Source organism: Nyctibius grandis, chromosome 1, assembly GCF_013368605.1.
Source record: "Nyctibius grandis isolate bNycGra1 chromosome 1, bNycGra1.pri, whole genome shotgun sequence".
In the NCBI taxonomy this organism is placed as follows: Eukaryota; Metazoa; Chordata; class Aves; order Nyctibiiformes; family Nyctibiidae; genus Nyctibius; species Nyctibius grandis.
In genome coordinates this window covers 66,266,789-66,338,877 of record NC_090658.1, presented here as the reverse complement: position 1 = coordinate 66,338,877, position 72,089 = coordinate 66,266,789, and positions in this window count along the sequence as shown.

Here is a 72,089-nt window from a genome sequence, read left to right as displayed (position 1 = left end):
GGCATAAATACAGTATAGCATGCAAACGAAGCAGCTCTGCAGACAGAGATTAAGTTATAACTAGAAGGAGGGAACATATCAGCAAGCTATGAGGCAACCAGTGGAAGAAAAAGGGACTTCATCAGTGCTCCAGCTGCGGCTGGAGTTCCCTGTTTGTGGAGCACTGACACAGGTGTTAGCTGACTCGTGTGCCCCATCCAATACATGTTTTCAGCACTGAAAACTGGCAGCTAGGAATCCTTGGGGCTTCTAAATAACCACTTATATCTCCACTTACTTTCTAGCCACTATTCATCTTCCCCTCCTGGGCATCTCTTCTCTTACTCACCCACAACCTCGTCGTTTCAGTGCTTTTTTCCCTGCTCTATCTGACTTGTTCTGGAGAGGTTTCTCGGTTAACAAGCAACAGTCTGTCATCTGCAAGTCAGTATTATATTAATTAAAATATATTATACTATACTATACTATACTATACTATACTATACTATACTATGGTGGGCAGTGACGATTTTCCTGCAGGAGATAGCATATACCTGACGTTATAGAAATATATCCAATTATAAAGCCATTGACAGAAATAAAATCAAAAGTCAACCTATATATTGAGCACATTTGCGGTTAAACGTACAGCTAGCATTATGTGAGTAAGAATAAAAGGCACCAGATGTTTTCCTTGCTAATTGCATCCTTTGCAAAGAAGCTAGCCACAGCATCTACTTATAAATATTGGAAAGGTTTGCTTCCACCGGGTCTGGTCTTCCCAGAGGGATAAAGAGGAATATGGACCCATGGCCTACAGCTACTGCTGATCCAGTCACCAGAAGTGAAGCAGAGCAAGGAGAGACTATTAGTTGAATCTGTTTTAGATGCCCAAGTTGTAAGCCAGACACTTAGGTATGGGAGGTGCAGAAACATCCAAGTTTATATCCCCTGTGCCAGGCCCAGAACCAGCAGTGCCAGGTCATTTACTATGTGGAAAACAAGCTGAAAAGCCGTGTCAGGCAAGTGCTGGCACAGAGCATCATCCAGCTAAGGAATCCGGTTAGACTGGGCTGCACAATGTGTGGAACTTACGGGCTTGGGTCTCTTCAGTACACTAAATTTCATGCTGGGATGAATACGCCCTGAGTAGACTGATGTAACAGCAACTATTGTCTCAAGGCTACATTCAAGCTTATAATGTTTGTCTAGACAACATCATTCGTTAATATCTCAAACCATTTTTAACTGGAATATAGACTGTGGTTTTGCAAAATAGCATTATTTATTCCAGTTTATCTATTTTTTTAAAATTAGCAATAAAGAAAAAAACATACAAATAAATCTGGATCTTATAATTTCAGTATGTATATGTTTTCAGTTTTTGTGAGTAAATCTGTATGTCTGCTGTTCCACGCTCATACCACTACAGCTCGGAGCAGAACTGGCTCTAATTTAGACTGGATCTCTAGGGTATGGATGTGTTGTAAACAGTTCCACTGACGTTAGAGTCAGCCTTACAATTCATTACTCCTAAAGGCTTCCTCAGAAGTCCGATTACTGAGAAATCTCAACTTTCATTTAAGCGAAAGACAAGATATTTTAGACACATCGCTGAAAAGTCCAAAATATGTGAATTCTCAATTAATTAAAAAAAAAACCCAAAACAAAACCTCAGCATGGCTATTCTTTAAAATCACATGGTTTTAAGTCACACAACTTGGTGGGTGTTGGGGCTGTGGTTTCAGTGCTTGGTTTGGCACCGATGCACTCTGTATTCTTCCGTGCTCAGCATTAAGCATGTGTTCAGACATGGTAATAAGCCACAAAAGAGTCACAGCAGAATTTACAAACACGGCATAACGACCCCTCCCCTCAATGGTGTTCTTCTATCCTAGCACACTCAAAAAGCAGATGGTATTAACAGGAAACTTATATAATGATCTATAATGGAGCAAGAAGGTGAAAGGCCAGTCCCATGATGTACGTAGAGGGTAGGCTTGTAACAAATGGCTTCCTAAAACAGGTGAATGAATGGGTGGTCTCAGGTCAGGGTTTATCTCAGAATAACTGTCGTCTCCCTTCTCAGTCTTAGACAAGACGTACCAGGCTAAATAACAGCAGTGAAAGACTCAGTTGTCTGCTGCTCTTCAAAGTGGTCATCTCTAGTGAAGTTTATGATATATTGATTCACAGCTGTAGTGAGATCTTGCCATGCACTCACACCTCTTCTGGGTTTATGCAGAAGAGCGGTTTTGAGTGTGCTCAAGCCAACAGTTCCCTTGATGACTAAATTCTCTTTTTTAAAGACAAGAGTGCACAGTGGCTTGAGAGGTCTCCCTAGGATTTTGGTTTTCTCCTTTACAGTGTCATTTTTGGCCAAGGGTTCATCTGCATATTAATGGTGTTGATTTGCATTCGTTTTTTGTGGCTACACTTTTGCCTATAATGAGCCAAAACCAAACATTTTGGGAAAAATGTGGAACTAAATCTGCAAATTCCAATTTTTAGTCCTCTCTAGCTTGGTTTTTCTAACACCTGGAGGATTTTGTTTGTTTGTTTGTTTTAAAAAGCAAAAGCCATATATAAACTTACCGTTCCCAGAAACCTCTTAAAAACTCCAAATGGCACGAGTTTATACAATAGCAAGGGTCCCACTAATGCAATTATGAGGTGGGAATCTCTCCTGCATTACTCCAGTCTTGTGCTAGTGTAAGTCTGCTTGTGCCAGTAGATTTCATGCAGTGGAAAACTGAAGCAGTATAGTACTGAATAAGGCCCAGTGGTTTGGTTCATATGCAAGTATGAAATACTTAGGAGTTATTGTGCAAGTTCCTGCTGTGTTTATGAGGGAAAATATTTTCCATGCACCATTCAACATGATACTCCTGCACCAAACAAAAGACTGTTTCTTCCAATAGACACAACCTCTGAAATACCAAGCATCTAGACAAGCAGCAAGGGCTCGATAAGACTAATGCCATTTCCTTGTTTGAAATATTTTTCTTAGTCATGCACATCTTCACACACACAAAATAAATGTCAATATTGTACTAGAGAAGTAAGATGGAGAACATTGCAATTTTATCTAGGTAATTCAAATAAGATACCTATAAATAGGAAAGCACAGGAAATTGCTGCTGTTGCAGAATGTTCCTTCTATCAGCTTTCTCAGATGTGTCCACTGAAAGGTTCCCAGCATGTTGCCCTTCCTTGCCTGCCTGCCATTTGCCAACTGTTCTCACCCTTCGCCTCGTGTGTCATTTCTCCGCTTTCTCTGCCCTTCTTTCACCTTTTGGGATCATATCTCTGTGTCTCTGATTGTGGTTTAACCTTTCCATTGCAATCTCTCCCTCTCTCCCATCAAGCCAAAAGCAAATCCCAAACCCTTGCCATCCTGCTTTCACCTGGCCTGGCCTCTCTTCACCTTGCCACCAGCCCTGGCTTCTCTTAAGCCTTACGCTCTTCACCTCTTATGTCCGGTCCCCTTAACACCTTCATCATCTCAAGCCTATTGCTCTCTTGTGTGCTTTCACAGAATGTTAGGGTTTGGAAGGGACCTCGAAAGATCATCTAGTCCAATCTCCCTGCCCGAGCAGGATTGCCTAGACCATATCACACAGGAACGTGTCCAGGCGGGTTTTGAATGTCTCCAGAGAAGGAGACTCCACAACCTCTCTGGGCAGCCTGTTCCAGTGTTCGGTCACCCTCACCGTAAAGAAGTCAGCTTCATTTCTTGAGAGCCAGCTTCATTTCTACCATGATCTGGCACCGTTGGACTCAAAGTGACCTGCTCCCTTCAGCTGCCGGCTATGCTAAACACCTAGACCTACCCGACAGTCTTTCTGCGGCTCATTTATTCTCTCACACTTCCTAGACTGTAAAATCAGCTTCTCCTATTTCATTTCTTGTCTCTCCAGTTTTCCCCACTCTCCCTCCTATCTGACTCCTTATCTTCCCATCTCAATATTTCTATCATCCACTGACTAGCCAGGTCCTTCCTCTTCGATTTGCATTTTCTTGGAAATGAGAACTTTCATTATTTACTTCATGCTACCCTTTGCATTAGGTAGTTAGCAATAGGAAGTTCTCTATAAACAATCAGAAGAAACTGTTCTGCAGATTTCCACGTAACTTTTTTTTCAGAATACTTGGCAATGGCTGATCTGCCGATATGCTTAGGCAATCATCCAAGGCATGTTGGTCAGTACTGTGTTACTGGACCTATTATTCTGGATGTATCCATCTTCTGCTTCTCAATTTTCTGTTACATTATAGCTCTTTGTAAAACACCCCCTCTCCCCCTCCTTTTTTTTCCCTGTATTATTATAAAACCTGACACTAAGGAGACTTGATCTTTTTCTTGAGTTTCCAAACTCCATGGAAATGAAAATGGTAAAGAATATGATTTTGAAACATGATAGCAAGACATACGGCAAGTAAAGAAAACGTGAAAGAAAAAAACCTCCAAACCGGAAAATCTTTACATTGCAAATATTCAGAAACATGGTTCTTCTCTGTCTGGGAAAATATATCTGAGAGGAAGAAGGTATAGTTTTCTGGGTACATGAAAAATCACTTTTGAAGGATGATACTGTATTATGTGTTGGCAACTTAACAGTGATTTAACTGTTTCTGCAGTACTTGTGCAGCGTCCCCCAAAACCAGAAACGAGATGAGTTTTAACAGGCCCTTGGTGCAGCTCTCTAGGTGGTAGCCAGCAGTCCAGGAGAGTTCCTGCAGCACAGATGGAGCCTGCTCTTTTTCCACTGTAAGAACGTCTACAGGCAGAGAGTGCAGAGCAGATTAGCCGAGTGGTTTTAAGTGAAACAGCTAGGGTACTGGGAGGTATTTAATTGTCATAGTATGCAGCTCTCCTTGGTTTAATTTAACGTGAGAATGGGCAAAATGTTGGTATAACCTCTACAGTACAGTGAGAATGAAAAAGGACTCTTCTCTGATGCAATCTAACCTCAGAATCTTTCATTTTCTGTTGCCAGAATAGCTCTAATGAACATATGAATGTGACTTCAGCTGCCCCAGATTTAGACAGAGAGTAGTTATATGAGTGTTACAGAGCCTCAGGCAGACTTCCACAACATTTGGCAACCAGCAGGAGAGGCAGAGGAACAGAAACTGGGGTTCTTCTGAGACATTTACATCTTTTCTCTGTGCTCTGGACTGGAAAAGTATCTAATGCTAACAAACGCCCTTTATACATACTTCTGGTAGCCCAAACTGCAACCACTTCCCTTGCTTTACCTCTGCTATTTCTGTTGTTAAACAAGAACAGATCCAGAGGTGGAACTGAAAGGACTTCAGTGTTCCTCACCTGTTTTGAAAGAGGCTGGAGGGATATAAGCTCCTTCACCATTTGACAGTGTAAAGTGCTGTGCTGTCTGTGCTCTGTCATTTGACTTGGGGCTGGATCCACCTCCGTTTCACAAATTTTGCAAAAAGCTAGCTTTTATCAATTTGAAAAGCAAATATATAAATCTTGCCTTGGAGATTACATTCAGTAGTAGTATTTCTAAATGAAAATTCCTGAGAGGGAGACAATGCAGCATATAAAAAGTTAACGGACCACGAAAAAAAGTGAAGCTGGACTTTGAAAGAGCACCTCTGACACTATGCTCACATCAGTGGTGCTAGAACAACCGAAGCCTACTGAAACAGCTCCAGATCAACCTACCTGGAGGGCTTTTTGCTCAGTTAGGGTTCGCCATAAGTCCTCAGAATAACATGTCAGTGCTATTAAAGCCACCTGCAGAGGGTCTGTAGAGGGAAACATTTAACAGATGGGATTGCCTTCAGCACCTGTAATGCCAGATGTCAAAAAATTAGGCAGCTAGCCTAGGGTCTCTAAGTGGGCAGTGATGTGCTTCTAGCAAGGTATTCATCCCCTTTTAGGATGTGATAAGAGTGGGTCTTTGTCCCACCTTGTGTTGCGGTAAGAGGCTACTTTCTCTTCTGTGACTATCCACTACAGACTATTCCTAGCACTGAGACTGAAGAAATAGCAATATGAACTGTTAGAATAGGAAAAAATGTCCTTGTGGTGCTCCTCTGCCCCATTTTGCAGTTGTGGTAAATTCTGTCAAATGTTTTGGAAACGCTGGTGGGGGATGCTGATAGTCAACTATTCATTTTGGCAGCTGAGCCTCAGCAAAAGAGCAGCTCTCAGCCAACAACGTTTCAAACTTTCTGAAAGACTCTTCAAGAAGGCTGAGGACTAAGGTAAACCACAGATTTTGTTCTTCCTCCTTTTGGTCTTTTTCTTGGAGATGTCTACTCCCAGTCAAACTAACTAGCAGTTTTGGAGAAGGAGATGTCCCAGCATAATGCACAAGGAAATCCATTTGTTGGTCTCTCCTGTACCTTTTCTGTGGGTAAACAAAGGACCAACCTTCTGGACCATCAGCCAACAAGTTCTGGAAACTGCATTTACTTCATATGTGAGGTAAACTGAAGCTCCACAGCTCAGCTGCCTTCAGATCCAGAACTGAATTCTGGGCATCACACAACACGATGTCTTTCAGTCCAATTGTTTGCTTGTTAATAAAGGTTCAAGTTCATTATTGAATATAGATCTGAGTGAACTCCCACGTAATTGAAATTTCGATTCACTGCTCTCTTGGGACCAGTCTCTGGTATACACACATGCACACATACATGCATGTATACAGATACTGTGCTGCCAACTCAAGTGTTCAAGATGCCAGCAAATTCCAGAATTACAGTTTTCTATCCTTTCTTATTTCAACTGTCCTGGGTGTATACCTTATGGAAAGATTTTTTGATTACAACTACAGATTACACTGGCCCTTGCCTCACTCAGGGCCTGAAATATGTTATGCTCAGTTGATGAGCAGCTACTGAATGTTACATTTTTTCCTCCTCATCTAGCGGCTCTTGTTCTGCACAACCCAAATCCCCTTCCAAGGGCAGTATTATTTATTAGCTCATGAGATAATAAATGAACTCTGCGAGTCATCACCAGGAGATCCAAGAGCCTTTACAGTCACCAGTGAATTTGTTCTCATACCAGGAGGGGAAGAGCTAGGGAAGCTGGAAGGAAGCAACCCGGACTTTCATGTTTCAGTGCCCAGTAACAGAAGTCTAGAGCATATATTCAAAGCATGTCAGTTGCTTACACACACACAGAGTTTATTACTCTTTAGAAGTCTAACTGGGGCTAAGAGTCTTTTGATTCACTATTTTATTAACATTTTTGGAAGGACAATTTTGGATAAAAATGAGGCAAGAAAACAAAGCACAAGCTTTTACAAAACACAGTAACAAGAAACAGACTTTAATTACACCTAGCGCCCTTGCTTTTCATTCCCTGCATTTATTTCCCCCATTATTACTTCCCCAGCTCTCAGTAGTTTCAGATAAAGTCTCAGGTGCTTCTGAAAAGTCCAGCTGCCCTTCTCTCGCTGCCGGTTCTGCTGATGCTGGGCAGCACAGACATGTGATGTGCTGCCCCCTCAGCTATGCGTAGTTATCACTGTTACAGTTCCAGCTTCCAGCCAGGACTGCGACCTGTGAGGATTGGGTGACTTGGGACTGAAAGTCCTTAGCTGGAGCTAAACTTTAATGACCTTAAAATGCATTGAGGAGTTTGGCAAATGCAAAGCCAGGCCACAGAATAAGTAGTTGCAGAAAGTTTCCAATGCGAAATGTTTACAAGACAATTCTTTACATTATCTAGATGGTTTTAATTACAGGACAGTTCAGACCAGTTGCTTAAGTTTTCCCAAGGCGTAATTAGTCACCCTGTGAATTTGCATATTTTCCATTGCTGTATTGAAGCAAATCAGCCATGCTTATCAGAAGATTGACCTGGCAACCTCTGCTCTTGGCAGATTATAGTTTGAGTTTCATCATGAGAGTATCTAATGTATCAGCAAATGTTCCACTCTAGTGCTACAGCAAACCTGGGGGGAGATCACAGGGCTCCTCATTTTAAATGTAAGACATTTCAAGCACAGAGAGAAGAAAGGGGCCGTTTTTTACAGCCAGTACTCATGACAACTGCGGTACATTTCAACATCTTATAAATATATTATTGTAGCCTCTATTGGTATGGCAAAAGGACTGGTTCTTCTTATTCATAGCAATAAGTACAATAATCACATGAACTTCATATGTCCACATGATATACAGACTCCCACATGTTATACAGACGGTGATTTTAGTTATGCTCAGATTTACTAAACTGAATGGAAGTAGATTCATTCCCACAACAGTTCCTCAGAAGTAAATGGGTTTCACAAAGAAATATGGCATGGTACCTTTCAGATAGCTCATTTTATAGTATTTTATCAGCTGTGTTCTTTTGCTTGGTCATAGGGGGCATGAAGATATGCACAGCTGAGTTTATCAGCCATTTTTATTTAAATATCAAAACCATCATATAAATAGAAAAATACCAAATACTATCAATACATAAGAAATTATGTATTACCTATTATTACAGATTTCACAGTAGAAAACTGTATTTTTTTTCAAAAACACACACCACCAGGCAGGGGGCTGGTGACTGCTGACACCTTGGAGCGCTAACCAGCAGCCCATTTATCATGTGCAAGGGAAAGAACTGAGGAGGGGCTCATATTGCACACACTGTGTCTGTGATAAAGATATCCTCCTTGTAGGGGACAGTAGTAGTGAACTACTGCCCTGCAAATGCTTCACGTGTTCACTCTCTCTCCTAACGTACAGTTTGCACCAGGAAATAGGATAGAGAACTGGCCTGGAGCAAGAGGCACTTCTCTGTACCAGTTCTGCAGGATCCAGCTGATCCTGCAGGAATTCCTTGCTGAGCCAGGTTTCAGATCCTTCAGACCATCTGAGCACTGCCAAGACACTGGCTCTCTGCCTGCCTGCCACATTGCCTCACAGAGTACTTATGAAGCACATAGCAGAATGTCTCACCCGTTGTCTTTTGCCCTGCCACCCATTTAAAAGTTCACAGTGATTGATGTAAAGCAGGAGAGCTTTACATAAAAGCTGAAGAACAGCAAGAAAGCTGAGGTGGGCTTACTCATTTTTCTCACTTGGGATAGAAGCATCTGGATACTCATAGCCTGCTGGACAACCATGGGAAATCAACAAAGTTCAGTAAGTTGTGAATAAGCACACATGCACACATGTAGGTTCATTTACACATGCAGTTATTCCTCGCTTTCTGAAATTCTATCCATACTTAGTTTAAATTCAAGCAATAATATACCACAAGAAGAAAGAGCTTGCAGATCTCTGGGGTTAACATGGAAATTAATGACCTTGAAAGGGTGTTTTCTGGAGGGAGGGAGGGAGGGTGGGTGGAGGCAATTCAGTAGTAGAACTTCATCTGAATCAGGAACAGCTGAGGGAGCTGGGTTTGTTTAGCCTGGAGAAGAGGAGGCTCAGAGGTGACCTTATTGCAGTCTACAACTACCTGAAGGGAGGTTGTAGCAGAGTGGGAGTTAGCCTCTTCTCCCAGGCAACTAGCGATAGGACAAGAGGACATAAGCCCCAAGCTGCCACCAGGGGAGGTTCAGGTTGGACATTAGGAAGAATTTCTTCTCAGAAAGGGTCATTAGACATTGGAACGGGCTGCCTAGGGAGGTGGTGGAGTCACCATCTCTGGATGTGTTCAAGAAAAGACTGGACATGGCACTTAGTGTCATGGTCTAGTTGACATGGTGGTGTCAGGGCAATGGTTGGACTCGATGATCCCAGAGGTTTCTTCCAACCTGATTGATTCTGTGATTCTGTAATGCAATGCTATAGAGGAAGAACCGTCATTGTAACAATAGCCTGACTCCGGTGGCTAGATATTTAAATCGATGCTCTAATTGTCAAACTATATTTCTTTAAATTTTTTGGTATGTACATGTTTCCAAAAGGGAGAACAATTGTTTACTGTGGGTGTCCTTTTATGAATCATCAAAAGTCAGTGAAGATGTACTCATGTTGCAATCCTTAAAATAATAAATTAGTAATAGGGACCTACACACTGAAGTGCTTTGCATGTCATACCTTCTGTTCTTGTTATTTAACAGAGACATTTCACAGCCTGTGGCAAAAAAAAGAATTCTCCTCTTTAAAATAAAGCAAGTTGATGCCTGCTTTATTTCAATGTGCTTAGCAAAATACAAGCTTTTACTGAAGGTATCAAGAATCACCCAGAGTGCTTAAGAGTTTTAGTCTCTGCTACAGGCAGTAAAGTGACCATGATTTTATTGCCTACTTTGCTTTTGCCAGAGAGCCAGGCTGCCTTCTGCTACAGGGTGTGGAGACTTTTGTAGGGCTCGGTAGTAGCTACCTACTCTAGCTGTAGTAGCTACCTAGAGGGGTAACTACTCTAGAGGGGCACCCACCCTAGAGGGGCACCCTACTCTAGAGGCAACAGGGTCATCCTGGCCCAGCAGCTGCCATCCCTCATCTCAGGCCAGTCACTGGTGGTAGCACTACCAGGAAGGTCAAGTCACCAGGCCTCTTCTCCTCTACCTTTCTATTTGTACACGGGTTGTAAATTCATCGCCTTTTTTATTCTGCTTGTGCAACAGCAAATATAGCGGATGTCCAGGTTTGTAAATGTGCAATAGATACAATAACAGCAACCTAAATAATGGTCATTGCATCCATTTAAAAGTTTAGATGTGCTGCAGGTATGTTAATGGAAGAAAAAAAAATAACGATGGCTCCTATTAAGCTCAGAAGTGGTTCGATTTTAATAAGAAATGTTGTGAATACTTTTTCCACGAGCCATCCAGATCTACCCATGAATAAAATTGGTTCTAGCACATGGTTGCAGCTCACTGTTCTCTGGTGAATGAATGTGATGGGGATGTCTCAATTTGCACAGAAGTCTACTGGCATTTAACTCTACCCAAAACCAGCTCTTCCACAGAGTGCTCAATACTGGTTAGGAATATGGACATAAGAATCACATTTAACAAACACAGGTGAGCTGCAAAGCTTTAGCAAAGATTCCTTTATATTGGCAAAGCTAAATCTACCTACCACTAGGGCAGGGAAGGGCTTATGGATGTAGTTATGTCTGTTAATCCATGCCAGCAAATGCTTTGAAGCATAGTAAAAGACCGAAGCTAAAGAGCACAGTATATTTGTGAACGCATTTACACCAAACATGATGTAAAGAATTATTCTTCCTGTCTAATGTTAACTGAATTGAAGGAGGGATATTTTGTCCCTTTATTTAAACCATGAATAAAAATAGAATAATAATAAAACTCTGCATAACCAAATAGCTGCAAAAGGCATGATCAGTAAAAATTCTAGTGGCTCCTCCTTGTCACCCTTCTTGAGTCCCTTTCACCTTCCCTGGAGCTACATCTGGAAAAAGAATAGAGGTACAGTGTCCTGAAAGAGTTGCTTTGCTGAAGTTGGCATGGCAGCACTGGTCAAGACTTCAAACCCAGGCATCAGCTGAGGATTACGTAAGGTTGATTCTCTTCATTGTTTCTGCTGATCTTTAAGCTGTTAGTATAGAGTCAGTGTGACTTGATTCCTTTGAATGGAAAACACCACAATGGTTTCATGATGAAAATGGTTGTGCTGATTAGGAAAGTGGTTTTCCATCACGAAACCAAATATGTGGCCACGCTTCCATGCAGGTATGGAATGCCATGTGCCTACTTTTCCCTTTTCTTTTTATACAGGCAAAACAATACCCTCAACTCTTGCTTGCTGTGGAGGTTTTTTATGTACGATGTGAACTCAAGAGCTGTTTGAAGACTGGCGTTTTGGGAGAGTCATCAAAAGCTGTCTGTTTTCCTCTAGATTTTACCTTGTGGGTTACTGACCTTTTAACAGAGTTCTATTCATTTTTGTCTTCTCATCAACCTGTACAAGCGTTTTGGGAGAGTCATCAAAAGCTGTCTGTTTTCCTCTAGATTTTGCCTTGTGGGTTACTGACCTTTTAACAGAGTTCTATTCATTTTTGTCTTCTCATCAACCTGTACAAGCAGATCATCCTTTCCTCCTAGTAGCTGAACCAGATTATCTTGAATCAACCAAAACTAGCCAAGGAAGCATCGTAAATGGGTGTGGGAGTATCAGTGCATGGGAAACAAGGATCCGTCTCAGTTTCTGTTCCTACTGGCGTGCTTTCCATCACCTATAAATCACAATAATCCATGGAGTGATATTCACATGCTGTGGTGGAGGAAGGAAAGCACATTATTTGGTATCTTGTAGCGAAAGCAGGTGAGGAGGCTGCAAAGGCTGTGGATAGTATTGACACTGTATGAGATGCTGTATTCTGGCAGGAGCCATGGCAGCTTATGATGGGTGGATGGTCTTACAGTTCACATTTCCACTGCCTTATTAAGTCTGCACTGCCATCCTAGGTTGTGTTTCAACTGAGATCGTCATGGTCCTTCTTCCTCTTTCTTGACCTATCTTCTGCTGTAATGAGCCTAAGTCTCTTTTTCGTCTCCCATTATTTACAAAATTTGCAGAAAGTTAAATATCTTTGCAGCCTATCTGCACCTCAGCCAAGACAGCTTCGAATCAGTCAGTGATCGCAAAGAACGTTGATGGGGATTAGGCAAGGTACACACAGTTATACAAAGCACTCACGTCAGCTTGCATTCCTCTGGGAAGCCAAGCTAAGACTGAAAAACCCCAAGTGGTCCAGGGTTCTCACAACAGATTTTTTTCTCATGTTTCTTTTTTTTCCTTTTTTTTTAATGAAATAGCTGACTAACCTCATTTTCTGCTAAGCTGAAACACCATGATTAATTGAAAATGAAACTTTTCATTTTTTCTTTTGGGAGACACTTTACCTGGTAAAATCAGATCTGTTTCAAAACCAGAAGCTGAAATTCTTGGCAAATGTAACCATGAACATGTTTCAATATTTTTTCGTAATACAACCCTTCAGCTTCAGCTGATTGATTCAAATGCAAACTGCTTGTTTGCTTGAAAACATTTACTGATTTAGATCCAACTTCACAAATAGTTTCCATTCTCCCTGAGTGCACTTTCTGGCAAAGCAATTCCTTGCAGCTCTGTTGGCTCTACCCTTTTCAATGTCTTCACTCTCAAAAGCAAAGTATATGAGGCTATAACATAAATGGTAACTACACACAAAGAAGGAACAAAGGTGCATAAAGTTGTGGAGGAGGTAGGGGGTCTTGAACTAGTTTTCTTTTAAATTCATTCAGGTTGGAAAAACTAGGAAGGGTGATTGTTATGTGCCCTCATGAGTGGGGCAATGAATGATTTATGTGGGAATTGAGACAGGCCTTTCCTCCCTGCTTTTGCCACAGTGGTATTCTGCCCAGAAGTGACTGGCATTGAGAAATTCCCATGTGCTTCATTTCTGACAGCAACCATAGAGATGTCAACTTCGCTCTCCCCGGTCTCCTGCTGCAGCTGAGGAAGCGCACCATTGCCAGCAGAGCATCGGCAGCTTCTCAATGGTTCCTTGGTCCCACGCAGACAGTGCAGCAGGACACGGGGAAGGCTTGGCACTGCAAGTTCTGGGGATGTTCTGGAGGAGGTGATGATGCTCCCTTCCAGCCCCCCCACTACTTCCCAGCATATCCTGTGCTGCCCCAGTACATGGTGCTGCACAGGGGGACAATGGCCACTTGAGAGCTGAAACTCTGAAACTTTCAACTTGTAAGGAGAAAAGTCCTCACAGGGGAAGCAAGAGACACTGTATGCCCCATCTTTCAAGGGCAGGAATTACAGCATAGTAAGTTTTAACTCTCTTAGTCACGCTTGCATGGACAGTTCAACAAAATCTCTGAGAACTTCTGGGACCCAAAGATCAGCTGAAGCATTCATATCTTCTCTGTGTGACAACCGTTTGGCAAACCTTCCTTTGATTCAATTATAAATTACAGTGCAGGACCAGGAAATGAAAAAACAAACCCCAGTCTATTTAGCGAGGAGCCAAGTCTGGTCTTCACATAACAACCATGACTTGATTTTGGAAAATACTTGAAAGCAAAGGTTGGACAAATCAAAGACCACAGAACAGCAGGAGTATCTTTTCTTTTGTCCTGTTCACTGTACTACATAACTTTCTGACCAAATATTGCTAGAACTGGCTCTTGTTGGCATGAACAGGTAATTAACCGACAATGAGTATACACACATGAGATATGAATTTCTAATCCTTAAAAAAAGTAACTCTATTGCCTTGCTTCCAAACAAAGGGTGAGAGAGGTTTAGAGAAAGAAAGTGCAGTGCACTCATTAACTAATAGGATTAGAAATCCAAAGGTACAGACTAGTTTGAACAACATATTTTTCACAATATTTGAGTTGATAAGCCATGTCAACTAGAAAAACATCCTAAATCATAACCAAGCACTAGAATAAGAAAAATAATGGGATTTCCAAAGAAATATAAGAGAAAAGTATTCAATAATCATTCATAAAGAATATTTGGGAACCAAGAGTAAAATATTTTGAAAATTTTCTGGTAGAAAACTATCCTGTTAGAAAGTGGTGATTCAGTAAAATCAAAACATTTCACAGGAATGTAAATAACTGTTGGAACTTTTCTCTAAAATTTCATAAACAAACATGTGAGGCGTCTGATGGACTTGTGTAGAAACAAGGAGTCAAAATGGAACATTCTGACATAGCAATTTTATAAGGTCCTTTGATATTTTGTGGGCTATTCTTAAATGTCATTTTGCCAAATTGGAGCTAAAAATAAAATTTGAAATGTTCACATTTTTCATAAAATGGATGTAAGCCTTTGCAAACCCCTCTAATCAAAAGATAGATGAGTATGCTTGTTAGCAGTCACTGCCACGCCAAGTACTCATTAGAGATTCCAGAAAAAATGTTCCCAGGGATAGAGTGGCACTGAAGAGAGGTTCAGGTCATTAGAATTAACCAGGGGCAATTGTGGACATGTATCTCCTAGCCAATTGTAAAAATAATGCTCGGAATTAAAAGGTCAAGCAACCAACTAGAAATAGTATGAAAAAAAATACCATGAATTTTACATACCACCACCACAACATATCACCAGCATGTACAGTCACTCTGTAAGGTAAGCTATATAATATTGTTACTGTGGTTCCAGAACAATTAAGTAGAGTAACAACAAAACTAGCCTATGCTCAGACTAGGGTGTGTCTACCACTAATTTCACATGTCTTCCTTTGTTTGTACTGTTCCGGGTCATAAGAATGGCTGTATCAAATGACAATGAGACAGTTGTGTCCAAATTTCTATGTAGTATACACAGATGAGAAATTTGATCTTGAAGACATGGAGAGCTGTATGTCACTGATGCATGAAAGCCTCTTGGGAAATTGCATGCAAAATTCAGATATGGGCAACTGGATATGCAGCTATGTATTTTTTTTTTTCTTTGTGGCAAGCATTCTGCCATTTAATTGCACACAGATAATGAAATCTTCCCCTATTGCTGCAACATCATGTCTGCTTTCATTTCTTAGCCTTTCCCTCAGAGGATCAGTTCTGCTCCATTTAGGACCAAAACCTGAGAGCATTCCCTGAATCGTACACGGGGTTGCGCTGACAGCAGAGACAGTGGCGTAGTCACAAGACTTTGGAATAAGCTTTGCATTGAAATTCTTTAACCTACAAAACAACTGAAAAGCAGTCATGGTAGCACCGAGTTCAGGCAGGCTGGTTTACCAGGTTCCTAAGCAGCCTAGCCATGCATCTATAGCCTATGTCTCTCTCTCCAGCAGTATAGGCATAGCTTACTATGTCAGAGGGAATTCAGAAGTACGGGAATAGCAAAATAGCATGAAAAAATACAAACATAAAGTCATGCTTGACAGGTTGCAGTTTCGTTCAAACAGTATTTATCTCAGTTACCCACACCCTTTGCAAATAAGCTATTTTTTTTAAGTAATGCTTAATCCATTTCCACTGTATCTGGGGTAGGCATTTGCTTACATAGGTAAATGTAACACCAGTGTGTGCAGGAGGGCCTTTCCAGGGCATTACAGATTGTGTCTGCATTAGCTGGTAATTCTGTGCAATAGGAGGGGATCAGTAAATTAAAGCTTCCCCTTTTGTTCCCAGTCAACAAACTAGGAACCAAAGCACAGTCAGGGAACAACCCCCTGGTTTTGAGCAGAAACACACTGCTACTCCAAGTCAAAATGTCAGCGCAGCCACACTTGCCTTTCCAGAGGGCCTCAGAAACATAGCTCTTCAGGGCTTTTGCTGTGAAGGAGATGACATAGAAAAGTCAGTCTTGCCACTGACAAACCTGAATGTAGACACAACCTCCTGCTTTTCTACACACCTCTCCCTTGCAGGTAGCTTCAATTCTCTAGCAAGGGCATCCAGCCTGTCGGATTTGGGGCTACTTGTTGGGCTTTTTTTAATCATGACATGCAAAAAGTTTTGTGGCAGGTGAGTGAGTGTATTTAGAGGCATCTTTCTAGTCACCTGACAAAATTTGGGCCTAAGATTCTGCACCGGATCATTCTCTGCTCTAGAGCTCGCTGAAAGCAACAGCATGACCAGGACGCAATGCAGGTCTTTGTGTTACAGCAGTTATAATCAAGCTATTGTTCTTCATGCTGTATGGAGTTCCTAGAAAAGGAGATTTGAAAAAGAGGGTTAAGACTAGGTTTATAAAACTTAAGTATGTACCTAATCTGTCTGGGAAAATTCTTAATTCACTTTTCACATTTTAATGTCAGAGCAGCTTGCAGAGTGTGGAAGTATGTAATTAACGACTCCACTTATGGAAAAAAACAGAAAAGTTTATATTGAAAGCTGTCTGTTTATGTGCTAAATATATATACAAAGGTGTAGTGTATATTGTGTGTGTGCGTATATGTGTATAAAAACATACCTACCCAGCACTGTATGTATATAGTAATAAAACAACATTGGTTAATAATGAAGTTGCCACTTTCCAGAACACCATGGTAAAAATTTCAAAGCCAGGCTTCAAGAGCTCTGCTTGACTTTTCTACAAAGAATATGAAGACAAATGGTCACTGGCCACTTCTACATCACCAAGAAACAGGATTCTCTCTTCAGCTGTCATTAAGCCTGTCAAAGCTCTTTTAAAGAACCAGTGGGACTACAGCAATGTTCACCAGCTGAGGTGCTGTCCTCTGATTCTCTCTTAGTTACTCCAACTTTACATTATTTGACCTAGCTGTCTGTCTGTGATATCATTCTTGGTGTCTGTCAGTGCTGGGGAAGCCTTCAAAGATAAAATATTACTGATCACCAAGACAGGCTGTATGTTTTTGAAGACAGCCACAGCTGTCTTAGGAAAGTGTTCGTTCATCTGTTTGTTAGTGTACAAGATCCACTCTGGGAAATATTTGGCAGGCTGAATCACCATCAGAGGATGTGGTGGAAGAATATACAGCTTGGGATTTAGCTGAGCAGAGATTGCAATGTAGAGGTGGGATTCCCACATAAACTGATGATAACTACCAAATCATTGCAGATGTTTTGGATATCTAAGCCTCTTGCCTCTGGCTTTCTGTTGGGCTTGATGTTACAACTGTCTTCAGCTTTTCCCAAAACCCATAGGAAGAGAACAGTTTGATGCTCCAGCATCTTCCAAGCATGCTGTGAATTGTCCCAAGGGTTCAAAAGCTATCATGAGGAGGCAGACATACAGTGCAATCTCATGAATTTATTTCCTTAGAAAACCAGACTAATGAGCCTGTCAGGGAGCTTAGGTACTTTCAGGATTTGACAGGAGGTGAGCAGGAGTTCTCAGCTTTACTTAAATATTTACCTAAGTACTTCCTTTAATAATACATACTTGAATACTACATAAGTTTCTTCTTCAATTTTATTCTTAGAATTTCTTGGCTTTTTTTTACCCATTTCAATAACAAGCAAGTTTATGACAAAAACCATCCATCTGGCCCACCGATGAACTGCAGACAAGCTTCTACACGTTGCAAAAGGACATGGCCTTTTACAAAGGTAAACTTTTTATCTCACCTAATTGCTGAGGCAGGAGGGCTGGAGCCAGAAGGGTGGTGGAGTGGGGCTGGGGAAATGGCTGCAGAAAGTACGGGGGGATACAACCCCTTTCTCTTTTGCTCCCTCGGTTGAGGAGAAAGCAAGTTGAGAGTGGGCTTTTCTTCTTCCTCACAAGTAACAGAGTAAAGAGCAATTTGGTATCTTGTATTTTTACATCTGCCAAAGCAGAATACCACACATCAGAGACATCCTCCTCCCCCATTTCCTCCCTCCCCCCAGTTTTTGATTGTTCCCAGCCTTCTCAGGCTTGACAAGTACATTAAGGAGACGTTCAGGACAGTGGTGCCACAGATTACTACAGTTCAGCAGCAGACTTAGCATAGGAAAACAATTCCTTCAAAGTGTGAAGTCAAATTTAGAGGTAGTCTAAGCTGAGAAAGAAGGCACTGATGTGCTGTCTGCCTTTTAGTTGTTTTCAGCTATTATTTCAGTCTAATTCACTGTGTAAGAGGAACAACTATGTCAAGAAGTTATGTTTCGTACAGTTCACCGTTGCAGAAATGGTCCCCATGCAATTTCCTATTCCCAGCACATCTGGGTGAGTTGCAAGTGAAATCAGTCATTTTGCAAAACTACTACAATTTTCAGTCATTTTGCAGTCATTTTTCAGTCATGCAGTTAGCGGAATGAGTAGCAGGCTTTCGGTGAACTGACTAGTCTTCTGGCTTGGTTTTTATCCAGTTGTTCTATAAAATGCCTAGATGTTTCAAGCAGCTCATGAAATGTCTGGGTTACCGTTCCCATCACACTGTGAAACCAGCCATTATTACACTTTCGTTGTGAAAAGTGACTCTCCTGGGCTGAAAGAGCCCTAGACTTGGTGTGACTCAGGTGCCAGCCCCTCTGGATGAAGCAGGGCTGAGCCTGGGCTCTACGAGAGACTCTTCTCTGGCGTTTCCCAGTGGAAAATAGCATTGTGTAAAATGTCACTATATGCTTGGCAACAGGAGAAGAAAACAGACAGATGCAAATGTTCAAAAAGGAAATCAGAGTGTAACAGATGATGTCGCAGTAGTCTTAGAGGGGGAATAAGCACTGGCTCCTCTTCAATTGCCTGTCAACATGCCTGCTCACATCTCCAACACTTGGCCTGGGGAGTGTTTTTTCCCTTTGCAGTATCTGTGCCCTGTGCATATGCCACTTCCTACGTTGCTGGGCACACTGCTCCTTCTGCCACAGCTTGGGAAAATGCTCCTTTTGCCTGCTTCCTCCTGATTTTCTCCTGCTGGCCCTTCTCTTTTTTCCTTCCCTTCTCTGCCTTCATAGTTATTTCTTTCAACTTGTTTGTGAGTTAAAAACAAAAATTGGTTCTTTCTGGCAGAAGACCCTGGAGCAGTTTTCATGCTACATGGTGCTTATGCAGGTTAAGGCCTGTCCATCCCCTTCCTCCCCGGTCCTCCACCTTCCCCCATCTTTCCTTGGTCCCCTCAAGCTGTGGAGCTGAGAATGTCAAATTATAATTTTTACTTCTTTCTTTCCATGGGATTTAAATTATTTGCACATCTTTCTCTGGCCAGTAATTTATATATTTGTAATTTATATATATAATTTATAATATATATCAGGCTGTTTTGCACTCTCCAACTTCCTCCACTTCCTCAGGTTTCGGTTTCCAGTCTCTGTGAGCTGTGGTAGCCAGGGGCTGGTGCTGGACACTCATGTTGCATGCTTTTATTTCCTCGGGAAAGTCCTGCAAACCTCGTCCTTTCACCTGCCCTCTCTGACACTTGCAGCCCTCTTGCAGTACTAGTTTCCCAGCATGACTGCTGAGGGCAGAGACAGCTCCCACAGCAGGCACAGCTCCCATAAAGGGGAGACAGGAGGGGACTGCCTTGTGCAGATCCTGTAGATCAGGGTATGCACCCTGGTTCGCATCCTGGGGGGAAGAGACAGGCTTTCCCCATTGCTGCAATTTCCCACTGGCTCTGAAGCAGCTGGAAAGAAGGCACAGTGCTGCCCGGGGTGAAGATGCATGTCGGCTCCTGGTGCTCAGCTGAGTGGTAGCAGAGAGAGTTAATGGAGAGGGTTTTAAATCTCACCTCAAATCCTCTCCTTGGGGAAATCCAAATGTGAGCCCAGCTCATATGTGCCTACACATTGAGACTTCATAGCAACATGCACCAAGTCCTGCGAGCTAATTGTATATAGTTAGGTCTGTTCATTAGCTGGGCTGCTCACCGAATTTGAAAGGCTTCCATTCAGGTAAGTGGTTGTATGTGTAACAACAGAGGCTCCTGCTCCAAGTGCCAGCAGTTTCCTGGAGGGTTTCATATAGCTCTGAAGATATGCAAAAAAGAAAGCAAGCAGAGCAGTGTGTTCTGTGTTTACCTTTCTTCCCTTTTTCACCTTGCCTATTTCCTTTTTAACCATTTATGATCAAGTAATTAGTGTTGATCCAGTTGCAGTGGATTCTTTAGCTGCAGTTTGTTTTCTTAATTCAAAGAACTCTGTTTAAACTCAAGGCCCAGACAGAGACGTGCACTAAAAAGCTCTTCAGAGATGAGGATGCATGTGGTTTTATTTATACTCTAATACAACTTCACTTTTCTTATATCGTTCAGTGCACCAGATATATTAACTAATATTTGTATTTTATACTCTAGCTGAACAGTGGAGCACTCTGGAGAAGATTTATATTTTTTTATCTGTCAACTGGTTCTGAAAGCAAGAAAAATCACATGTTGGTAAGAAGAAGGAGGAGCAGATCACATTTCTAATCAGAGTTCAGAAGCCCCACAGACACCTTGCCCTGCACCAAAGGACCGTGAGGAGAGGCTCTGCTCAGAGCAGCATCCACATAGCTGTGTACCAGCCAGGCCTTCTGGAGGGAGATTGGGGACTTGGTTCAGTAGTTGTTTGAGCTTTAGCAATTGACAGAGGAAGAAAACAGAGAGGGGTTGACTCGTGGAACGGAGACCCATGTCACTTTATGCAGGCAGAAAATACCTTGGTGTCTTCTGATCCTTGGTTTTCTGATCCCTTTTTTCACTGTTTCTTCTTCTATTGTCCATCTCTGAATACTGCCTGCCTTGAGGGCATGAAAATATTTGTTATTCCAGGCATAGAGTTTCTTCCTTCAAAATGGGGTTCATACAGTCTTTTATTTCAGTTTACTTGCTCTTAAAAACATATTTCTCAAGAAAGCAGAGAAGGTCTTACAATACTACAAAGCTGGCTTAAGAAAGATAGCAGCTATTTCCAAAGAAGCAGCAAATTATAATGGTTGTATGTGCTGGATGGAAAAATTTCTTTCATATTTCATTAAACTCCACAGAACTGAATCAGCTGAGTCAACTCAAGTGGCTCTTCCCAGGGAAGATAAGTGGCCACTCATTTCCCATTGCCACATAAAGTGTTTCCCAATGTACCTGAAAGTTATAAAGACAAAGAACAATGAAGAATTTTCTTTTTATTTTCTTCAGATGGGACAAAGTTGCAATTGTTGGTGCTGTGGAACAAACTGAAAGTGAGAGTCCTGTCTAACATAAAAATGCCTTTCAAGGAAAATTAAAGCTTTTGTGCAAATTCCTACAACATGTTTCCAGATGCCACATCCAGTCAATCTGTCAAATAGTTGATATAACATCGGCTTTCCTCTTGGTCTTCTCTTTCCCCATTAGAGACCTTCCGACTGTTTCTCATGTTTCTACTGTTTCTAGATTTCTTTTATCCCCTTTGGCAAAGGCACCTTTCCAATCACTTTCCCTCAAGGGACAGATTCCAAAATCTTTGCTCTCACTTGGCAAGACTATGATCTCTCATCCCTTCAAAAGGTGTCTCCTGTACAACTGGTCCTAGCAATGCCACTGGAAGTCATTTCTCATCACAGAGGTTTGGGGGTATGTACAGTGTGATATTTTGCCTTGGCAGTAGTCTTGCTCTGTCCTATAGGTAAGTAGTGCTCAGAATAAGTGAGAGAATCTGTCTCTTGTAGACTGACTACAGGAACATGAAGCCAGATATTATCATTTCTACTCATTCTGTGGATATGGCCACAAAGCACCCAGCATAATGATCAGGTCCTTGCTTATCTGAAGATTATTCTAAGGAAGAATAGTGTGTTATTTATTTAATGATGTCAAAATGTTGTTGTCCTTGACTCCCACCACTACAGCATTAAAAATGAAAAATAACTCCTTTGCAGACACTGGGTAGGGTCTAGAAAATCATGTCATACCTTCAGGGTTAATTTGACAAGGGACTAAAGCAGAAAGCTCAGTGAAGGAGACTAAGGCAAGCTGTTTGATAAAAGCCTCTGTAGATTAGATCACTGCTCTGCTTCCACTTGTGACGCTAATGGAAATTAATTGATCCACCTACAAGGACGTGTGCCTGTTACTAACAGGCACTTGTATGGTTCTTCACTCTTCTCTTTCAGAGGCAAAAGATGAGAGGTCAGAGGACGTCATAGTAGCTCTTTATGGTTTTTTTTTTCCCATGTTTGATTCTCCTGAGGAGGATAACAAGCAGTTTTAACAAGCCTGAAGCTTTACAATCACTTAGATTGCCGAACATCTAAATTGCTTTCTGTGGTATGTATCAGTGAGAGTGTGACAAGGCTAAAATTCAATCTGAAATCTTGTAAGTGTCGACAGATGTCGAAATCTGATTGGGATGCAGGGCGCTGCTGAACCCTTTCCGCTGGGATCTGTAAGCACCCTAAGCCAAACACCCTGAGTTTTGGAGAGTTCATAATCAGTCAAGATCTGCATCAAAAATGTGCAGCTCATATCCACTTTTGGTCGAAAATATGCCAGGCCAGGTGCCAGAGGACACATACCTAATTACCAGGCTGTGCTGATTATTCCTTCTTCTGTACTTTTCTCAGCAAATTTAGAATAAATTATATCTTCGGCAAATTACACAAAGAGATGATTTTACATTTAATTAGATGTTTACCTCTAGTTTTCTTCATGCAATAGTAACTAGTGCAGATTACAGGAACTCAGAACAATATTTCTGTATGGCCACATTTTCCCAGGGTTAGATTCAATTTAAAAAAACCCAAACCAGTAAGGCTTTTGGTTAGGGGAATATTTATAACATATTCAGTTTTTTTCTTCCTTTAATATGGAAATGAATAGCATCAGGGGATAGTGTCTTGGCTATTTACAATCCATTGGAAAATGCATATTAGAGGGGAAAATACATAATTTATTAAATGTATTGCTTAAGGTGAGAAACTTGAAATTGAGTTTTCTAAGTCTGGGGATTTTGGGTTATACTCAGCATAGGATACTCAGCCTGCTGAATTATTCAGTGCTAAGCCTGCCAGTGGGAATAACAAGAAAACAGACATAGATTTTGAAATATGTTTTCATTTGATTGGAAAAAAAAAGTTTAAAAATTAAATAGCTACACTCAAAAAAGCTTTATTCCCTTCTCATTGAAGAACAGTTGATGGATGACTGCAGTGCTGCCTGTGAAAGGAGCACCCATGTGTATTCACTTAGTGGCACTTAAACAAGAATGTTATGAGACTATACTGCCCATTACACTGCCACAAATATTAAATATAATTTGGAGTTGCTTCCTATTGCAACCATGTTTTCCCAAGTAACCAAAAAGTACATATACGTTAGAAGATAAGGACAGAAGGTGGCCAAAATGCTGATGTCTCTTACACCTGTTTGAGGAAATCAACTTAAAAGGAAAACCCATCTCTTAGGATTGCTCTTTCACTGCAAAATCAGTTCCCTATGTTAGAAAAACACTCTGATTTCCTTCAGAAACGGAAAGAATTGTGCAAATAGGAGTAATTTTTACTCTGATTTAAATGTTGTCAGAGGAAATTTTGCCTTTGCTTTAATGGAAGCTAAATCTGGCTTTTTGTTATCCAAGTATCAGATTACTTAGTGTCTGAAAGATTTCTTATGTATATAAAGAAAAACAATTTCTTGGCAACAAATATCTTCAACCACTACAAAGAAAGAATTGTTTCAGGAACTGAAGTGAAAACTCTCATTTTGTCAAATCTTATTTTTTTCATCATTAGTAGGGGGTAACTCCCCTTGATAACAGTAGGATCTCTTTCTCCTCATCACAAGGTTGGGTGAGCCCTCAGGAGACAGGAGGGATCAAGCTAAGACCACACTCCATCTTACCTATGCCGAGTCACACTGTTTAGTTGGAAACAGGAATTGCTATCAAGGGGCAAAAAAAGCATCTGAATCTGAAAGCTTTTCACTCCTGTCCATCCCGATTTTCCCACACCCTACAATATTCTACCCACAGCTCTCCGGTGCCCTACGAGCAACACTTCAAATAATCTCTGTGAGAAGGGATGAAGACAGATTATCTGACCATGGTTTCAGTCTCATACCTCTGGTTCTGCACTTGATCAGCAAAATATAATACACCAAAACTGAGGAAGTGAAGGCAGCAAAATGACCTCTTGGCAAAACACCAGGAATTCTAATTAATATTATTAAAAAAAAAGTAGCAAAATTCCCAGGTCCTTCAAGGTGTGAGCATGGTCGTCCACACTCAGAGTCCTCCATGCAAAACCAGGTGCACAATGGTGAACCACAGGAGCATGGCATTCAAGTATGGGGCAGATCAAGTCAAAGGCTCCACTGGAACAAACCAAACCCTGAAACATTGCAATGAAGCATGGTGGACCTGCATGTGGACATTGATCAGTGAGGAGTTGCTATGTGATTAGGAAATAGCACAGCACCTTACACAATGACTAAGAAAAAGGATATACCAGGCTGTTGAATTTTACATCTGCCCATTTCATCATATGACACCTTTCCTTATCTTTGGATATCACTGACATTATGGTTAAGACAGTGCCAATGTGTTCATTCACAGAGAGCTAAGAGTTACAGCAAAGCAAAAAGCTGATTTCTGGACATTCACTTGCTTAAGCTGCAGGAAATAATTGACTTTCACAATGAGACAGCTTTTCTGAGTTTCATATGTGCATGCTTTCTCTGAATCACTGTCTTTGACATTTTGTTTAATATGTCATAAATTTGTACTACAATTGACTGGTATACATCATGATAGCACTAATCTTTCAATAATACACGATTTTATCTATTATTCGTCATGTTTTGGTAAAAAGGAAAATGATCTTTGTATTTTCTCTGATTAATTTTAACAACAAGGGAAGCAGTTGTCAGGCCTAGCAACAGGGCTTTTGCAGATTAAAAAGGCTGCTGAAAATTTTTAGGTTTGCCCAAGGAGAGACATTCTAGGTGAGGAAGAAAGCAGAGGAACAATTTTGAGAGAAACACAGAATTATCAGTTTAATCAACATGTACAACTCCTATTTGAAGAAAATGTTCTGCTTTTTTAACACAAGCAAATACAAGCTACCATTTCTCATGTTCAGCGAATTCACCAAACAGTGACTAACAAGCATACTTTTGCAAAGTTTTCTTTATTTAGCAATATAAAGCAAATATTTCAGCCTGATGACAATAGATTAGAAGCATGGAATAACAAATACAAAAAGGATTTTTTTTTTCACCCTAGGACTTGAGAAATATCTCCAAGCTGACTAATAACTCTGGTCACTTCCCCTCTGTCTCACTCTTGTCCAGTCTGTGAAGGGCTCTTAAATATTTGTCACATGCAAACAAGAAATAAGAAATAAGAAAGGCATGGCTATATGCAGGAAAATGGATATTTATAAATTTTAAGGACAAAAAAAGGAAGAAGTATAAATTACACGCATTAGCCTGCTCCAGGGCTATTGAATTCAGCTGGAGCTTTTCCATCAGCCTCAATGACCTTTGGGCCAGACTGTTATGATGAAGTGCAGAGTTCTCATCTCCTGCAGAAACTGCCTTTTCAACCCAAAAGCCAGTCCCTGTGCTGGAGCGCTCCCACCCCAGCTGGGGCTGCATTCAGATCATGCTGCAGTCAGGACACCTGCACTGAAATCCCACCTATTTAGCAAGCACAGCACATTTTTTATTGAAGCAGATACCCCACTTAAAATGTAAGCATGATGTGGATGGACTCTGTCCAACTCTCCTTTGAGTCCAACTAAATGGAATAAAATTTATCTGTCTGCTCCTGCTGCTCTGTGACAGTCTGGCAACACAAAGCAGTTGTGAACTTAAGGGACCACTTCAAACATACTTGGCCCAGGTATAAATGGTTACAAAAGGGATTGGGCAAGGTAGCCCAATCAGCAGAGTCATTGACTTTTAAAGCTTTATTTTTCCGTAGGTGACTCCCTTGCTCTGTGCAGCAGTGAGAACAAGGGACTGGACAGTGGACAATGGCTTTCATTTGTCACAGCAATTTTTCCAGTGTGTTTCCTGCTCTGTAGAAGGTGAAATAATTCACTGGAATTTCCCCAGCTCCTTTGCAACACTATAAAAGGCAAAACTGATATGGAAACAGAGTGCTTATGAGCAAGATGATAAAATCAGAGTGGTGCACTTTTGTAGTCTTTTTCAAATACAATAAATTAGGGGTGTGATTTGTTGTTGGGTTGTTTGGTTTCTTTTTAAGAAAAATAGCTCTTGAAAAATTCTAGTAATTCAGAAATTACCTGAATCTTTCACCATTTGAAATCTTTTAGTAACTTAAAAGATGTAATCTTTTTAGCAGGAACCTTTTCTAAACAATTCCTAAAATATTATGAACTGCTTTTTTTTTCTTTTTTTTCCTTGTGTTTTTTTTTTTTCTTTTTATTTGTTTTGATTTTTTTTTAAGTGAACCTACTCAGTCTTGTAACAAACATAGACTGATATTCTGAACAATCTTTATGTTCTAAGGGTATGTTATAAGGGTATGTTATAAGGTTTATGTTATAAGGGTACCAGGAGACCTGCATGGTTGAACAGGGAACTGCTGGGCAAACTCAAGTGGAAGAAGAGGGTGTACAGATCGTGGAAGGAGGGGCTGGCCACTTGGGAGGAATATAAGTCTGTTGTCAGAGGATGTAGGGAGGCAACTAGGAAAGCTAAGGCCTCCTTGGAATTAAACCTGGCAAGAGAGGTCAAGGACAACAGAAAGGGCTTCTTCAAATACATTGCAGGTAAAGCCAACACTAGAGGCAATGTAGGCCCACTGATGAATGAGGTGGGGGTCCTGGAGACAGAGGATAAAAAGAAGGCGGAGTTACTGAATGCCTTCTTTGCCTCTGTCTATACTGTTGGAGGCTGTCCTGAGGAGCCCCGGACCCCTGAGGCCTCAGAAGAAGTCAGGATAGAGGAGGAATCTGCTTGGTTGATGAGGGCTGGGTCAGGGACCAATTAAGCAATCTGGACGTCCATAAATCCATGGGCCCTGATGGGATGCACCCGCGGGTGCTGAGGGAGCTGGCGGAAGTCATTGCTAGGCCACTCTCCATCATCTTTGCTAAGTCGTGGGCAACGGGAGAGGTGCCTGAGGACTGGAGGAAAGCGAATGTCACTCCAGTCTTCAAAAAGGGCAAGAAGGAGGACCCGGGGAACTATAGACCAGTCAGCCTCACCTCGATCCCCGGAAAGGTGATGGAACAACTTGTTCTTGGTGCTGTCTCTAGGCACATCAAGGATAGGGGGATCATTAGGGGCACTCAGCATGGCTTCACCAAGGGGAAGTCATGCTCAACCAACTTGATAGCTTTTTATGAGGATGTTACCTGGTGGATAGATGATGGTAAAGCTGTGGATGTGGTCTATCTCGATTTCAGTAAAGCGTTTGACACGGTCTCCCACAGCATCCTCGCAGCTAAACTGGGGAAGTGTGGTCTGGATGATCGGGTAGTGAGGTGGATTGTGAACTGGCTGAAGGAAAGAAGCCAGAGTGTGGTGGTCAATGGGACAGAGTCCAGTTGGAGGTCTGTGTCTAGCGGAGTCCCGCAAGGGTCGGTTCTGGGACCAGTTCTATTCAATATATTCATTAATGACTTGGATGAGGGATTAGAGTGCGCTGTCAGCAAGTTCACTGATGACACAAAACTGGGAGGAGTGGCTGAGATGCCGGAAGGCTGCGCAGCCATTCAGAGGGACCTGGACAGGCTGGAGAGTTGGGCGGGGAGAAATTTAATGAAATATAACAAGGGCAAGTGTAGAGTCCTGCATCTGGGCAAGAACAACCCCATGTACCAGTACAAGTTGGGGGCAGAGCTGTTGGAGAGCAGCGTAGGGGAAAGGGACCTGGGGGTCCTAGTGGACAACAGGATGACCATGAGCCAGCAGTGTGCCCTTGTGGCCAAGAAGGCCAATGGCATCCTGGGGTGTATTAGAAGGGGTGTGGTCAGCAGGTCGACAGACGTTCTCCTCCCCCTCTACTCTGTCCTGGTGAGGCCGCATCTGGAGTATTGTGTCCAGTTCTGGGCCCCTCAGTTCAAGAAGGACAGGGAACTGCTAGAGAGAGTCCAGCGCAGAGCCACGAAGATGATTAAGGGAGTGGAACATCTCCCTTATGAGGAGAGGCTGAGGGAGCTGGGTCTCTTTAGCTTGGAGAAGAGAAGACTGAGGGGTGACCTCATTAGTGTTTATAAATATGTAAAGGGCAAGTGTCAAGAGGATGGAGCCAGGCTCTTCTCAGTGACATCCCTTGACAGGACAAGGGGCAATGGGTGCAAGCTGGAGCACAGGAGGTTCCACATAAATATGAGGAAAAACTTCTTTACGGTGAGGGTGACTGAACACTGGAACAGGCTGCCCAGAGAGGTTGTGGAGTCTCCTTCTCTGGAGACATTCAAAACCCGCCTGGACGCGTTCCTGTGTGATATGGTCTAGGCAATCCTGCCCCGGCAGGGGGATTGGACTAGATGATCTTTCGAGGTCCCTTCCAATCCCTAACATTCTGTGATTCTGTGATTCTGTGATTCTTTTACTGTGTAATGAAATGCCCCCTTGGGCTTACCCAGAACTGGATGAACTTACATTTGGGTGTCTATTACAGGCCACCGGATCAGGATGAGGAGGGTGATGAGGCCTTCTACAGACAGCTGAGAGCAGTCTCGCAATTACAGGGCCTGGTTGTTGTGGGGGATTTCAACTACCCTGATATTTGCTGGGAGGCCTACTCAGCCAGCCATCCTCAGTCCAGGAGGTTCCTCCAGTGCATTGATGATAACTTTCTGATGCAAATGGTGGATGAGCCAACTAGGAGAGGAGCGCTGCTGGATCTTATCCTCACTAACAAGGAGGGTCTGGTTGAAGAGGTGAAGGTTGAGGGCAGCCTTGGTTGTAGTGACCATGAGATGGTAGAGTTCAGGATCTCATGTGGCAGGAACAGAATAGCTAGCAGAATCACAACCCTGAACTTCAGGAGGGCCAACTTTGGCCTTTTCAAGCAATTGCTAGGGGAAATCCCATGGGACAGGGTACTAGAAGGTAAGGGGGCCCAAGATAGTTGGTTAGCATTCAAGGACTGCTTCTTCCGAGCTCAAGATCAGAGCATCCCAACAGGTAGGAAGTCAAGGAAGGGGACCAAGAGACCTGCATGGTTGAACAGGGAACTGCTGGGCAAACTCAAGTGGAAGAAGAAGGTGTACAGATCGTGGAAGGAGGGGCTGGCCACTTGGGAGGAATATAAGTCTGTTGTCAGAGGATGTAGGGAGGCAACTAGGAAAGCTAAGGCCTCCTTGGAATTAAACCTGGCAAGAGAGGTCAAGGACAACAGAAAGGGCTTCTTCAAATACATTGCAGCTAAAACCCACACTAGAGGCAATGTAGGCCCACTGATGAATGAGGTGGGGGTCCTGGAGACAGAGGATAAAAAGAAGGCGGAGTTACTGAATGCCTTCTTTGCCTCTGTCTATACTGTTGGAGGCTGTCCTGAGGAGCCCTGGACCTCTGCGGCCTCAGAAGAAGTCAGGATAGAGGAGGAATCTGTCTTGGTAGATGAGGGCTGGGTCAGGGACCAATTAAGCAACCTGGATGTCCATAAATCCATGGGCCCTGATGGGATGCACCCGCGGGTGCTGAGGGAGCTGGCGGAAGTCATTGCTAGGCCACTCTCCATCATCTTTGCTAAGTCGTGGGCAACGGGAGAGGTGCCTGAGGACTGGAGGAAAGCGAATGTCACTCCAGTCTTCAAAAAGGGCAGGAAGGAGGACCCGGGTAACTATAGACCGGTCAGCCTCACCTCCATCCCCGGAAAGGTGATGGAGCAACTTGTCCTTGGTGCTGTCTCTAGGCACATCAAGGATAGGGGGATCATTAGGGGCACTCAGCATGGCTTCACCAAGGGGAAGTCTTGCTCAACCAACTTGATAGCCTTTTATGAGGATGTTACCCGGTGGATAGATGATGGTAAAGCTGTGGATGTGGTCTATCTCGATTTCAGTAAAGCGTTTGACACGGTCTCCCACAGCATCCTCGCAGCTAAACTGGGGAAGTGTGGTCTGGATGATCGGGTAGTGAGGTGGATTGTAAACTGGCTGAAGGAAAGAAGCCAGAGAGTAGTGGTCAGCGGGACAGAGTCCAGTTGGAGGTCTGTGTCTAGCGGAGTTCCACAAGGGTCGGTTCTGGGACCAGTTCTATTCAATATATTCATTAATGACTTGGATGAGGGATTAGAGTGTGCTGTCAGCAAGTTCGCTGATGACACAAAACTGGGAGGAGTGGCTGAGATGCCGGAAGGCTGCGCAGCCATTCAGAGAGACCTGGACAGGCTGGAGAGTTGGGCGGGGAGAAATTTAATGAAATATAACAAGGGCAAGTGTAGAGTCCTCCATCTGGGCAAGAACAACCCCATGTACCAGTACAAGTTGGGGGCAGAGCTGTTGGAGAGCAGCGTAGGGGAAAGGGACCTGGGGGTCCTAGTGGACAACAGGATGACCATGAGCCAGCAGTGTGCCCTTGTGGCCAAGAAGGCCAATGGCATCCTGGGGTGTATTAGAAGGGGTGTGGTCAGCAGATCGAGAGAGGTTCTCCTCCCCCTCTACTCTGCCCTGGTGAGGCCGCATCTGGAATATTGTGTCCAGTTCTGGGCCCCTCAGTTCAAGAAGGACAGGGAACTGCTAGAGAGAGTCCAGCGCAGAGCCACGAAGATGATTAAGAGAGTGGAACATCCCCCTTATGAGGAGAGGCTGAGGGAGCTGGGTCTCTTTAGCTTAGAGAAGAGGAGACTGAGGGGTGACCTCATTAATGTTTATAAATATGTAAAGGGCAAGTGTCAAGAGGATGGAGCCAGGCTCTTCTCAGTGACATCCCTCGACAGGACAAGGGGCAATGGGTGCAAGCTGGAGCACAGGAGGTTCCACTTAAATTTGAGGAAAAACTTCTTTACTGTAAGGGTGACTGAACACTGGAACAGGCTGCCCAGAGAGGTTGTGGAGTCTCCTTCTCTGGAGACATTCAAAACCCGCCTGGACGCGTTCCTGTGTGATATGGTCTAGGCAATCCTGCCCCGGCAGGGGGATTGGACTAGATGATCTTTCGAGGTCCCTTCCAATCCCTAACATTCTGTGAAAAATAATATAAGATGTTACAGTACTCTCAGCTTAACTGGAATAAAGATGAGATTTTTTTTTTTCTGAAGTATTCATCCATTTGAAAACACACAGCTCAGGAAGTAAATAAATACATGGGTCCTCATATAAAATCACCTTCCATAACTCCTGTAATTAACCAATTTCCAGTACTTTCCCTACATAAATCTCCATGCTGTTTTCATCTTCTTCCCATAGACCTGGAAACCATGACTATTCCACGTGGTAGCTGGTTCTTACTGGTGTATAAGTATCTCAGCACTTCACTTGGTCACATTTCTTCTTACTGACAGTTATACACTTTCTAGCACAAACCACAATAGCAAAGCAGACTTCTATCTATCGTCTGCTTTGCAACAACTCAACATTTGGAACAATTTGAAAACGTAGAGGCTTTCAGAACTTCATTCACCTCTCCCTTTTCATTATATCACCACACTCACTGCTTTTTCAGAAAGATAAGAGAGGTAGGGGTCTTTCCATAGTTTGGTCTCTTTGTTCCTGTATTGACTTGCATTTTTTAGCTTCACACTTCTAGTTATTTAAAATGTTAACATATTTTGTCTTGGAAGATCACTCAAAAGCCTAAACTTAGAAACTCTATTCACATCTGGTTCCTGAGCTCAAGACAGCCTAATAATTGTGGAATAGAAAATTAACTCCAGATTTCTGAGTATTAATTATATTTATTAATGCCTGTGCATTGACAGCATTAATCACTATAGTGCAACTGATGGCATCACTTGAATCAAAATGAGTTGTGCTATATGAAGCCAAATTTCTATCTTGTACTTGCATGAGAATAAAACCTCTGGCAGGTATCCCTCGCTGATGATTGCACCAGCAGCAAAATGGGCTCTGAAGGGCTAGTACATATAATATCATGCCACTCTCTATCAGTTCTAAAAGTTAGAACCATTCTGGGGCAATGCACAGATGGCAAAGGGCCATTACTGGTCAGCACAGAGTAGGAGAGCCATCAGGGTGTACCAACCTGTTTGAGTGCTGAGACTCCTACCTTAGAGTAACAGCTGACCCTGTTGTGTTTTCCCTTCAACTAAACCAGTAGAAACTGAATATATACATGCATAAATATATGTACATGCTTATATTTGTAAACATTTCCTGCCAGGAGCCAGATTTTCCTCTCCCATGTATAAATTTTCTCTCTCGCACACACACATTCCTTAGACCATAATTCGTCAATACTTGGAGGAGCCTTAAGTTTGTTGTGTTTGGACATGACCTACCATTACAGTCCATGCCTGGAGCTTCCACACATTTTTGAAATGTAAACAGCAACTACACTAAGAGTAATAAATATAGGAAATATCCTACAAACTAATGCTGGAAGGAAGAGTTGTAATTTCTTTTAGAATCAATTTCATTCAAAAAAAAGTTACACTCTCCTCAAGATACCCCTTCACATTTCACATTGATAACCTTAGTAGACATTTAAAGTATGACATAAACCAGTCAAGGAAGACACATTTTAGGTAGTTTGGGTGTCTGCCAGCTGCTTTTTTTCTCCTCGTAAAGATGCTGTAGGATCACTGCTCTTGATCCGCACTGATTCAGCCATGTGCCTTTGATACCCAGTAATTGGGCTCCCGGTGCTCCAGGTCCTTCGGCTGGCATTGCGCAGCTCCTTGTAACTCAGCTGGAGACTTCTGCTTGATGGTAGCACCCAACACTAAACACAAAGCTGTTTGAACATCTTCTCTTGCAGCAGGGTGCCTTGCCTGTTGCAGCAGTGCCTTTGAGCCACCACGGTACCCGGTGCGGCAATAAAAGTTCAAAGGAGGGGATGGAGGCTGCAGCCCACCGCAGCCCCCTGTAAAGGGTGCTACGGTTTCCCGTCTCATAGGAAGTGCCCGCTCTGTGACCTGTTGTTTCTGGTGTCGGGACGGCTGTCTCTTCTCTTCCTGGAGCAAAACAAAACAGCACCAGAAGAGAGTGTCTCTTCCTTTTGTTTCACTACTCTTCCACAGGGGCTCTCTGAACTTGTGTGCCCAGCTGGAATTAATAAACCCAGAGTCTCCGCAGAGAAGCCTGGGGAAGTGGAGGAGGCCCAAGGGGGCTGTTGATATACACATAAATCAGAACCAGTGTATCACTCCATTGGATCTCTGAGGCAGGATCAAGGACAAAGGAACCTCAGTTTGCAATGCTCCACTCCTAACTTTTACGTGTCTGGTCCCCAGACTTGTATGAACACCCTTGACATAAGTAATAACAAATGCCAAGGAGAGAAAGGCACATCTTTCTGCAACTCCACATAAGCCAGGATGCATGCGTTATAAGCAGGCTGCAAGGACTCATGTGCATCTATCGACCTAAGCTTCGGAGCTGTCACCTCTTTCCAGAAGAGGCTGAGGTAAAGGCAAGGCAGGCAGGGAGGGAGAAGGGGAAGGCAACTGTAGAAGTATTAAGCACTACTTTCAAGTTATTTTTTTGATGCCACTCTGTTGTAGAAGCAGCTTGGCACTGGCTGGTACATAACCCAGCAGAATAACACCCTGGCCAAACACCCTGCTCATGCACCCACAGCACAGGCAAGCCTCCAGCTTCTGGATTTCACCTTTCTGGTACAAGGTTGATATAAAGAGAAACACGGCAGGGGGCATGCCAAGGTCTCCTCCAGACAGTCTTTCTGAGAGAGTTTGCTTTCTCGTTCACACACACAGGTATACCTCAAAGGTGAGTGGGTTTTATAGAGCTTTTTTTCCTGCAAATTCACTGTGACTATAGGCCTGGAGAGCTTCCTGCTGTGAGCCTTTGCTTTTAGCTTTAGATCCCCTGCACACTGGTGTATGTCAGAGATAAATGGAAGAGGGCCAGCTGAGCACTACACATACACATGGCTACATTGCTTAAGTGTTACCTCAGTGTGGTTCAGATCACTGCAGCTAGATTTCACAGCACAGTTTGAGTGACATGTCACTCAACAGACCAGTCTCAAAAGCTTTTATGGATGCTCTAGAGTTGGCTCCCTCACCTTACATACTCCTCCAGTAGGCTTTGTCCCCTGTGATGACTCCACATGGCCTCGAGCCGCAAGCCATAGCATGCATGTCCTTAGTGTCAGGACACAAAAACACCAGCTGGGCGACTGCAAAGCAACCCTGTCATTATTTCTATCCCTTTCACCTGAAAAAAAACAAAAAAAAAAAGGATAACCTTTATGTCTTAAAGCCAGAGACATAACCCATGGGACCTAAAGAGACCCAGAGCCAACTGCTACAATATGTGAATGTAGCCTCTCTGCTCTAGAAGCACTGGAATGGAGCTGCATGGGTGGAGGACGTTCTGCCGCCTCTTGGGCTAGGAACGACTTCATTTAGTTTCCAATATAGTCACAGCCAGATAGACCCCAGTCTTGACATTATGCTGTAGTATGTTGTTCTTATTGTGTTCTGATCATTACTAAATCTAAAAAATGTTGCCAGTAGCATTTACAAATGAGGAAAAATAGGTATAAAACAGGTGATGGGCTTGCTCAGAACCAAGAATAGAACTTTCGAGTTTAGTGCTCAGCTAAGATGCTCTGCTTACGTTGCCTAAGACCTTGAAAGAAGATATACAGGCTTTAGGAGGGGAATTGACAGAGAAGAGGGAGATTTGCTCAAAGAGGGAGTTCTGGTGTTAGGTTGTGCGAGAAATAATAAATTTGTGTTATGTAAAGAGAAGGTGCTGAGGTCCGAAGTGTTGACACAGATCAAAGAAGATAGGAGCTTTATGATAATTTTATCGTAGAAATAAAAAACTGAGAAGGTTTTCTCAGATGAAGACAAGAAGCCTAAATTTGATTCAGTAAGTCTGTGTACTGATTTGCATTCCTAAAAATAACCATCATTTCAGAACATAGATTTGGCCCACTGGGTGAAGTTATTAAGTCAGTCCTGTCTGGTATTCAGCCTGGATAGTAACAAGTAGCAAGTGGTGATCAAATGGAATTAGAGACAAAATGTGCTGTCCTTACCCAGTTAGGCATTGCTACACATGGAGTGAAGCATTTCTTTCCAGCTCACACTGCTGATGACTTTATGCCTTTGAGTATCAGGCTGAATTAGCCGTATCTCCTGCAAAGCTATATATAGTATTTTGCTATTGTAAAACCTGGTATTAAAGGGGTTTTTTTGGTACATGTTAACCTTAGGCTGCTTGTGGTGGTTGGAACTACTGGATTTTCCAGCACCATGGTATTCTAAAAATACCATGGAAAGCCTTGACTGTCCGCATGGAAAGCAACAGACCCTCAGAAACTCTTGGAACAAGGTGTACAATTTGCTTCCAGGTAAGTTATGGTGTCATGATTGCAGCTTGCAGCAAGTCAGCTGGGAGCAAAGCTGAGCAGATAGAGATGGTGGGAGATTTATTGATCAGCTGAGAAGAATGAGTATGTGCCAGACCTCCTACACATCTGTACTGACAGATAATGACATCTCCACTGTGTGGTCAAGACAGTTATTGCCTGGGGTCATGAATCAGAGCAAACTGACACATATCCGCTAAGAAGCAAAAAGTAGCCAGCAGTTCCCTTTTCTTTCTTGTGCTGAATAGATTTCTATCAGAGCGGAAAAGCTGGACTCATGCATTCCTGAACCAGATTTATCCTAAGGGAACACCAATGACAAACTTCTTCAATATTCTTTTCCTGATTACACAAACTACCTGAAAATGATGTGAAGAAGTAGCCTGCAGGCAGAAATGGATGGCATTAACTAAGAGGAAACACCACCATAGTTTGTTCCTTGGACCCAATGCATCTCTTTAAGATAGCAAATGTTTTTAATGCTCAAGCAGTATAAACAACCTTAGCAGTAGATGCCAAGTGATCGTGTTCCCAAGTGGCAGCTAGGGAAGGGCAATTCATGCAGCATCACAGCCGTTCTGTCTTTGGAAACGTGAATCTCCAAAACAAATGGAACAGCCAGTAAAAAGGTAAGTAATCAGATAAAAGAACCCGCACTGTAGATAGGCACTGACTGGGAGTCTCCAAAGAGCATCACCCTGCAGCTCACAAATCAGTGGGAATTAGTCACTGCCAGGTGTTCAAAGTTTAGATATATAACTTCTATCTAACCTCTGTTTTGGGGCCTGTAAATACAATCCCATAAGCTTCAAAGGCTCCAGCCTGCTACCTCCTGTAGGAGTGATCAGCAAAGTCCCCCTGGCATTGAAAGATGCTCAGAAACATCTCTGTAGTGACACAGTTGAGGAGAGAAGCAATTTGTTCTTGCAGGTTCCCTTCCCTTGGCCTTAACAGAGCTCAGTTCAGGGATGTCTCATGGCCAGACCACTATAAGTTAGCAGCCATCATGCTAAGTATCATGGCGTTTTAAGCTTTTCACAATTTTTGTCGCTTGCTGTTTTTTTCCAATCCACACAAGTATTTCTCTGCTTCCAAAGTCATCCAGATGCATCTAAAAGTCTATCCCTGGTTGCAAATGAAGGATTGGAAATGGACAGCGGCGGCAGCAGCGAAAGCGGCGGCAGTGACTTGAGGTTAGTGCGGGGGCGAGGGCGACATCGGGCTTAACCGGGCGGTTTTTCGTACTCTGGGCCCCCCCTGAGCCCCCCGCGAGCATCAGCCCCGAGCTGCTTCCCCCTGACCCCGGACCCGGAGGTTCCCGGCAACGAATCAGGAGAGGAGGGGGTGTAGCCGGAGGCACCGCGGAGGCACCGCGGGCGATTTAAGCGATTTAAACGCTCCACCCCCTGTTATCGGGTGATAAAAACTGTCCTGGAGGGCAGGGACCGGTCCCTGGCCAGAGGGGAGACAGAGACTCAGCAGTGCCTGTGTGAGTCAGCAGTGACTGGGTGTGTCCCAGGGCAGGAGAGGCTCCTCCAGGGCAGGAGAGGCTGTAGTCGTTTGCAGTTCGTTGGGGAGGGCGCTGACTCCCTCCCAGTGCACAAGGCGAGGAAGGTGCCAAGGAGCTGTGAACCAGGGGTGGCACCAACAGGTATTTCCCAGCTCAGTGGAAGAACAATGGTATCTACCCGGTGGAAGAAGACCAAAATGGATGTGGGAACCCAGACAGAGCTCCCACGGAAGGAGGCAATGGTGCAGGTTGCCGGCTGCAGGGAATGCTACAGCGTCTCTGTGGTGTCAGGGGGCTGTGTGCGCTGTGAGCAGGTAGATGATCTGCTCGGCCGAGCGGCACAGCTGCAAAGCCAGGTTGAAAGGCTTCAAGCCGAAGTAGAAAGGCTTAGGAGCATTCGGGAGGCTGAAATGGAGATAGACTGGTGGAGCCAGGCTCTGCCCTCCCTGCAACAAAAATGGGAGCACCTGCCGGAGAGCTCCCAGGATCGAGGGACACCTGTACTCTGCCCCTCTCAGGTAGAAAACAATAACCTAGAGGAGAGGAGTGAGTGGAGGCAAGTCTATGGCCGTGGCAAAAGGCGAGTGCCCTCCTTGCCTCCCTTGCCTCCACAGGTGCCTCTGAGCAATAGATATGAAGCCCTAATGGAATACAGCCAGTCCAATGGGGATGTGGTGGAGAGGCAACCTATATCAGAGGTCCCACCACAGTCAGAAAAACCTGACGGGCGTATAGCTACCTCCTCCACAAGGAAGAAGAGAAGAGTTTTAGTGGTTGGAGACTCCTTCCTAAAGGGATCTGAGGGCCCAATATGCAGAGCTGACCCCCATCACAGGGAGGTCTGCAGCCTGCCTGGAGCCCGAATCAGGGATATCACCAGGCAACTCCCCAACCTGGTGAAGGCCACAGACTACTACCCCCTGCTGATCTTCCAGACAGGTGGGGAAGAAGCTGCATCCCGTAGTCTGAGGGGGATGAAGAAAGGCTACAAGGCCCTAGGATGGTTGGTGAAAGAGTCTGGGGCACAAGTTGTTTTCTCCTCCCTCCTTCCATTTTCAGGTGATGACGTGGGATGGAATAGTAGGATTCTCTCTATTAACACCTGGCTACGAGACTAGTGCTACAGGCAGGGCTTTGGGTTCTTTGATAATGGCTGGTTTTATAAGACAACAGGCGTGACAGTGATACATGGGAAAGGTTTATGTCGTAGGGGCAAAAGGGTTCTGGGACAGGAATTAGCAGGGCTCATTCGGAGAGCTTTAAACTAGATTTGAAGGGGGATGGGGTAGTAGCTGGGCTTGCACCACTGGGGCAACGCTCTAGTGTTGAGGTAGACCAGGAGGCCTCCCATCCCCCTGGGGTGAAATCGGTGTGCTCAGCTCGCTCCCTGAAATGCCTGTACACCAATGCACGCAGCATGGGGAATAAACAGGAGGAGTTAGAAATCTGTGTTCGGTCGGGGCGCTATGATCTAGTGGCAATTACAGAGACTTGGTGGGATGCCTCGCATGACTGGAATGTGGTCATGGATGGCTATGTCCTGTTCAGGAAAGACAGGCCGCTAAGGAGAGGTGGTGGAATTGCTCTTTATGTGAGTGAGCAGCTAGAATGTATTGAGTTCTGTCCAGGGGCGGATCAGGAGCGAGTTGAGAGTTTGTGGGTGCGAATTAAGGGGCAGGCTGGCAGGGGTGATACTGTTGTGGGTGTCTATTACAGGCCACCGGATCAGGATGAGGAGGGTGATGAGGCCTTCTACAGGCAGCTGAGAGCAGTCTCTCAATTACAGGCCCTGGTTGTCATGGGGGATTTCAACTACCCTGATATTTGCTGGGAGGCCTACTCAGCCAGCCATCCCCAGTCCAGGAGGTTCCTCCAGTGTGTTGATGATAACTTTCTGATGCAAATGGTGGATGAGCCAACTACGAGAGGAGCGCTGCTGGATCTTATCCTCACTAACAAGGAGGGTCTGGTTGAAGAGGTGAAGGTTGAGGGCAGCCTTGGTTGTAGTGACCATGAGATGGTAGAGTTCAGGATCTCATGTGGCAGGAACAGAATAGCTAGCAGAATCACAACCCTGGAATTCAGGAGGGCCAACTTTGGCCTTTTCAAGCAATTGCTAGGGGAAATCCCATGGGACAGGGTACTAGAAGGTAAGGGTGCCCAAGATAGTTGGTTAGCATTCAAGGACTGCTTCTTCCGAGCTCAAGATCAGAGCATCCCAGCAGGTAGGAAGTCAAGGAAGGGTACCAGGAGACCTGCATGGTTGAACAGGGAACTGCTGGGCAAACTCAAGTGGAAGAAGAGGGTGTACAGATCGTGGAAGGAGGGGCTGGCCACTTGGGAGGAATATAAGTCTGTTGTCAGAGGATGTAGGGAGGCAACTAGGAAAGCTAAGGCCTCCTTGGAATTAAACCTGGCAAGAGAGGTCAAGGACAACAGAAAGGGCTTCTTCAAATACATTGCAGGTAAAGCCAACACTAGAGGCAATGTAGGCCCACTGATGAATGAGGTGGGGGTCCTGGAGACAGAGGATAAAAAGAAGGCGGAGTTACTGAATGCCTTCTTTGCCTCTGTCTATACTGTTGGAGGCTGTCCTGAGGAGCCCCGGACCCCTGAGGCCTCAGAAGAAGTCAGGATAGAGGAGGAATCTGTCTTGGTTGATGAGGGCTGGGTCAGGGACCAATTAAGCAACCTGGACGTCCATAAATCCATGGGTCCTGATGGGATGCACCCGCGGGTGCTGAGGGAGCTGGCGGAAGTCATTGCTAGGCCACTCTCCATCATCTTTGCTAAGTCGTGGGCAACAGGAGAGGTGCCTGAGGACTGGAGGAAAGCGAATGTCACTCCAGTCTTCAAAAAGGGCAGGAAGGAGGACCCGGGGAACTATAGACTGGTCAGCCTCACTCCATCCCCGAAAAGGTGATGGAACAACTTGTTCTTGGTGCTGTCTCTGGGCACATCAAGGATAGGGGGATCATTAGGGGCACTCAGCATGGCTTCACCAAGGGGAAGTCATGCTCAACCAACTTGATAGCTTTTTATGAGGATGTTACCCGGTGGATAGATGATGGTAAAGCTGTGGATGTGGTCTATCTCGATTTCAGTAAAGCGTTTGACACGGTCTCCCACAGCATCCTTGCAGCTAAACTGAGGAAGTGTGGTCTGGATGATCGGGTAGTGAGGTGGATTGTGAACTGGCTGAAGGAAAGAAGCCAGAGTGTGGTGGTCAATGGGACAGAGTCCAGTTGGAGGTCTGTGTCTAGCGGAGTCCCGCAAGGGTCGGTTCTGGGACCAGTTCTATTCAATATATTCATTAATGACTTGGATGAGGGATTAGAGTGCGCTGTCAGCAAGTTCACTGATGACACAAAACTGGGAGGAGTGGCTGACGCGCCGGAAGGCTGCGCAGCCATTCAGAGGGACCTGGACAGGCTGGAGAGTTGGGCGGGGAGAAATTTAATGAAATATAACAAGGGCAAGTGTAGAGTCCTGCATCTGGGCAAGAACAACCCCATGTACCAGTACAAGTTGGGGGCAGAGCTGTTGGAGAGCAGCGTAGGGAAAAGGGACCTGGGGGTCCTAGTGGACAACAGGATGACCATGAGCCAGCAGTGTGCCCTTGTGGTCAAGAAGGCCAATGGCATCCTGGGGTGTATTAGAAGGGGTGTGGTCAGCAGGTCGACAGACGTTCTCCTCCCCCTCTACTCTGTCCTGGTGAGGCCGCATCTGGAGTATTGTGTCCAGTTCTGGGCCCCTCAGTTCAAGAAGGACAGGGAACTGCTAGAGAGAGTCCAGCGCAGAGCCACGAAGATGATTAAGAGAGTGGAACATCCCCCTTATGAGGAGAGGCTGAGGGAGCTGGGTCTCTTTAGCTTGGAGAAGAGGAGACTGAGGGGTGACCTTATTAGTGTTTATAAATATGTAAAGGGCAAGTGTCAAGAGGATGGAGCCAGGCTCTTCTCAGTGACATCCCTTGACAGGACAAGGGGCAATGGGTGCAAGCTGGAACACAGGAGGTTCCACTTAAATATGAGGAAAAACTTCTTTACGGTGAGGGTGACTGAACACTGGAACAGGCTGCCCAGAGAGGTTGTGGAGTCTCCTTCTCTGGAGACATTCAAAACCCGCCTGGACGCGTTCCTGTGTGATATGGTCTAGGCAATCCTGCCCCGGCAGGGGGATTGGACTAGATGATCTTTCGAGGTCCCTTCCAATCCCTAACATTCTGTGATTCTGTGATTCTGTGATTTATCTTTTTTTTTAATTTGTACATTTTCACTTAAATGAAAATCCTGCTTTCAGCTACAGCTTTGTAGTGGATTATAAAATAACTTAGGAACTTTAAGCAATAATATGTATTATTAGTAGTTATGGTCCATCTTGATTACTCTAAGGAAGGACAGCTCTTCCAGCCACAGAGTTTTCACCGTTGTATGTTATTGGACATTTATGGCTATCTCAAGGTGTACCCAAATACTAGTGGGTACATCCAGAGCTGCCTTGAGCTAGATCCCTAACTACTGAACTGACCCATCATGGCCAAAGGAAACGATACCCACTGCCACTCTTCAGGCTGCTCTGACATGCGTTAGCAATTTCCCACTGCAAATTGGTTTGTAACATGGGAAAACAGTTATGGATTTATTCTTTTCTCTCTTGTTAAAATGTTCCAAATATTTGCAGTTCAGTCCTTTAAGTGAACTGGGGATTTCATGCAGGATACCTTGAATTTCTCTGCGTCATGCATTTGTAATGATTTCTTTTTTGTTCATCCAGGACATCCCACTGCCGTCATGCCAGCAGTTAATAGTATCACTCTTTCTCCATGAGCCATATGGCATACTCCAGGAGCCACAGAGGATATAGCTGCACTGATTACTGTGCTCATGTGTCACAAGTTATCTCCCCTGCCTCCACAGAAATGGCACAGCATCCTTGAGAAAATGGTTTAAACATAGCCATAGGCCAAATTCAGTCTTGAGGTAACCACTAAACTAAAAAGTTAGTCCAGGCATACATTTGGCCTTATTTGTCAGCAGTTCTTTCAAAACCTCTCTCTCCTTGTGCTCGGTGGAGGCTGGTGGCAACATGCCATCAGCAGCTGACTAGCACGACACTTTGTCCAGAAACGGGGCGAGAGAGGTTATCAGGAGATAACTCAGCATCGTTGTCATCATTCAGTCACCATCTTCCCTGGCTGGGTTACCATGGAGTTGTGGTATATGGTACACAAAACAACAACGTTATTTTAGGAGAACTATGCAATGAACTTCTGTCATTAGTCCACCAGGATCCCTACATGCTGATTGCTGCGATGCTAACTGGAGCTTGCAGGTTTGCCATTGGTGGAACACTCGAAAGTTCGTGTTTTACTAAACAATATGATACACCTCTCCAGCATGGGCAAAAGACATAGTTATGCATGACCGATATTAGCTGAATACTCTTAGGCTGTATCTGTGAAAAATCAGCATTTCCCCCGATGTGCTTGACTGGCTTCGCGTCATTCCTCTGGCAAGAAGGACAGAATTACAAAAGCTTTTTTTTTTTTTCTTTTTTTTCCATGTGCCATAGCCAACAATGTTGTACATTATTAGCCTGTAGCACAATTTCTAAAACTGGAATTTCCATTGCTTGGAAGGCAGACTAAATAGGGTTTTTTTTTTTGAAAGGCTCTATCTGTTTCTCTCTGCTGCCTTTCTCCCATACCTCTCCAAAACATATGTTTTTAATCTTTTCCATTTATATGTAAGAAATAACTGCTGGCAGACATTTTTTCGTTGCAGTTTATGTCCCACTGAAGTCCTAAAAAAAAAAGAAAAAAAGATATAAGGAAGAGAAGCTAGAGATGGATTTACTGGTATGACAGAAGTGAGAGAACAAAAAAAAAAAGAACAAATAAATTCCTCAGTTCAAACGTGAGCCTGCCAGACTGCAAATCAAAGATTTGCTGAAATCCGGAAATGTTCAGATCATTTTTCCTGTTCCTTTTTTGTGCTTCGAGGTGCTGTCTGGGAGCCATGGTGCCAAATCATTGTGAGGAAAGTGGTTGTTCCCAGTATCTTCAGTTGGCACCAGAAGCACCAGTTCTAGGAAGTCTCCCAGAGAAGCTGCTTTTTATACCTCTGCTCTAATTTTAGAGACAAGAGGTTTGGATAATGTGAGCGCGCATCCACCTTGCAAGAGGCTTCTGCAAACTGAACCTGACCAGAGCCTTTCGAGAGTCATGTGTGTCTCCCAGAACCTCTGGATTTCAAATTAAGGACTTTAAAAGCACAGATCACTCCTGATTTCCCCATTTAAGGTGGCCGTGACAGAATCAAGCTCCAAGTTGCCAACTGTGGGAAAGAGTTTTTAGAAATTAATCATACCTGTGAATATGAACAAAAAAGAAGGACAAGGACATCTCAGTTTCTTCGACCCAGTCTAGGAGCCAAGACTTGTGTTATTCAGTGATTTTATTGCTCCAAACAGTACTTACTAACTACAATCAACAAAAAGGGACGCATTTTATGAATCAGTATCCACATCTGTGATGGCTAAGAGCTTTGTTAGCTTGGTCCCCCAATGTAGCTCCTCCATAGCTGGAGATCTTTGTCATGAGCCTGGCTGGCCTCCCAGCACCACCTACTTCCATCTGAACTGGATGCCACGAGATCCCACCCAGAGGAGTCAAGCGTCCCCGGGAACAATGAGTAATTCTTGGGAGACGCCACTGGAAGGCTGCTGCCGTGGCACGGGAAGGCTGATAACATCTCCCGAGCCACAGCAGCCCTTTGTGTCAGCAGACACAAGTGGGATGTTCCTTCTTAAGCTTTCCAGAGTCGGAGGAAGCGGGCCTTGAAACACAATGCTCATTGAAATCGGCTTTCATCTGGGGGATCTCGCGGCGTAAGCACTGCTCGGTGATGTGTTTTCCATCTGCAGCTGAGGCCTCCTGATGCATTTCCTCTGTTTGTTCCAGAGGGATGGATGGCAGCACCTTAAAGCAGGCACACGTTGTACTGGCTGGTTGGGCATTATTCTGGACTGCAGAAAACAGTAGTCCTGAGCAATAACAGTATCCTCAGGAGCCTCTGGTGGAAGTGGATGACAAGTCAAACTACCTCCTCCTTCTCCTTTCCTCTCCATATGAATAGCATGCTCGTTATAGAAGGGTTTAAAAGCATTTTGCATCTAGCTGTGCTGACGTTACATGCTCTGTTGTTGAGTTTCTCTTGACAAGGAAAGGCTATGTACACTTACAAAGCTAAACAGTTTAAGCTCTGGAGAGCAATACTGTAAATGGGGGCAAACTACAACTGCTAGGAGACTGCTGAGTGTTACACACCATTGTTTCACCATGCTTGACAGAGATTGGGTTATAGAAGAAATAGAGTTGAGAAGGATGCTGTCATTAAGAGAGAGTCACTTCAGCCATGAACTAAGACACTGTAAAAGCAACTCAACCCAACAGTGCTTTTCTTGTCATACGGCTACAGACTGGTCTTTTGCTTCAGGCTGTGGCTTTGTAGGACTTCTGGTTGTTCATGGAGTGTTGTAATTAATCACAAGCGAGATCTAAGCCAGGCGAGTTGCAAGTACAAATGAGTACTGTGTGAGTCTGCCATGTGGGCAAGTGTGTAACTGAATATGGGAGTATAAAGACAAAATGTAGCCATTTCTAATGAGTAAACATTCTCATCAAATCCTGTGGAATAAATCACCTTTTCTGCTCTAGGGTACTGTGGAAAGAGATAGACGTGTGTTTTACTTGTTTGGCATCTCCGTACCAGAAGTATTTCAGGGAGGTTCAAACTGCAGTGAGATGAGATTGATAAGAAGGAACTGCAAGTAACTTGTCTTTCGCAAACTAATTAGTGAGCATTAGGCCTGAGCCCAGTACATGGATCACAAGAAGGTTTTGGCAGCTGGGGATAGCTCCACTACTTAACCACCCTGAAAGGTCTGGAGAGGGAGGAAAATACCAGACAAAAAATTCATTGAGTGTATGCGGGGATGGGTGATGTGTTCTGTGGGAGGAGGAAATTATTACAAAAAATAGCATCATCCCCTCACAGTCCACTCTGATAACAAAATCTATTTTTAAATTTTCGTATCTAGAAATACCGCTGGCAGATCCCCTCTGTGCCACCTATTCAGGCACTCTAAAAAAAGATCCTTACTTCCATCTGCCTACAATGAGTAAGTGCCATCCAGTCTGAAAGGGATTAGAATGTCTTTTTTTACTCTTGATCACTTGTCTGTCTGGATCCAGACATCATGAGGCTTCCTGGGTGGGCTCAGAGCAGCGGGGTGAGGCTGAGCTGGAGCAGGTGACCCAGGAGGCAGGGCAGGCAGGTGGGCAGGCTGCCTGCCCCACAATACTGCTGGAGAAGAGCCACTGGAATCAGAAATTAGGGCAAAGGCAGACTGAAAAGAGAATCACATCAAAGAATATAACAAGAAAAAAAAATGAGAAAAGGGGGGAATTAAATATTTTATAAAGGTCTGCAATTTTCTTTTTTCCTTACTGAGACAGGTCAGGGTATGCTAAACAAAGGGCAGCAGGATACATGTTAGAGAAATCAGGAGACTGTCAGTTTATTAAAATGTTAATTTACTGTAGCAAGGGGAAAGCAACTCAGCCCAGTGACCAAAGGAAATTTTTGGTCAGTGCTAGGAAAAAATATGGCCTGGGAGACTTTTGACAGTAATACTTAAGATTACAATGGTGCCCAAGGATTTCAGTCAAGTTAGGCCTTCGCCGCGTGTAATGCTGCATATAGTGCTCATTCAAGAACATTGCACAAAAAAACTACCCTAAGAGCAGTGTCTCCATTTAGCCCACACCCAGGGCTAAAAAATAACCCATTGTTCTATCACCCAATGTCCCTTCCCCAACCAAGAAAGGGAATTGGGAAAAGGAGGGAGACTCATGGGTTAAAATTTAAAGAGATTTAATAAAATAAGAAAACCAGTATCAATGTTAATACAAAATTATACTTAGCCCACAGACTGGTGGCAAGTTGCTCCAGGGATAGTAACCATTGAGAATAAGGAGAAAAATGAAAGGAGAAGAGAGCAGAGCAAAAAAAAAACCCACCCCACAGCCAGCAGCTTTCCCATTTATAGTGAATGTGATGTTAATGTTACAGAATACACCTGTGGGCCAGCCTGGGTCAGCTGCCCTGGCTTTCACTGCTAATGGCCTCAATCACCATACCATGGTTGGCCACAAACTGAAACAAAATGTAACAGAAAAGTGATTCTATAGATTTTATCCCCACAAAACCAGGACAAGCATCTTCAAAGCTTCAGCAGAACAGTCGTCTTAAATAGCTGAGAGTCTGACGAACAAACAAGCACGATGGCCCCTACCAGGTAGACATACGTATATGGTCATCTGCACTGTGACATCTATACACATTGTTTTTTTCCATGGCTGACATCTGGGTACTATCAGGAACCTTAATGCCTCACACAGGGAGGTTCAGGGTGAATTGAGAGACCTGAACTAGGACAGGATGAATTTTCCTCTCGATCTGAGTTGACTGAAGAGGGATCCTGGTTTAGGCTGAGGCTATTCCCGTAACTTTTAGACAATTAAAACCAGGTTCACCTGAATGGCAGTCATACGAGAAACAGCATTAGTGTTGTGATGAATAGAATATAATAGAAAACAAACCTTTAATTTGCCAAGCTTCTGAGATTGACATCACTTTAGAAGTTAGGTGATGCTGAAATATATTGTTCCCACACTGCAGAAATCAAGAGAGTTGACTGGTAAAAAATACCATACAGTAAAGAGTGTCTTAGTATGACTGTCTTTTCAAAGTAATACATATCTTTAACATAAGCACTGTTTGGAAACAGTGCCTAACCTAAACATGCCTAACCCTTTTCTGGGGCTTCTCAAATTCTCTGTGTTGGAAGCAAGCTCTCTGTAGTGGAAGGCTGAAGCTCTCAGAGATCTTAATAGATTAATTCTCATGATTCCTGACTGTACAGAGACCTGCTGTATTTTTCATTATTCTCAATGCATCTCTGAAGAGACATCTGCCTAAATCCCAAATCTATTCTTCTAGAAGTGAATGCCTGAAAGATTTACACTGGCACTTAAGAGTGTACCTGAAACAGAGGGAGGGTCAGCAGAGTAAGGTGGGATGTCCTGGCAGTGATTTAAAGGGAGACGAAGAAGGAATATAACCTCTTAAGTCAGTTGTTGCATTATTATTTATGCAGTTCCAGCTTTAGCCATCCTCCCACAAGCTTGCCAGGACTCAACAGCTGCTTCTACTTGCTTTCACTTAACTTGATATTTTAGAGCGTGGTGGAAATTAAATCATACAATCATCACGAATGACCCCAGTTTATTAACCAAAAGTCTGAAGTGTCAAACAGAGTAGTAAAAGAGTAAACAATATCATCACCTCTGGTACCACTGGTATTTTTTCTTTCCATATAGAACTGCCTACAGCTTTAGTCAAATGGTACCTTAAGAAAGGTCCTATCAGACAGGGACTATCATCTCTTGGCCTCTCCTTTCCTTTAGATGATATCAATCTGAATCACAGAATCACAGAATCACAGAATCACAGAATCACAGAATGTTAGGGATTGGAAGGGACCTCGAAAGATCATCTAGTCCAATCCCCCTGCCGGGGCAGGATTGCCTAGACCATATCACACAGGAACGCGTCCAGGCGGGTTTTGAATGTCTCCAGAGAAGGAGACTCCACAACCTCTCTGGGCAGCCTGTTCCAGTGTTCAGTCACCCTCACCGTAAAGAAGTTTTTCCTCATATTTATGTGGAACCTCCTGTGTTCCAGCTTGCACCCATTGTCCCTTGTCCTGTCAAGGGATGTCACTGAGAAGAGCCTGGCTCCATCCTCATGACACTTGCCCTTTACATATTTATAAACATTAATGAGGTCACCCCTCAGTCTCCTCTTCTCCAAGCTAAAGAGACCCAGCTCCCTCAGCCTCTCTTCATAAGGGAGATGTTCCACTCTCTTAATCATCTTCGTGGCTCTGCGCTGGACTCTCTCTAGCAGTTCCCTGTCCTTCTTGAACTGAGGGGCCCAGAACTGGACACAATACTCCAGATGCGGCCTCTCCAGGGCAGAGTAGAGGGGGAGGAGAACGTCTGTCGACCTGCTGACCACACCCCTTCTAATACACCCCAGGATGCCATTGGCCTTCTTGACCACAAGGGCACACTTCTGGCTCATGGTCATCCTGTTGTCCACTAGGACCCCCAGGTCCCTTTCCCCTACGCTGCTCTCCAACAGCTCTGCCCCCAACTTGTACTGGTACATGGGGTTGTTCTTGCCCAGATGCAGGACTCTACACTTGCCCTTGTTATATTTCATTAAATTTCTCCCCGCCCAACTCTCCAGCCTGTCCAGGTCCCTCTGAATGGCTGCGCAGCCTTCCGGCGCGTCAGCCACTCCTCCCAGTTTTGTGTCATCAGTGAACTTGCTGACAGCGCACTCTAATCCCTCATCCAAGTCATTAATGAATATATTGAATAGAACTGGTCCCAGAACCGACCCTTGCGGAACTCCGCTAGACACAGACCTCCAGCTGGACTCTGTCCCATTGACCACCACACTCTGGCTTCTTTCCTTCAGCCAGTTCACAATCCACCTCACTACCCGATCATCCAGACCACACTTCCCCAGTTTAGCTGCGAGGATGCTGTGGGAGACAGTGTCAAACGCTTTACTGAAATCGAGATAGACCACATCCACAGCTTTACCATCATCTATCCACCAGGTAACATCCTCATAAAAGGCTATCAAGTTGGTTGAGCAAGACTTCCCCTTGGTGAAGCCATGCTGAGTGCCCCTAATGATCCCCCTATCCCTGATGTGCCTAGAGACAGCACCAAGGACAAGTTGCTCCATCACCTTTCCGGGGATGGAGGTGAGGCTGACCAGTCTATAGTTACCCGGGTCCTCCTTCCTGCCCTTTTTGAAGACTGGAGTGACATTCGCTTTCCTCCAGTCCTCAGGCACCTCTCCCGTTGCCCACGACTTAGCAAAGATGATGGAGAGTGGCCTAGCAATGACTTCCGCCAGCTCCCTCAGCACCCGCGGGTGCATCCCATCAGGGCCCATGGATTTATGGACGTCCAGGTTGCTTAATTGGTCCCTGACCCAGCCCTCATCAACCAAGACAGATTCCTCCTCTATCCTGACTTCTTCTGAGGCCTCAGGGGTCCGGGGCTCCTCAGGACAGCCTCCAACAGTATAGACAGAGGCAAAGAAGGCATTCAGTAACTCCGCCTTCTTTTTATCCTCTGTCTCCAGGACCCCCACCTCATTCATCAGTGGGCCTACATTGCCTCTAGTGTTGGCTTTACCTGCAATGTATTTGAAGAAGCCCTTTCTGTTGTCCTTGACCTCTCTTGCAAGGTTTAATTCCAAGGAGGCCTTAGCTTTCCTAGTTGCCTCCCTACATCCTCTGACAACAGACTTATATTCCTCCCAAGTGGCCAGCCCCTCCTTCCACGATCTGTACACCCTCTTCTTCCACTTGAGTTTGCCCAGCAGTTCCCTGTTCAACCATGCAGGTCTCCTGGTACCCTTCCTTGACTTCCTACCTGCTGGGATGCTCTGATCTTGAGCTCGGAAGAAGCAGTCCTTGAATGCTAACCAACTATCTTGGGCACCCTTACCTTCTAGTACCCTGTCCCATGGGATTTCCCCTAGCAATTGCTTGAAAAGGCCAAAGTTGGCCCTCCTGAATTCCAGGGTTGTGATTCTGCTAGCTATTCTGTTCCTGCCACATGAGATCTTGAACTCTACCATCTCATGGTCACTACAACCAAGGCTGCCCTCAACCTTCACCTCTTCAACCAGACCCTCCTTGTTAGTGAGGATAAGATCCAGCAGCGCTCCTCTCGTAGTTGGCTCATCCACCATTTGCATCAGAAAGTTATCATCAACACACTGGAGGAACCTCCTGGACTGGGGATGGCTGGCTGAGTAGGCCTCCCAGCAAATATCAGGGTAGTTGAAATCCCCCACAACAACCAGGCCCTGTAATTGCGAGACTGCTCTCAGCTGCCTGTAGAAGGCCTCATCACCCTCCTCATCCTGATCCGGTGGCCTGTAATAGACATCCACAACAGTATCACCCCTGCCAGCCTGCCCCTTAATTCGCACCCACAAACTCTCAACTCGCTCCTGATCCGCCCCTGGATAGAACTCAATACATTCTAGCTGCTCACTCACATAAAGAGCAACTCCACCACCTCTCCTTAGCGGCCTGTCTTTCCTGAACAGGACATAGCCATCCATGACCACATTCCAGTCATGCGAGGCGTCCCACCAAGTCTCTGTAATTGCCACTAGATCATAGCGCCCCGACCGAACACAGATTTCTAACTCCTCCTGCTTATTCCCCGTGCTGCGCGCATTGGTGTACAGGCATTTCAGGGAGCGAGCTGAGCACACCGATTTCATCCCAGATTCACCCCCTGATTTCACCCCAGGGGGATGGGGGGCCTCCTGGTCTACCTCAACACTAGAGCGTTGCCCCAGTGGTGCAAGCCCAGCTACTACCCCATCCCCCTTCAAATCTAGTTTAAAGCTCTCCGAATGAGCCCTGCTAATTCCTGTCCCAGAACCCTTTTGCCCCTACGACATAAACCTTTCCCATGTATCACTGTCACGCCTATTGTCTTATAAAACCAGCCATTATCAAAGAACCCAAAGCCCTGCCTGTAGCACCAGTCTCGTAGCCAGGCGTTAATAGAGAGAATCCTACTATTCCATCCCACGTCATCACCTGAAAATGGAAGGAGGGAGGAGAAAACAACTTGTGCCCCAGACTCTTTCACCAACCATCCTAGGGCCTTGTAGCCTTTCTTCATCCCCCTCAGACTACGGGATGCAGCTTCTTCCCCACCTGTCTGGAAGATCAGCAGGGGGTAGTAGTCTGTGGCCTTCACCAGGTTGGGGAGTTGCCTGGTGATATCCCTGATTCGGGCTCCAGGCAGGCTGCAGACCTCCCTGTGATGGGGGTCAGCTCTGCATATTGGGCCCTCAGATCCCTTTAGGAAGGAGTCTCCAACCACTAAAACTCTTCTCTTCTTCCTTGTGGAGGAGGTAGCTATACGCCCGTCAGGTTTTTCTGACTGTGGTGGGACCTCTGATATAGGTTGCCTCTCCACCACATCCCCATTGGACTGGCTGTATTCCACTAGGGCTTCATATCTATTGCTCAGAGGCACCTGTGGAGGCAAGGGAGGCAAGGAGGGCACTCGCCTTTTGCCACGGCCATAGACTTGCCTCCACTCACTCCTCTCCTCTAGGTTATCGTTTTCCACCTGAGAGGGGCAGAGTACAGGGGTCCCTCGATCCTGGGAGCTCTCCGGCAGGTGCTCCCATTTTTGTTGCAGGGAGGGCAGAGCCTGGCTCCACCAGTCTATCTCCATTTCAGCCTCCCGAATGCTCCTAAGCCTTTCTACTTCGGCTTGAAGCCTTTCAACCTGGCTTTGCAGTTGTGCCGCTCGGCCAAGCAGATCATCTACTTGCTCACAGCGCACACAGCCCCCTGACACCACAGAGACGGTGTAGCATTCCCTGCAGCCCGCAACCTGCACCATCGCCTCCTTCCGTGGGAGCTCTGTCTGGGTTTCCACATCCATTTTGGTCTTCTTCCACCGGAAGAATTTTACTTCATGTAAAATTCAGTGACTAAGTACCACATTTGATTGACATGGATCTCAGCTGCTTACCACAGTGCTGCATCTTTAGTAATTGGCCACAGCATCTGAGACTGTCAGGTAGCAGAAGATGTGTAAAGCACCGCAGTGGGACAGCGTAGTCACAGCATCTCTTGGTTACCCTGGGCTGTGCAGGCGGTGAGTAAGCATCATAATACCAAATGTGAGTGTCACTAGATAAAGTATGTCAGCATGACTACGGCCTAAATATTATAAACTTAAAGCAGCTTAAGTCCCCAACTGCCTTCACAGACACGCAAATCCAACATTAAAATCTGAAAAACCTTAGCTTTGCTGCTGGTTAAGCCTGGAGGTGCTTAAATTCTTCATGATACTCACATTCCTCTTTGGGGCAAGAGCCGAAACACCCAGGCAGTGTTGTGGAGCACAGCAGCACCGGGCTGAGCTCCCAGGAAGAGATAGAGACTGAGGCAGCTTATGGAGCAAGGCTTGCTCTCCTCTGCAGCATTTCCAGCCGGTTAACTTATTTCTGCAGCTTTGCTGTCCCCCCCTGCCTTTTCCTCCCTGGTTGCTACACTGGAAGAAAGAGACAGAAGGAACTTTAACCAGTATTTCAGCGTCCTTCCACCTTCTCCTCCACTCAGTGCTCCCCGTATCTTTGGAAAGAGCTGGTTTTCTCACCTGATTCAACAAGAATTGCAAACACCTCCCCACTGATCTCCTCCCAGCTGGCTGCAGTGTTTCTGGTTGTCTTTTTGCCTCCGTGCATTCAGTGTATATCAGTTTAACAAAACTGATGGTGTGCAATTGAACCTACTATTTTTGTTACTCTCCAGGAGGCTGTTTTTGTGCTTCGTTATGTTTCCCACATCCCTATCCATGAGTCAGTAAAGGCTGAAGCTTTTCAACATAGTATGCTTTTGTTAAGGAGCTCATCCTCAAATTGACAACATGTTCCATCTAGCATTAATTTAGCATCTAACTTATCGATAAAACCTGACTGTTACAAAAAAGGCTGCGGGGGGAATCAACGTTAAAAGCACTAAAAATAAAAATTCCTTCTTAAACTGTGTTACCTGAGAACAAGCCCGCAGAGTCAATGAGAAACAGGTGGCCAGATACCAGGTTCACTGCCGAACTGAGAGAGCAGTGACTCTCTCCCCAAAAGTGCCTTCTAGGCTGACCCCGTGCCCTTGAGCCCCGTGTCCCTTGGGAGCTGTGGCACAGGAACAGAACGGCCCCCCTGGGTCTCTGCTGCCCTGCCTACTCCCTGAGATGCAGGCTCCCGGCTGCAGCGGGCAAGGGGCTGACATTGTGAGAGCCTGAAGAGGCCTCGGGAGCTTTGCTTTACGTACAAAAAAAAAGGACAGAAAAAAAATAGAGGCAGGGGTTTGGAGTCTCTAATCAGCGGTGATTGCTTCCTGCACAGAAGTCAGCTGTTTCCATACAATAGCCAAGCTGTTCAGTCTCTAGGTGCCATCCCAAGGTCATCGCTTTTCTATTGTTGTTCCCCACCCCCATGGAAAATTCCTGTGCTCTTTTATGTATATAAGGGTGGTGTGGTTTTTTTTTTCAACTTAGAAAACCCCTGCCTGCCTCTTGTGGTTGTGGAAGGGTTCGGCACTAGGTACTGACCTGAACTTGGCTTTTCAGGGCTTTTCCTTCGCTGTGCATTATCAATACCTGATGTGCCTCTTATCTCAACAACTTTTTAAGGTTTTTAAGGAAAATACTTATCTGCACTGTGTTATGTAGAGGATGGAAGCCAAATTCAAATCTGACATTTTTTCCTACTTGCTTTTCTAGGAATTCATGTGTCATTGCCCTCTGAGACAGTGAGAAATGAGGCCATGTCAGTTCCTAGATATTTCTCCCGTATAAAATATTGATTTACTTACACACATACAAACCTTGCTCTTTTAAACCTACCTAGTGGAAACTCTGTGAAAGGAAGTGTTTTATTCTAAGAAGCCATCGAGCCATCATTGCATTGGTTTATTTCAAGACCTGCTGAGCAAAATTCTAAAACCTTCAGAATTCAGAAGTCCTGTAGAAAATTATTCATTCTGGGCAGCTTCTCTGGTTTCTCAGAATTCTTCCAAATCTCTTTCACTGGGCTAGACCTGATCCTGGACAACACTAAGGAACTTTTTTTAAAACCACTGCTTGTTATCTGTTGCTGCTGACATCAGCTGGACAAGGAGATTTAGCTCTTCATAGGTCTAATGCCACCTATAGCCCAGTCTACAGTTTTCAGCAGCTTTGACTAATCCACTGTGAGTTTTTCTGGGCAGATGTAGTTGTTTACTAAGCAGAACTGGAAAAAAATTGTGGATTTCAGGAAGGGCCTATTCGCCAGCACCCCACGCTGCTCAGGAATGCAAGATGGGAACAGCATATTACCATACCAACACTAGGATCTCTGCATGAAATATTGGCCTCTCAGGACGTTCAGTGGTGATTGTGGTCTCACAATGTCACCTCTGGTGTCACATACTGCTAATGAAACAACCGTGCTCCTCAGCCTGTGGCTTACACAAAATTTAGGACAACTCAGTGCTTTAATGCACAACCATTGAAGGAGGCCAAGTCAGATGAAAACTTTGTATTTAGTTATGAAAAATGTTTTTTTGTGATCTATCCTTTTTTTTTTCAAACAAATATGTTTTGATGGTCCCTACAGTTGCTGAAGCAAGCAAGGCTGAGCCACAGCAGTGCCCCCGCACTGTGTCTGGGTTTAGGGGGTGGGGGCACTTATTTGGATATACAGACTCCTTTGGACATGTAAGCTATCACTGCTTGTAACTTATCCTTTAGTTTCTCTCTGGGTGATTTTTTGCAGTTTGTGCTTATTAAGTTCACTCAGGGGCACAGAAATCTGCTGCTCAGCTACCAGCCAAGTTCATTAATATCTGTGCCTCTCAGAGTCCTCTTCAAGAAGGTATGGACAGACAGGCTTCACAGTTCTGCTGGGAACAATCGCTGTTAAAACACTTATGTTTGAAGGCTTCTTCCCAGTTCTATGTGCTCTGATTATTCCTTTTCCAGTACATTATTCCACCGTAATAGTTTCTTTGGGGCTATTTCTAGCTGCTGAATGGATTGTCATTCTACCATTAGACAAGACACCACAAAAACCCTCTCTGATGACTGTGCCATTTTGAAAATCCTGAGAGAGTTACTGTTTAATGTGAAACTTGTGTAGTATACGTAGGAAACAAAGTAACTTGTATGCTTTTTAGCCTCTGTTACTAGATTTTTGTACTATTAGGGGTTATTTAAAAAAATAAAATAAAATATTTTGATTGTAAACCATTGTTTTGTCATGTTAGCACAGTTTCGAAGTGACAGGTAGAAACTTAAGCACAAAGGCTACGGAGATTTACATATGCCATCTGTACACTGCCCTCTTACCCTTTCCCTTATGGCTGTTGCAACCATATTATGTCAAGTGCCAACAGGATTGTACCATTATGTTGAAACATTGGCATTTTGTTCTACTATGTACAGTTTTTAATTAAAGGTTCTTTTTCAGATTTATCCCCAAAAACTAACTACAAAAGCCTTTTCCTTCTCAAGGATGATTTTTCATGTCTAATATTTGCTACTACGGCAAGATATCCAAGCACTTCCTACTAAGTATGGTATTCTTCATTGCTACTGAGTATCTGCACTAGTACAGTTTACTTGTTGCTGTTTTCCAGGATGTGTTAAGTCCTTGATTGCCCACAATACGGCTTAATACAGATTTCTCTACAGCCCCTACAGTAATGGCTCAGAGCACTGTAATTCTTAATAATGCAGTCCTAGGGTTTCAGATAACGATGTCACAGCACTACATCTGGCATTGATTCTTAATAAAAAAAGTGAATGTACATATTTAAATACTTTAGTGCAAAAGCATCGTCAAATAATGGTTTAGAATTGTGAAAGAAAATTAGCAGTACTATAAGAAATGCTACTGTAAATTATTTGGTTCATTTCACACATAAATAGAATTTAAAAGAAAAAGAAAATACTGCTCCTAATTTGTACGATACCACTCTAATAGGCTCTTAGACTGGACATTTTGCTGTATCACCCAAGTGTCACTCAGTAGACTGGACGCAGACTGCGCTACACCCCTCTTAATGTCCTTTCCATCCCTCTCTCCCCTTCCTCTCCCCGGCAGATAATGGTATGAGAATTATTGTTTAAAAACAAACCACACAAACCAACTAGAGCTGAACAACCTTTGCTTCTCGGGACAATTGCAAATTTATTCCCAAGAAATGGTGTCAATATCACTTCCACCCTTTATTGCAATGGTTTGAATATTGTTTTCTTTTAATATTATTTATTTATGCTCATTTGTTTCAGGACGATGGGTCATTTAAAGCTAATAATATGTAATACTGCAGCTCCCAAATTTTATGATCATGCAGGAGCTTTGCACTGTTCACTGAAACGTATAAAGTACTCAAGGAAAGGGGATGAAATGGCAATAATTTGGGATGAAGTAGAAGTTTAACTTGGGCTTTTATTTTGTTTAAAGATAAGGTTTGGCCTCATATGTTGTTATATGCTATAATAATGTTTCCGAAAAGGATGGACAGATTGACTTCCTCACCTTTGCTGTGAGATATTACACAGATGGGTTAATAGATAATATTCTAATATTTTTTTGTGTTTGTCTTCTCTTCGTAAATCTCATTTATATCTTTGAAGAAGATTATTCCTTCCTGCTATGATTCAATACCTAGTTTATTAAAAACTTGCCAGTTACTTAGACCATCTTTACCCTCAAAATTGCTGTTGTAGTGGTGAAGCCCCTTGGAACAATGACTATGACATGACTTTTTAAAATCCCTCAAGTAGTTAATTATATTCCTGGGGAGCTGGGGTAATAACAAGAGTACTCCGAGTTGTAATAAAAAAAGTAAGAAGATTTTTAGAAGGGTATAAATCAGTCTTTAACTACAATCTGCTTTGAATTATCAAAGGCAATAAGGAGAGGGAGAAGGGGAGCAGAAATGAGATAACCCACGTGAAACAATAACACAGGAAATATAAACCATATGTAAGCTAAGCTATAAATATACACCAACATGTTCACCTTCAAAAAACTTGTAAAGACATTTCCATGGAGAGCAGAAAGAACTGTAAGCAGCAGTGGTCACTTGGGGCGCAGCACACATGGCTTTTGCCCTCCATGGCCCCTCATGGCCCCCCATGTACTACCCCCACACTTCTGGGGTAAGGTGGAAACTGCTCACGGGCGACTGAGGGTGATGGTACCAGGAGTGTGTCTCCATTTAGCCCACACCTGGGGCTAAATAATAACAGTTTTTCTCTCACCCAATGTCCCTTGCCCAACCAAGGAAGGAAACTGGGAAATAGATGGAGACTCATGGGTTAAAATAAAACAGATTTAATAAAATAAAGAAACCAATATAAATGATAACACAAAAAAGTATACTTAGCTACAGAGTTGCAGCAGATCATTCCAGGAATACTAATCATGGGGAACGGGGCGGGGGGGGGGCACAAACTGAAACAAAATCCCAATGAAACCAGGACAGAGTGCATGGCAGGCAATCCCCCAGGCAGGTTACCCCCACCTAGACGTAGGCCTAGCACTGCATGGTAAGTTTTCCACACGCATGGTATGTTTTCCACGTGCATGGTACTCAGCAGCTCTGACGGAGTCAGACGCTCTGCAGTGGGCAGGGGCTTTCCCACGCAGCATCCGCCACTGCACAGGAGCTGCGCGCAGGTGTTTCCCCCCGTTGTAAGGGGGGATGAAACCTCACTGTGCAGCAGAAAGCTGCACAGGACAAGTCTGTGCAAACATACAGTTCCTGCGGAGCAGCTGGCACTGGCTAATCGCGTATAAAAACTTTATACACATTTTAGTGTTTAGCAGGTGGAAGTAATGAGCAATGGCCAGGGTTCTTGGTGCTGTTAACTAAAGGCCATTATTTTTTAGTTTGTGGCAGTTGGGTACTCTTTAATAGAGGAGAATAGAGATAAGCTTACTGCTGACATGAGCTTGTGCAACAATTTCTATGCTCCTGCTCTATTCATAGAGTAAGTACAGTATAAAGGAATATTCTGGGTGCTACTTCTTACCCTCTGCTTTCTAGGAACCCCACTGCATGGACAAGTTCCTGTTGCCACTTTATACAAATCGTGTTTTTTCTTCCTTGGCCTGTGACTCTCATATAAAAGAAGCTTCTTTCATCACAAATGCACTGATCAGAGTGATTCATTCATCAGCAGAATGATTTTTGCACGTTGCTACTTTGCATGTGAGAACTATTACACAAGGAGAGAGACAGTGAATAGACTTAGTGTTTACATAGTACCAAAGTATAAGGTTGCTCCTTGTCACCAAAACAGCACTGAACCCTCACAATACACTAACATGTGTGTGGTAGCCAATGACACATCATTGCTGCCTATATTAGCACAGCAAAGATGCTTTGTTCTCTGATGTCATGAGTTTCAAATCCCAGCTGGGGATTTACTGACTAAGCCACAGTGAGCTGCTATGAATTCCCTCCCAAAACGAGAAGAGGATAAAATAGAAAGGCTTTCTCCTTCACGTTTCACTTCAGACGTACTGCTAAGCACAGGGAGTTATTTCCCTGTTGGTACCAAAATATTACTACAGCTCTTGCTGACAAGAGCTATGTACACCCATCAGTGGAGAAAAGGCTCATCAGCCCCCCGAGGACAAAGCATAATAGCGATTCCTCTAAATTCAGGTATGTAAATCCCAAACGAAATACTCATTCAAATAAAATTAGAAACTGCAACTCCATCCTACCACAGGCTGGAACTGGTAATTGCTCAGCATTTCTGTACGGCAGGCCACTTGCTCCCCTGCACAAATGCAGAATGAGGAATTCCAGTTTTACTCTCAGGTAGCCACTTCTTAAAGTCTTCTGTTTCTGCAAGTTCTTGTCTTTTAGTAATGGCACAATATATACTGTGTTTGGAAGATGTTACAACATACAAGCCTCGTATAGACACTCACACAGAAAACTATTTTTTCTGCCTTCTTCACCATGAGATGTGGGTAGTGCAAGTGCATCACCAGAGCCAAGGCTAGTGAACCTCTGCAGGAGAATCTTCATGTTGAGAACTAAAACAGAAGAGGACAGAGGCCTGGACTCTTGCTGTTACTGTTGGTTGTGACCTTTTTGAGGGATGGTTGAATAATTAGCCTCACAGCATTCCTAGAAAGCAGGGCTTATTACTTCATTGTTAAAGAAGTGGAAACTCGGTCACAGAAAAGTTGTGACTTGTACATGATCACACAGGAAGGAGTCAGGAAGAGGAAAAAAAGGTCTAACCAGTGACTTAAATTCTTCATCTTTTCCTCCTAGTTATTCACTGCATGATCTGGGAACTTCCTATATACCAGCTCATCCCAGAGAAGTGCTTTAAAGCTTCATTCTTATATGGACAGCATGTGGAGATACTTGGATGGAAAGGATAACTAACAATTTCTCATCGCTGTTGTCAAGAAGCATGGGCTGAAGTCAGGTGGCACCTGATTCAAGCAGGGTTTGCAGAAGCCTGGTGTCCCAGAGGCATGGCAGGAAAGCGAGCACCAGCCTGCATTTTCCTCCTGCAGCAGCAATCCACTGCCAGAATTGCTTCACAAATACAGTATAAAGAAGGGAAAAGTGGTTGCTGGGGGAAGAAAACAGACATGACCATCATCAGGGGAGCTCTATCTTGGTTTTGTATATATTTGTGTATATTTAATTATTTCCATTATTATTATTAGTACACTCTTTTTCATCATTCTTGTTTATTAAAACTGTTTTAATTTTCCAACCCGTAAGACTCTCTCCCCTTTCTTCTTCCCCTTCTGGGGGAAGTAAAGGGTTAATAGAGCACACCAGCCATCCATTTAATAGCCGGCCCAGCTTTAAAACATTGACAATCTGGGTGAAGATAAGGACTCAAGGGCAGTGTGAGAGAATTAAAGAAAAATTATGAGCTAGAATAAAAAAAGGATTATAACTGGTCTAATGAGTTGCGGGTGTCCACAAAGGTCAGTCAGAAAAAGTGAAAAGTAAGATTTAAAAGTGTTTTCTCTTCCCTAACTCTAGAAAAAGCAGTGAGAACTTTTTTCTTCAGGGTACAGGGAGAAAGAAGTCTTTTGCTGTTGCAGAGATTGCAGCACATCAGACAAGGGGGTTATGAAAGTTCAAACACACCCAAAATCTGTCAGCTTCCTAACTACCCGTTTTGGAGCTAAGTGCGGACCAGACTAGATGTACAAGCAGAGGAGTTGCAGGAAAATTAACTAATGGTTGTGTTTAAAATAGTACCGACCCTTCCTATCTTACTGGAATTGACTACAGGGACAGGCACACCCACTCAGGCCTGCTTTGCGCTTCAAAGGTTTTACTGGTCCAACTATTTTGATTAGAGATGTGATTTTTTTTTAACTGGAATTACTGTGACAGTAAAAGCCATCAGGTAGAGGCCACTGTACAGCCATATAAATATGACTATATTCATGGTCATTCAACAACTCTTTCAATTTCCATATAGAATTAGGCAAAGCAGTATAAAATAATATTGTCTTGCTAAACTATGCCAGTGCAGAGGCCGCTGTGTTATTTTAAGCACACCAGGTGACAGCTAGGTTTTGTGGACTTATCAGCTTACCCAGGTGGAAGTCGCTGTCTCACCTTCACTAAAGCTAGGCTGCCTCACAGTAGCTGAGGGTATAAACTCTGGCCAGACTGTTCGCCCAGTGTCCAAAGCTGGGCTTAACCTTGCTTGTTAATTTCATTCAAACCTGAACGTTTCATTTGGCTGTCCTCTCCCTATGGTGACTGTGGATCATCTCTAGATTACCCCTTTGGTAAAATAAGTCAAAACTAATGATGCAATTGCAGTGAATTTAATTAAGTTACACCATCAATTAATAAAGGTTGACCAGCCTTTATTAACATCATTGTTTCTGTCTCCAATCGGCCTTTGTAAGACCTATTGAGCACTGCACAAACCCTGCGTGGCTCCTTGCAGACACGCTCCAGGCTGAGGTGTTCCCAGTCAGACATCAGAGCCACAGGGGGAGTGCAGCAGCACTGGGCAAAGCCCGCTCGAGGGATCTTCGTGGCAGGAGCAAAATGTCCGCAGCTTAAGGACAGAGGCTCAGGCCGTGTGGCTCCTGCCGCAGAAAGGGAAAGAGAGGAGAGGTGCAGCACTGCAGCAGGGGGCTGCAGGGAGAGACTTGCTGCTGCCCGTGCTGGTGCTGGTGTGCAAAGTGGTGGTGGTTGCTCCTTGAGGAGGCTCTGTCCCTTCTGAGCTTCTTTTCCCCTCGTTCCCCAAAAAGTACCCTCAGATCCCAAACACCCTCAGCGTCACTTTCCAGATGTCCTGTGCAGCAGGGCTGGGGCCGTTTCCTGGCTCCCAGCTCTTCCTGGCTGATGAGCAGCACTGGTGGCAGCTGGCCAGCAGGACAGGCACCATGGCACACTTAGCACCAATCTTAAAATGTATAAAGTGAGTTCCAGGAAGATATGGGAGGGGGATGGTACTTGAGAAGGAGGCTACCTGCTTGGAGCAAGAAAGAGTATGATCATGCTTGAGGTGCAGTGGGAGCGGGCATCAGGGGATCTCTTCTCGTTTATTATTTTATAAGCCACTGTGTGTGTGCTATGCATCTGGCCTTGTCCTGACTCGCAGTAGCTCAGAGGAGGATCTGAATTAAACTGTCCTGTGTGCAATCTCCCTGTGGCATCACATACAGTGGGAAAAGGCTGTTCTTCTTCCCTCTGCTCTCTGCAGTTGGCAGCATATCTCCAGGTGAAGGGAATATTTAAATGTGCTTGGTTACTAAACTCAGCAGTAAGACTGTGCTTACACATTGAAATCAGCTATGTCCTTCTGGTCTGAAAATAGAAGAGGGAGAATCAGTCCCAACTTGAACTGGATCCTGAAAAAATGTATTTATGGCCTTCTCTGCTCCATGAATTATCCTGCAAACTCAGCAGAACCAATTACCCATTGCATTTATGGACAGCCAACAACAGCTTTCCTAACTCCTGCCAGTACAGGCCATTTGGGTGTTTTCCTCTTCACATCTTCCACCTGCAGCAAAGGCACCACACCAGGAGCAGGGATAAAGCAATAGCCAACATGTGATCTTGTGTGTAGTGCTGTTCTGCCCTGACCATGTGTGGACACGGCTTTCGTGAAGGAGCCACAAGCAGAGCTACACTCACACTCTGCAGAATTTGCGTAGGGAGGACATTTGGAGGGGAGGGATGGGGACTGGTGCAGAGCTGGTGTCTGCCCAACTCTGAAGAGGAATGCTGAGAGGGTCCTTGTTCCCTGTGTGCCTCCTACTTTGTCCTAATGTCTTGGCAGGGAAAATACACCAGTGCCTGGATGAAAAAAATACATTCACATCTCTTTAATCTATTCCCAACTAAATCACCATCATTATCTGCAGCCAGCACTACGTATAATTAAAGGGTTTATTTTTGTGTTACAAAATCTCCCCATAATTATGGAGTGTTTGTGAAGTGCAGCATTTCTGTGTGTATGTTTGACAAAGTGAGGGACCTGCCATTTTCTCCATTTCCTACTATATCAATCACCTACATTTTCCTTTCTCTCCACACATCATTAGCTTCCTCCCCTCTACCACACAACCAGCTCCATTAAGTTAATTTTTTTTTTTTAATAAAAAGCAAAGATGAAACTCTTTGTGAAGTACCCTCACAGACACCAAGCAAGGTGTCTGAGAAGACACCATTTTTGCTCTGTATCATTTTTCGCATCTGGAAGCCTGGGATACTTTGAAAAAAAAAAGTAATGATGTGAAACTGAGTTCAGAGCCAGGGGAGAACTTTCCAAAGACTTGCTATTTTGCTGTCAAACAGTTACACAAGTGTTAATTACATATTAATAATATGTTAATAATAATTATATCATTATAGACAAAGAGAGAGACAAGAGTGACTGAATTTCAGGGCGATACGAGAGTCCTGCAGGTTCTTTTCCCTACTCATTCAGTTTCTCCTTTTGTAAAGGATGTTGGCAGGAGGATGAGTTCATACTACCAAACAGAGAAATTGAAGCTGCGGGGAAAAAAAAACAAACTACAAAATTTAGAAATTAAAAGACTATCATACATAAATGTCAATAGCTAGCTGGGTACTTACAAGATCCTTAAATGAAACTTGCATCTATTGCAGAATAGATACTAGTGATGTTGGGTTTACATTTGCCCAATGTGCTTCATAAAGCTGTCCATTAAGATTCCTGGATTATGTTATCCCAGGTATTTGCAAAATGTTTAAAACGAGACATTTGGGTTTAGTTATAACAGCAGTAAAATACAAAAATAGAGGGGAAACAGTAAATAAAAGATAACAGCATTTGATTTTAATCATTTGATAACAATGAACTAACTTCTTAAATTACAAAGAAAAACAAAATAGACAAAGATATGCACATACATATCTTCTGATCTTTACAGATATTAATCCTGTTTTATTACACTGTCTTATATGTGCTTACTTTCATTTTAGACTTAACAATGAACTACAAAGTTATTATGAAAACTGCACAGCACTGATTTGTTTGCTGCTATCAAGTCTGACAGGAGATTTCAGCACATGGACTGCTTGTGATTTTTTATTTAAAATGTTCTTCCTCCTTTAGCCTGTGTGACTTCTCACATCTTGAACCAAAAATAATTAATTTTCTTAGTGGGAAGCACGCAAAATTGTCATACCTGAGAGCAGAATTGCTTTCTTTACAAAATCTTTTTTAAAAAACTGATTTAAATTTGACCTAGTAAAGTATCAAGTGTTTCTTATCTACCAGCAATGGTATTCTTCTTATCAAGTTATGCAGTCGTTAGGACAACTCAGAAGTAGCATGCCTCTGTGTTATCTATTATTATGATAATTATTATTTATTAGTATTGCGGCTATAATGCCGTCCTTGGAGGCTTCCTATAATTGAGGTTACCACTTTCAACAGTTTAATCACTTGAAGCTCTTTTGAAACAGAACAATATAATTACCTAATTAACTGGAAAGGGATGTAAGTATTTCATATTTCTCTCTGACAAAAACAATAGAAGTGTCCCTCATTTTAGATACTTTTCTGTGGAGAGAGTAAGTCAGTGGTAAAGGACGCCCTGTAAAATCATCTAGTTCTCCAAGCATCCTCTTCACAGAAAGCCCGAATGGGGCAGAGAAACCCATTGCTGGCCCAAGGAGTGCTGGTTTTGGGAACATTCCTCTGCTGCTCCTGACGCACACACATACTTAAGCTGAAGCGAATGTCACTGAAGTCAGCTGGGACCCCAGCAAGCAGCTATAAGGCAACTGTTTCCTGTGCTCGTGTCATTCCTGTGACACAGCTGTAATTTCAGCTCAGGAGTGTTTTCCCAGGCCCTCTTCATTGCCTGAACAGAAAAACAAGACAAACTATGAAACTCTTGGCTGTTTTTCTGCCAGAACTCTCTCTGCTTTTCAGGCTTTTTGAAGGCATCTGTCCACAGGCTTTAAAAAGGTTAAATATGGATCAGTTACTGGCAAAATAAGTATCTATAGGTGTGCTTCCGATGATGTGATTTTAATGCAGGAGTATGCTTGTGCTACACACGGTTCTCATTTCATGCAATGCTCTTACATCATGGGTTAAAAAATGTTGGAGAGCAGCAACATTTAGCTGAACATGGGTTAGAAATGCTGCACATTAACTGGGATCATGAAATAACATGATAAATAAAGTCAATCTTTCAGCTGGGCTAGGAAAGAGCCATGTAGGAAAGAGCCCTAGATGTAGGTTTGCCCCTTTATCTTGCCATTTCACTCATTATTTTCTCTTATGAATGCTCTTTTAGGATGATTTTTGCTTGGCTCTTTGAATCAGTATTTGCCTGAATACAAAGTGGATGGAAAAAATTACCAACTTAGAAAAAGATACTTGCCTTATTGTTACCAGTGTCACAAGATACAGGATATCAGACAATCAAGCTTTACAGTTCTGCTTACTAGATAAGAAGAGACTACTTTCCATAGGAAAGCCTGTTTCACCAGCTCAACTACATCTTTTCTCCCTTCTTTCTACATTATCTCTATTTAGCTGAATTGGTTATTGAAGAGAACATGATCAAATAAAACAAAAAACACAAACAGGCCAATGGAGACCCTTGAATATTACTTGCATCTGAAATGAACTTACTCTGGCCAGCTGAGAATGTTTATCCAGTTAGGCAGCAGGAAAAGCACCATGTCTCACCTAGCCAAGCAAGACTGAGGACCACAGCTCACATGCAAAGGGTGTGCAATGAATCCATTCATTACTAGTTTAGCAACACTGGGAGGCATCAATCAGGACTGGGACCCTGATGTGCTATACAATCACTGAGCAAAAGACACCTTCTACCTGCAAGATCTTACAGCCTAATTAGACAAGAGAAGCAAACCAAGATACAAGGCTACACACAAACACGATGTAAGTGAGAGTCTCTAGTTATATTTCACTCCCAGTGACTGCAGACCTGGGTGAGGAAATGTAAGTGCAAGCCTTTCTCCCAGGATCCCATAGCTAGATGTAAAGCTGCAGAGACCTCTGCTCCTGAAACACCACAGCACCACACCACAGATACTATTATCTTCATGGTAGATAGTCTATGCTGTTCTTCTTTTGGACAATACTGTTCTCTTAAAACTGGATTGTGTTAAACGTGTGCACAAGCAAGCAAGACACACACTCCTCTACTTTAAAATTTTTTATCAGGGCTGCCACCAGTGAGAAAGTATTAGAGCTGCCAATACTGCTCAGCCCACATGTATCATGAATTCCAAGTTATGAAAAGAGGTCTGAACTGCCGTGTGACTGCCAGAGGTGCCTGCCACAAAAAAAAAGACAGTAACCATGTCCATCAAAGACTAGGTCAATAACCTGCTTGCCATGAGCTCACAGCCCTCTTGAACTTAATATATTTTTTAAAATCACCTGGTGATTGAACATATGATCCAAGTACAGCACATCAAAGTGCCACCTTAAATCTTACATGCCCATAGACTTCCCATCACTGAAGCAGAGGAAACTGTCTCTTGGCAATGCGCATACAGTTCCTGCAGAGTTCAGGTCTTGTTTTTCTAGTGCTTAGGTTATACACTGTGCTCTGTTTTAGATAACCTGCACATGCTACAGGGAAGACACCATGAAATATGGCAGAGCCACAAAGATGATTAAGGGAGTGGAACATCTCCCTTATGAGGAGAGGCTGAGGGAGCTGGGTCTCTTTAGCTTAGAGAAGAGGAGACTGAGGGGTGACCTCATCAATGTTTATAAATATGTAAAGGGCAAGTGTCATGAGGATGGAGCCAGGCTCTTCTCAGTGACATCCCTTGACAGGACTAGGGGCAATGGGTGCAAGCTGGAACACAGGAGGTTCCACATAAATATGAGGAAAAACTTCTTTACGGTGAGGGTGACCGAACACTGGAACAGGCTGCCCAGAGAGGTTGTGGAGTCTCCTTCTCTGGAGACATTCAAAACCCGCCTGGACGCGTTCCTGTGTGATATGGTCTAGGCAATCCTGCTCTGGCAGGGGGATTGGACTAGATGATCTTTCGAGGTCCCTTCCAATCCCTAACATTCTGTGATTCTGTGATTCTGTGAAATATCAATGTGAGCATTCAGTCAAGAAAAAATAAATTGCTTCAGTTAGAGCTGCGCAACAAATGACTGTCACCAAAGAAGGACAAGGGAAAGGATAGCAGGTTCATGTTGTTACTCATCAAAGCCTTAGTATAATCCTACAGTGGGATCTTGCTGTGTTATTATGTCTTTATTAAACTGAGTTTGGTTTTGTGCTGTTGTATTTGACACAAATTCATGGGTGTAAGAGCAGAATTAAATTATGAAATTGAATTATGTAAATATAAATAAAAGTTTATTGTATTGTTATTGCTCCTGTTACCAAATTCAGAACCTTGCTATCTGTTGCCTGCTTTCCTTGATGCCTAACCTGCACAGCTCTTTCTCAAAGTCTTCTTCTACAGTGTTTCAAGTGTGCTCTTTAGGCCAAAAAGATAAAATCTCATCTCCTCTGTGAAGCTCTGCATTCAATAGGTGTAAGTTCTCAAAATCTGACTTCTGTTTTTTTGAAGGACATGACAAATTGCTATAGACAGAGATGCTGAGATGGCACTAAACATGTGGCTGAGGCTTGCTGGGTTTTGATGACAGAGAGTCACATGCTGCCAAGCTGTCTCTAAACAGAATCGTTTATACAGTAACAGCAGTTGAGATGTGAAACCCAGATTAGATGACTTGTCGTTTTGAGGGTTTTTTCTTACTTACAAACTTACCCATAAGCACCTTACATTGCAGTATAACTCTACTACTGCATGTATTTGTCTTTATGCAGTGGAAAAGAATTTAAACACACCTGTGTACATACCTACAGCATAAGCAGTACTTTCCACTTGCTAACTGAATTACATGTAAGACATTTCTTGATCACAACTAAATAAATAAATAAAGTTTTTTTCTTTGACTAGCTATTTTATTTTTCCCCATATTTTTGTTTCTGTAGTTATGAAAAAACCCCTGAAAGAGTTTTTGAGAAGGGGACTGTTTCCTTGAATTGACAATTTTTTTCAGAATATTCCATGTCTAAGTGTCCTCAGGCAGACAACCATTAAAAGAAAGAGCAGAATAGAGCTGCTAAATATTCACAGTACTATAAAGGAGCCCCATGCGTCCTAACTGGGAAGGTATTTGTTCTCAGCAGAAAAATTTTGCATGCAGGGAACTGAAGGGCAGAAAATATATGGTGCAGCTCCTCCAAGACATTTAGCTACCTCAAGTCATTGCTCTGGGCCAAGCTAACTCAAGCAAGGTAATTCAGCTGCTTTGACGAAGGACTGATCTTCTCAAACTAGCTCTAAAAGGGAGTCTTCTTTGCTCCCTTATTGCTACATAAAAGAGGAAGAAAGCTTAATCCCTCTATGATGCAACTTGAAAGGATAGCTGGTGTGCTGAGCTGGCCAGAACATGTTGATCTTATTCATGGAGGTCTTACTCTGGGGTGACACCAAGACACTCTCTGCCTTATGGTCTCAGTGCTCAGCTTGCAAGTACTCAGCTTGCTCAGCAAAAAAATGTGGGTAACACCACCATTTAAAAAGGGTCACAAAATAACAGCTGAGAACTAGGATTTTGCAAATAGACAAACAAGCCAGGATGCAGCCTGGACATGTTTTGGGACAGATCTAGACAACAGATCACATTCATGACTGGTCGCCAAGATTTGGTCTGCAAGGACAAACAATTCCTTTGGTTCCTTTGGTATCTGACATACCAGCAGGATCATGAAAATGAAGGACAACCAAGACACTTGGGTAAACAGCTCAGACAGAAGGCAGGGAGATTAATTTCCCACTAATTCAAAAATATTTTTACATGGTGTCTTGTTCAACACTGAGAAAATTGATAGTAGAAAATGTGATACATAATTTAGAAAAAGAAGAAGAATACAAAAGTATGACAAAATGCTTTGTAGAGATTTCTCTTCTCCATGCACCACATTAACAAAGAAAAATTATATACAGTACACGTGTTAGTGGCAGGGGACTGTGGTCTCCCTTGTCTCTTGGGACCTGCCCACTCCATGCCACATGATGCCCACTGGTTTTACGTCCATGCTGCGTGAGAGTAGGGTGACCATATCATCATGTGCACATGTTCCAAAAAGAACCAATTTGCAACTGGACTGTCCCTGTCATAGCTTACAAAAGCCTTTAAAGGGCATATTGGCAGCTTGTCCTTCTCAAGTTACTGTTATGCCCCATTTTCTTGGGATTTTTTCAAGGCAGGGAAACATTAAGGACCAGAGCTCATGCAGTTATTCTTAGCGGAATGACCCACTGGACTCTGGATAGCAGCAAACACTGCAACTCAGCTGTATAATTTTTTACAAAACAGGGCTCTGGTTTTAAAAGGGACAGTGAATGAAAGCAGTAAATAACAGGTAGCAAAACTAATGAAGTGGAAGAAGAGTGAAAGATCAGTGAAAAGTTGATAAAATAACTAAAAAATGTTAAGGTTGTGTGGTGATAGAGTTAGAAATTACGTGCACGTTTTAAAGCATGTTTGGATTCCCTATAATCTTAGATTTTGGAGTTCAAAGGTCTGCCTGTAACACTAAGTTGAAGGGAGAAAGGATGGAGGATACACCAGAGGAAAAGAAAAATTAAGCAATTTGGGACAACTCAGGGGAGAGTGACAGGAAAAAAAAGAGGGAAGGAGGAAACACAGAATTATGGGAGTGTTATAATGGCAGAAGGAGGGAACTTCAGGACCCACAGCCACAAGAATATGGTGAGGGCAATACTTTTAACACTTGCAGGAGCATGAAATGATGGTTACCACCATTGATGTAGGATCTTCATAAGCCCTGGAGAAGAGACATTGCCTATGGAGCTATGTAGACCACTGCTGACCTGTAGGAGAGGTATGCTCCTCTCTTTCCTCTCAGATGCTACTGCCTGGGATGGCAAGGTAATACTATGCTGAGGGAGGCTACTCTTAGAGATGATCCTACTGATTATAAACTCCACGAGGGAATGTGGCAGGCCAAGCTAACCCTGAAGCTCTGGTCTAGGACTGCCAGTGTAACTGCAGGTTCATGCCGGGTGAGCAGAGGGCTGGAGAACAAGATGAAGAGATTACATCTACAGAATTATTTATTATACTCTGAGTTATAAACAAACATGTGAGAGCAAGCACAAACTGAAGTGCATTCGTCATTATTGTTAGCAATAATGATTAAAATAATTCATTGTACTTCCAATAGGAGTGCAAATCTCAGGAAAAAAAATCCTGAAAACATGAGAATATTATAATGAATTTAGCTTCACACAAACCCTATGAAGTAGACACCCTTATCTGCACCTTACAGAGAAGGAAACTTTGTCATGGAGAGATTGTGATTTGGGCCAGGCAGGAAGCTCAGGCAAGAGCTGAATAGAGCCTCAAGCTCATAAATGCCAGCCCTCTGCTTCAGTCACAAGATCATTTTTCCTTTCCTTAATTTGATAATTTTCAGAAGAATTAAGTTAGGCAAATCCATACTTATTGATTCGAAAGTAACCTTTACACCATCTCCCAGCCCAGGTTGTTCAGAACTACGGACACAGAAGTCTGGTAAAGGAGTCTGCTTTCTGTATATGCCAGGAGTGCAGAGGAGTTAGGAATCTTAACCATCAAACTGGGTAGTCTTTATAGACAAGTCCAGTATCAACACTTAGAAAGCAGTGCTGGAACAGACCCAAAACTTTTCTAGATGCCTTTTAAGCCCCAAGCATGAATCTTTTTAATGCTGTCTCTGAGCAGATACATGTTTAATCACGCCAGGGAGGCTGTGCTGCTTTGCACAGGAGAGCCAGCAAGCCTCGTCACAGAGCCCATGGTCACTCTGTGCTTGGGGCAATGGTCTGGAGGCTAGGTAAGGTCCAGGATCCTTTTCACCAAAGCAGGACTCAAACATTGCTCATCCTAATGAGTGAATTCTTTCAGCATTGAGCAATTTCGCAATAGGTGGAAATAGTCACTATCATCTTCCCTGTTCTGCCCGCAGCCTAATCTGCCAGTGATTTTCAGAAAATTCTTAGCTCAGTTCTCATGGGCAAGAAGGGGCAGGAAAGATTCATGTTGCTTGTGAAAGGCCTTCAGCGTGGGCCTGAGATGGGCACCCAGCTGCACAGCACTGCAAAGACCGTCATCATCTCTGCTCAGTCTCTGCAGCAGACACATAAGGTACATCTAACCTTCTTGTTGCTGTTCTTGGAGCAGACTGCAGCTAAGCGAGCTTGGGCTCTGGGAGCCATTGCAGTGCAGCCATTTGCCCTGACTATTTTGCCTGCCTGCAGCATGAGCCCAGCCAGCCTTCACAGTTTCGGGTTCCTGGGCTGGTATTTCTGCACAGCACTGCACTGTGGACATTACATGTGCCAGATCACTTGAAGCCAGGTTGGAGATCTTTTACTTTGTGTGGCATGTCACATAAGCTTGGACACATAAGCAGTGTTAGTGATGGAAGCATAAGTGCCTACTGACTTATCTTTTCCAAGACTAAGAGCAGCCAACAGACAGATTCTGAGAATGTAACGTTAGATTTAATGGTCAACAGTACCTGTCTGATATCTAAGTCTTCTTGCGGATCTAACATGAAGCCTTTCACAGACCACTACCAGAGCCATATCAGGGGTGGAAGAAAGACTCTGTAGTGCAGCTATTTAGTTTTCTTGTACACTTCTTACCTAAATACATAATTTCATACACATTTTTCTTCCCTTAAAACTCTGATCCAATAATGTCTTGTTTGTATGCTTCTGCACCTAATATGTCTCGTACCAGCTTCACATTCAGCCTTGGCTGAATGATACTGCTTTCACAGCTTGCTAGTAACTAGGCAGAATAATCTGGGTCATAGTAGCATATGTTAATCTCAGGGGAACGATGCTTGGTGCAAGTCTTATTCTGATATAACACCACTGCTGACTGCTTGCTGTATCCCTCCCATCAGCCAGTTTTATCATCCACCTCTTTTATGCTGTTTGACAAACAATGCTCCTTCAATGTCACTCTAAGCTATTGGTGTGCTGCTATGTTCACACTATCCCTAAAATCCAGATAAACTGTGTGTGCTGCATTTCCTATGTCCTCCACATCTTTCACTGAAAAAGACTGTCAAGCTGGTTTGGCAGAGACTCAAATCCAGGACCTAGACCCCTTGATCTCTAAGGTCAGTGGGCCACATTCAACCCCTGTGAAATACCACTGAGGCTGGCAACATCCCTCAGAGGAGGAGCTTGGCACGAGAATTTTATTTTTCACACCTGGAATTAGCACTTGGTTTGGCACAAGTGGACGTGTTTTTTTCACATCCAATGTACACAGAAAGCAGGAAAGAGTGTTAAGAGGCAAAACAAAGAGGTTTCTGTGAAGAGTCACCCTGCCACACCACAGCAACACCAGAGATGTCTCCCTGCCAGCCCCAGGCAGTGCTGCAGAGTGGCCCACGTGTCACACCAGCCCTGGGAAGGAGGCATCCACATTTGCACAGAGTCAAGTGACATGCTGAAGGGACAACTCTCAGCACCCAAGGGGATATGCTGGTATCACAAAGACAGCACTCAGGGCAGCACGCAGTGCTA